Source organism: Rhipicephalus sanguineus, chromosome 6, assembly GCF_013339695.2.
Source record: "Rhipicephalus sanguineus isolate Rsan-2018 chromosome 6, BIME_Rsan_1.4, whole genome shotgun sequence".
Lineage (NCBI taxonomy): Eukaryota > Metazoa > Arthropoda > Arachnida > Ixodida > Ixodidae > Rhipicephalus > Rhipicephalus sanguineus.
In genome coordinates this window covers 85,680,414-85,752,502 of record NC_051181.1, presented here as the reverse complement: position 1 = coordinate 85,752,502, position 72,089 = coordinate 85,680,414, and the positions used below count along the sequence as shown (strand labels likewise).

The 72,089-nt window shown below is 46.6% G+C and overlaps 1 protein-coding gene across 1 annotated transcript; it reads left to right on the top strand.

The window, feature by feature from the left end:
- The first annotated feature begins 39,614 nt into the window (after nucleotides 1-39,614).
- Nucleotides 39,615-41,218, top strand: LOC119395978 (uncharacterized). Its single transcript, XM_037663008.2, has one exon. It carries the CDS (start codon nucleotides 39,632-39,634, stop codon nucleotides 41,117-41,119), a length of 1,488 nt encoding a protein of 495 aa, XP_037518936.1. The 5' UTR covers nucleotides 39,615-39,631; the 3' UTR covers nucleotides 41,120-41,218.
- The last annotated feature ends 30,871 nt before the right edge of the window (nucleotides 41,219-72,089 follow it).

Below are 72,089 nucleotides of genomic sequence, written 5' to 3'. Positions count from 1 at the left end.
AACACACCAATAAAGCACTTCGGACAACTGTGGACCACACTCTACGCTTTATATGCAGGATATTCAATAAGCACGGCGGGCAACGAGAGGCAGAGCTCATCCGCCTAATCCCCGCAACAAGACAATGCTTTAATATGGACTCCCGCAGACGGTAACGAAGCGTCTCACGCCAACGCCCGAGGATTCACGGTCCGCACGCAGGCATTAGAAGAGCCAAGCTCCGTTTCCACAACGGCTCCGTATGCTCTGCCTGATCGCCTTCTAACATTTCACATCTGCAGCCACTCCTGCCTCTGCCGTTTAACCTTCCCGCCGCTAATAGCGAAATCCACGCGCAGGCGCGAAGTACTGTGGCGACAACTGCAGACTCGCACCTTTTCCTCTCCTCACCTTCTTCACCTCATTGACTCCTCTGTCTACCTGTCGTCTTCAAGTAAATATTGCTCCGCAACGAAGACAAATCTTAATCTTATCATGTGCGGCTGCCCTAAGCACTCCACTACCCCGTAACTTCGAAAAATATTAAATTATGAGGAGCAGTGGAAGTCTGCCTTGCGCAGCTAAACCCCGACGTCCAGGAGGCCATCCTGGGTTGAACAGAGAGGCTTGCGGAGGAATACCGTGTGTAGCAACGTCCCCCTACCTCTATCCCTTGGCCCTTTTCATTTCAAAAGGAGAAATAAACTTTTGATCAACCTACCTGCCTACTTCGAGATGATAAATCACTGTCGGAATAAAGTTGCAGGCAATTTTCACTCGAACATTGTCACTAGGCCATGACGGCATTGAAGATGCCACGAGGGCTATTAAAAATCAAGCTCTTCAGTGGCTCAACTAGTGCTCTGGAAACGAAAAGCCGAAATAGAAGCAATACGTGCTGTACATTGATAGCGCCGAACAGAGCGTCGCCTGTCGGTAATTCGATTTGCGGTAAGGCGCGTTGGTATTTATACAGGCGGCATCGGTACATACGGTATTTATACATGCGGTATACATGCGGTATTTATACATGCGGAAAATTCCAGCCATATCGTTGGTGGTCGCGTTAGTTCCAGAGTAAACTAGACTGTTCAAGTTGGGCGCTGAGGCTTGTCAGAAGATTGTAAAATAATCTGGAAGTTTCCCAGACATTTGGGGCTCAGTTTCCGCAAGGCAGTGGTTACACAAGGGAATGACCAGTCCCATAAAAATATAAAAAGAAGCTCGCGTAGCAAAAAAATTGGCCGCGTATCTGCGTGCTTCGCTGCAAATGTCGTGTAAAGACGATAGAAGATGCGCTGTGTGAGATATGGACGCCATCTGGCAATACGTCGGGAAACATGAGTGCTGTGTTGCGTGCTGGCAGTCCCGGCGCAGCAGCAGGCGAAGACCGGCGGTGACCAACGCGACCGGCGGGGACGCCAGCCAGCCCGAAAACGCGGTTTGACGCGAAGCGCTGAAGCAGAGAAACGTCCGCACTCAACGAGTAGTCTCCACACACTTTTATTTTACACGTCGCCTGGGTAAAACAGGAACGCCAGAGCGGCGCCCACAACCGGCAGCCTGAAGGCCGCCCACAACGCTGCTTTTTCATTTTTTAAATATTTTTTTCACCTTCTTGGCCTCCTCAAAACTAAAGTTTTTTAACACCAACCCATGGCATTCGTACAGTGCAATACAGAACCGAAACCGAAACACAACCATGAGCTCGTGCGAAGGGCACGGAGGAAGGCAAATTTCAGCGCAGTCGCATTTTCAGCTTTGTTGAAACAACGCTCATTAGATGACGACGAATTAAAAGAAGGCACAGGACAGGCAGCGCCTGTCCTGTGCCTTCTTTTACTTAGTCGTCGTCTAGTGAGCGCTGTTTCAACAAAGATGAACGCATACCAACTCGCTCAAGCTTCCATTCTTATGCATTTTCAGCGCAGCTTAAGAAACTAGGGTCCTTAAAATTACGTATGCATGCATTTTCTATTAAAGGAACACGCCACCTAATACTTACCTAGTGATGTTGCACCTCAGATATGCATGATATTTACTTTTTGATCGGCAACGTTCACAAGTATGAACAGCCGTACCAGTTCAAGACGGCTGGCCCTTGGGCAAGTGGTTCAACTTTGGCCGAGTGGCTGAATCGAGGGACGTGCCGACAAACAGAAAGACAGACAGACAGAAAGACAGACCAAAATTTCTGCGTTTAAGTTCCCCAAGAAAGACTATCGTCTTTAATAAAATGATGGCGTCAAGGAAGAGCTCAAAAGTTCCTGTTTTCTAACATATATGAGGTCATGACTTCAGATGACAGCTATTATGCTACAAATAATAGACTGGAAAAGTGCGGCTCCGTATTGTAATGGGCGAAATTTCCAATATCAACGTGGATTACTTTATTTGATAAAAAACTACACCATATCCCGCTAAAGGGGACCATGAGGCGGTGCGAAGCCGGAACACTTGCACGATCGCGTTCCATTGGCGTTCGTTGGGCATGCTACCGACCTCGCGTCGTGGAACGCGAAGAAGAACGCTACGCGCGTCGTGTCTTCCCTCTAGCCTGGCTGTTAATTCTCACATGGCGAGCAGGGAACGCATTCGACAGGTTCGTGTGATGGGGAAAGCGTAGGAGAGGAGAGGGAAGGGGAGGGGACGCACATCCCCTGGCGCTAATCTCGGCGTTGCGCAGGAGAGAATGAGGCGCGTGAGAGGGGGGAGCGTAGGAGAGGAGGGGAGGAAGATGCGCATGCGCAGTAAGGATGGTCACGCCCCACACCACCACCACCGGATGGAACTCGGCCATAAGATGCTTCGCATCTGAAAAAGAAATCACAAGGCCCTTCTGCATTTGACTAAGCCTGCTTGAACGCAAACTTAGTTAGGTTGACCATAATTCAGCATTTTGCGAAGTATCAATGTACCACTACGGGTATGAATCAAAGCTGCACATTTTGTTGATGCCTGTGCTGCTGATGGTAACGAATCATGTAATAACCCTTTCAAATTGGCGGTGACCTTTAAGCGTACCACTCGTTTCGCAATTCTTGTGGTGTGACAAGTGGGTGGTTCTACGCTTCTTACACTTCTGACACGTAATAATACATCTGTTCACGTAAATCCCTGACCTACATCTCAACGATACCAGGTCTTCTTCCGAAGAATCTTCCAGAGATGACGTAGCTCTGTGGCAGAATGCTTGATAGAATGTTATAGAATCCTTGTGATTGAATGCTGGTAGAATGCCGCAGAGTGCCTGCATTCTATTCGGCTCGAAGTCTGTTCATTTCTCATTGTGCGACAGGTCACGTAAGTTTTAGGGGCGTAGCTCCTCTTAGTCTAACCTTGTCACGTCTCCGTTGTCCGGCGTATCTCCCGGCAGCCGGAGTGAACGGCAGTATCTGTCCGGTTGTGGTGGTGGTGGTGTGCGGCGTGACCACCCTTACCGCGCATGCGCATATCCTCTCCACTCCCCCTCACCATTCCCCATGTCCTCTACCCCTGTCCTCTTTCCCTCTCCACTCACTCTCGCTCCTTCCCCTCTCCACTTCTCTCCCCTCCCCCCTCTCCAATACCCCTCTCCACTTCCCCTCTCCCCTTCCCCTCTGCCATAACCAGTCTTAAAAAAATCACAGCATATCAGCGGAGTGAATGATGATGAGTGGGCGAAGCTGCGGAGGTTCATCGGTAAACTGTGAATCTTCAGTGAATTCTGCCCTGTACATCATCACCGACGTGAGATCGGGCGCGTTTATACTAAAGGTTCGATGAGAGTTATGACGACTTGCAGCTCACTTTAGTTTTACATGTACGCTGTGAATTTTCATTGTTTAATCACGCACAGGAGAAATCGCACACACGCACTACCTTGGAGGTCAAAATCCAGTGCCTAAATATACGGGTGGTCAGTGAACGGTTGTGCAGCGCGAGCGGTCGGCATTTTCAATCAAGACTAGTGTGCCTCGATGTGTGCGCAAGCGGACTAAACGCGCATCAAGGCACCCTAATCAAGACGCTGCCGCGACGCTGCCTGCGTCGGCGCCGCTGCGCCGCGAGACAAGATAGGGGGGGGACCGTAGGAGAGGAGAAAGAGGGGGAAGCGTAGGAGAGGAGAGGGCGCTACATATCACGTACTGTCGCAGCGCATAGTCTTTAGGGAGCCTTCATGTGTGCACGCCCCCTCTGTTTTTAAGACTGGTTATGGGAGAGGGGCAGGGCGGAAAGGGAGAGGGTGAGTGGAGAGGGATAGGGGAGAGGGGTAGAGGACATGGGGGAATGGTGAGGGGGAGTGGAGAGGAGGTGTGTGGAGAAGGTATGCGCATGCGCAGTAAGGGTGGTCACGCCGCACACCACCACCACCACCACCGGACAGATACTGCCGTTTACTGCCGGCTGCCGGGAGATACGCCGGACAACGGAGACGTGACAAGGTTAGACTAAGAGGAGCTACGCCCCTAAAACGAAGGGGGCGTGCACACATGAAGGCCCCCTAAAGACAATGCGCTGCGACAGTACGTGATATGTATCGCCCTCTCCTCTCCTACGCCCCCCCCCCCTTGCCTCGCGGCGCCGACGCAGGCAGCGTCGCGAGACAGCGTCGCGGCAGCGTCTTCATTGAAAAAACCGACCGCTCGCGCTGCACAACCGTTCACTGACCACCCCGTATATATAGGCACTGGATTTTGACCTCCAAGGTAGTGCGTGTGTGCGATTTCTCCTGTGCGTGATTAAACAATAAAAATTCACAGCGTACATGTAAAATTAAAGTGAGCTGCAAGTCGTCATAACTCTCATCGAATCTTTAGTATAAACGCGCCCGATCTCACGTCGGTGATGATGTACTGGGCAGAATTCACGGAAGATTCACGGTTTACCGATGAACCTCCGCAGCTTCGCCCTCTCATCATCATTCACTCCGTGGATATGCTGTGATTTTTGTACCATACGCCACGGACAGAGTCTGATCAGGCATTTCAGGTGTTCACCTTAAAACACTCTTCAAAGGTCGTCTTTGACACGTAAGGAAAAGAAAGGAAAACCGATATAGAGCCATCGTCTGCGAATATAAGCACATGTGCGTCCAACATTTCACTTACAATTGAGCTGATAAGACATCAAAGTTATGCAAAATACATGGACTGCTTCTTTATCTCTGTCTGTCGTATTGTTTTTTTTAAACTAGGATCCCGAAACTTCATGAAAACCACGACACTGAGCGTTCCATGGACGCCCCCCTCCCCCCGTGTTTAGCAAGCAGAGACTGGCACTTAAGACAACTCGATCTATGCTACGTGGACGAGTTCACTCAAGAAATAAATTGCATGGTGTGATGTCACGGCCACATTAAAAAAATCACAGCATATCCACAAAGTGAATGATGATGAGTGGGCGAAGCTGCGGAGGTCCATCGGTAAACCGTGAATCTTCCGTGAATTCTGCCCAGTACATCATCACCGACGTGAGATCGGGCGAATTTATACTAAAGATTCGATGAAAGTTATGACGACTTGCAGCTCACTTTAATTTTACATGTACGCTGTGAATTTTCATTGTTTAGAAAACGATTGCTTTAGAAAACATCTGGCGTCTTTCGTTAAGCAGCTGGCGTATTTTCGTTTTGCTTTAGAAACATCTGGCGTCTTTTCGTTTTGCTTTTAGAAAACATCTGGCGTCTTTCGTTGGTTTATTTCATCAATCAACGGCGTTTTGAGTGAGTGAGTGAATAAACTTTATTAAAAGTCCGGACGAGGCGGGGGGAAGAGGGGATTAACCCCTGTCCCGTCCCACTCTCCGTCGATGATGGCGTCAGGTGACGGCTTGAAGTCCTTGCACCCGGGCGGCATCCTCGGCTTGCCGGACGGCCCAAAGTTGGTCGGTCAGCTTGTCGCTGGTGAGTGCCGCCTCCCAGCGGCAGCGACGCCGACGCAGCCGATCCTCAGCAGTGACCACAGCCGCGGCGGCGGTCGGCCCCTGCCCTCGCGCGGTGGTAGCAATTCGCCCCTGTCTAACATGCGTCGCGAAGTGAGCGGCGGCAGCGACATTAACTCTCCCGGCACATTCCCAAAGCATGTGCCGCAGTGTGGCTCTTTCCCCGCACTCTTTACACGCGTCCGTCGGGTACAAGCTCGGATAACAGATGCGTAGGATCGCCGGGCTGGGGTAAGTGTCTGTTTGTAGTAATCTCCAAGTTACGGCCTGTCTTTTGTTTAATTTGTCGTGTGGTGGAGGGTATTTGCGTCTGTTTAGTCTGTAATGTTGTGTGATGTCGCTGAATGTGGTCAGGCGATCGCCCCACGACCATTCCGGTTGCTGTTGTGTTCTTACTCTCTCTGGGGTGGAGTCGGCCGCGGCTCGGTGAGTGAGACCTCGAGCCGCGGTATGGGCCGCCTGGTTGCCTGCAAGCGGGACGCTGGTGTGAGCCGGGGTCCACAGGAGAAAGACCGTCGCATTTTCGGTTTTTGAATGCGAGGACGGTGACGTCGGGGCCATCGTTCCTCGAAAGTCGCCGCCGTCCCTGCTTCCATAGCGAGTCTGAAGTATGCGGGCCGCCTGCCACGAGATGCGGCCGCGCGCGAAGCCACGGACGGCAGCCTGCGAGTCGCTGATCACGACCGCAGCTTCCGGTGCCGCGACCAGTGCTAGAGCGATCGCCGCCTCTTCGGCCGCCTCTATGTGTTTCGTGCGCACCGTGGCGCTCGCGATGCATTTGCCCGTGTGATTCACAACTGCGATCGCGTGAGCACACCTTCCCTCTGGGTATCGCGCGGCGTCCACGTACACCGCCTCCTCGCTGTTGCCATACATTCTTTGCAGGTCGCTCGCTCTTTTGTTGCGGCGCCCGACGTGGTGCGTCGGGTGCATGTTCTTGGGGAGCGGCGGGACGGTGAGACGGTCGCGGACTGTGATCGGAACCATCGTCTTCTCCCCGCACTGTGCGTGGTATGTTATGCCGAGTGACTCGAGGATGCGCCTGCCCGTCTTGGACTTGGACAGTCGCTCGTATTGTGCGATGTTGTGCGCCTCGATCAGTTCGCCCAGGGTGTTGTGCAGGCCCAGCTCGAAGAACTTGTCCGTGCTCGCATTGACAGGGATGCCGACCGCCCTCTTGAACGCTTTGCGTATCATGCAGTCGATCTTGTTTCGTTCAGACGCCAGCCACTTTGAACAAAATTTTTATTGTTTAATCACGCACAGGAGAAATCTCACCAGGCACTACCTTGGAGGTAAACAATGGCTGCTAATGGAATGATAGACAGAAGAAGTCGGCTTTTAGCTAACACTTACACCTCTACTAACGTTTCCTACTGGAACATGCCAATGGCTGCTAATGGGGAATGAGAGACAGAATTCGGCTTTTAGTTAACGCGCACGCTGCGAATTTTTTATTGTTCAACAACGCACAGGAGAAATCTCCCACCGGCACCACCTTGGAGGTCAAGATCTAGTACTTGCGTTACGACTCGTTACGCACTACGAGGGACGAACGGGTGCCGCTTTAAGGAGCTTCGCCCCTAAAAGCGACGTCGTGATTCTACAACATGTGCTGCGAATCAGACAAGTAATGTACTTTCCGCCACACCAAGAACTCCGAATCACTATTAAAGACGACAGTCTTTCTTGGAGAACTTAAACGCAGAAATTTTGGTCTGTCTGTCTTTCTGTTTGTCTGTCTGTCACCCGATTCAGCGACCCGGCCAAAGTTGAACCACTTGCTTACCGCCCACCCATCTTGAACTGGTACGGCTGTTCATGCTTGTGAACGTTGTCTGTCAAAAAGTAAATATTCCGCATATGTGAGGCACAACATCACTAGGTAAATATTAGGTGGTGTGTTCCTTTAATAGAAAATACATAGCTACATAATTCTAAAGACCCTAGTTTCTTAAGCTGCGGCTGCGGCTGCGCTGAAAATGCGGCTGCTATGAAAATGCCATGCTATGCTCGCCGACGAACGCCCTCTGCCACGGAGGAAGGAAACCCTCTGCACAAGCTCGTGTTTCCCAATGTATTGCCAGATGGCGTCCATATCTCACGCAGCGTAGATGCACCGCCTCCTCTATCGTCTTTACACAGCATTTGCAGCGGAGCACCGAGATACGCGGCCAAGTTTTGTTACTATGAGCTGTCAGCTTGCCAAAATAAAATTAGTTGGCGCTGCTTGCACTAAGTCGCAGAAAGCTGGGTCACAGAAGACCCGGTGGGCACGTTTCAGCTTCTCTTGTTGACCATCTGTACAGAATGCTTGGGTGGTTGTGGAACACGTGCCGGTTCATGATGATACTTTTCTATTTACGACACACGGGAAACCTCGACCTAACAGCGCTGCCGTAACAGTGCTACAGAGGCTTCAAAAACGCCAGGCCTGCGCGGAAAGCGCAGCACAGTCCCAGCAAAAGCTCGAAAAGCGACATTCTAGAGCCCGTTGTAAACACCCTTGAGGCTGCTAATACAAGTACACCAGCAACGTACCGACTACGCCACAGATCATAACTTTTGTGAAGTTGGGAAGCACCCACCACGACATTTGTCGTCATTCTGCGAAGAAGCGAGGTACCATCTGTAAAGCATTATCTGCACTCTGTTGATGACACGGTTGATGACGATGAAGAATTACGGCTCAGCCCTCTGTAATAGACTGGAAACTTTAAACGACCCACTATTTACGTAATTCTCATTGCGTGAATCCCGGTCGTTATTTAACTCTCCCACCACGCTTTATAATATACGTTAACGTGAGAAAGAGAGAAAGAGAGAGGGAATTAACTTTATTGGGACCCTGAGGAAATGTATCATGGGGCCCTTATGGGCTTCCTTGGCAACCATAGAAGTGCACTTGCGAGGTACCCACTACGTTATAAATCATAATTTTTGTGACGTAGGGAAGCAGCCACTATGCAATTTTTCTTTATTCTGCGGAGAATATTTGTACCCACGAAACACCTGCAAGGCATTATGTGCACTTTGTTGATGCGGTGGCTGATCACGATGAATAACTTAGTATCGAAGCTTGGGCGTGTTGGTTAGACATCGGAGGGGAAACAGCGCAAGAAAGTGTTGTAAGTCAGCGCTCTGTGTGTCGCCTTTCTTGTCCTCGTCTTCTCTTGCGCTGTTTCCCCTCCCACGATGAATAATTATGGCAGAACCCTTTGTAATCGGTGGGAAGCATTCAACAATTCACTCGTTGCACAATTCGCATTGTGTGACGCCTGCTTACAGAATTCGCGTTGTGTGACGCCTGGTTGTTATTTCGCTCTTCTACCACGCTACATTACATATGTTAATGTGGTTCCATCCCCAAATGAAGCCTGTATAGGGTGATTTTGGCAAGCAGTTTAAAGCACCGGCATTCATTCATTCATTTATATATAACGAATCGTTATGATGCAACTGCGGCTTTACTGCAGCAATTACTGAATGACCACAATCTAATAGATGTGGGAGCACATGCGCCCTCCTCGGTAAAGTTCACGCACTTTCAGGGTGTCTCACACGCTCGACTAGACCGTGTGTATGTATCTGTAAACCTATGGTCTCACATTCATAAATATGCTGTAAAGCCCATATTTTTTTACAGACCATTGCTTAGTAGCCGTTTCATGGGGTCCCCAAAAATTTCGTAAGGTTCCTCCAAACGGGGAACTATGGAAGCTTAACGTACAGCTCTTGCGTGAGGAATGTTTCGAAAAAATAGTCAACGAATTGCTACGTGTGGTAACACAATGCCGACAGCTGCCAATTTTTGCTCAGTGGGAAATGTTCAAAGAGAAAGTTAAGTATGAGGCAATTGGTATTTCATGCGAGCTGACCCATAGAAAAACTGCTGAAAATGTTATCTTTATGATTTACTTCATAAGCTCCATGCATTTGAAAGTCAAGAGCCGGAATTGTACGTTGATGAGATAAATTCGGTTCGAGCACAGATACAAAAACATGATGCAGAAGTATATGGAGGAGCAATGGTTCGTTCACGTGTTACTCGTTTCACTGATGAGGAACCCACAAAAAGCGCTCTTGGGGATGAAAAGCGGTATGCACTTTCTAAACAGATATTGCAAATTGAATCACGTGGTTCTATTTGCACAGAGACATGTCAAATAAGAGACGCATTGAGAAGAGTATTATAAAAACTATTTACCGCGGCTGAGCTTCGGGATGATTATGAAGAAAAAGCTGACCACTTTATTGCGCTTGTGCCACCCTTACAAGAGGACGACAGACTTAGTGTTGATGGACCCATCACTAGGGAAGAAATAAGGTTTGCAATAAGCACGTTGCAGAAAAACAAAACTCCTGGCCCAGATGGCCTTAGTGCGGAATTTTACATAAAATTTCAAGAACTTCTGGTTCCTTTTCTTGAGCAACTTTTTAAGGAGGCCTATGAACGGCGTGAGCTTCCTCCTTCTTTCTATCGGGGCCATACAACATTAATACCAAAAAGTACCGACACTGAAACGTTAAAGAGAGTTAACGGATATAGGCCTATATCATTATGTAACGTTGATTACAAAATATTTGCGAAATTGCTGACAAATCGCCCGCAGACAGTGATCACTAGATGCGTAGGTGACCACCAAACATGTGGAATTCGAGACCGCTCTATACAAACAAATATCCATATAGCACGGTCAGTCCTTGAATGTATCGATGGTAGTATGGACCAAGTAGCCCTTCTTCAAATAGACATCGGTAAAGCCTTTGATAAGGTACAGCATGCTTTCCTGTTCAGGCTCCTAAGACATCTGCAGTTGGGTGACGTACTGTACAATGTCATTTCACTCTGTTATAAAAAGTGCACTACAAGGCTCATTGTAAACCGCACACTTTCGGATATAATAGAGTTAAATTCATCTGTATGTCAGGGGTGTCCGCTCTCGCCTTTACTCTTTGCAATATGCCTGGAACCACTATGTTTAAGTGTGCTTCTAAATTCTAGCATTGGAGGATACCGATATGAGGCTGAGGAAATTAAAGTTCTAGCTTATGCCGACGATATCGCCTTCTTTTGCATCGATAAACCTAGTGTTCAAGAAGCAGTAAACACTACTTTACGCTTCTGTGAAATCGCTGAAGCCAGTATAAATTTTGATAAAAGCAGAGGATTCTGGCTGGGAATGTGGGCTCAAACTCCCTCAGTGTTCTCAAATATCCATTGGAATGCGACTGCTATGCGATATCTTGGTGTGCCTCTTGATAACTATCGTAACAGCGGCCCACATTGGACGTCCGCGATAACTAATATCCGTCGAAAGGTGTCAACATGGCGCGGACGAGGCCTTTCCATTTTTTCAAGAGCTAAAGCGTGCCATATATTTCTTGCAACAAAGCTTGTCTATGTTTTGCAGGTATTGCACTGCTCTCGTGTGCACATTCAAGCATTTCACAGGATATTTACTTGTTTTATTTGGGGCTCTTCATGGGAACCCATGAGAAGAGACAACCTTTTTCTTCCACTTTAGAAGGGCGGCCTCAGTCTGGTGCATTTGTTATTTTTTTATCTCAAAGACGTCTGTCACCCATTTCTTTTGGCAGTTCTTCGAAACCGTCTGAGTTACCATCTTCCTTTTCTTTATGTCCCGACAAATGTTGCCAAGGAATCGCAGTTGTCGGGATTCTTAAAAGAAATTGTTGATACTGTCATCTTTTTGAAAACCAGATGTACATTAGGTATTTATATAATATAGACAGAACAACGCTAACCGCTGCACTTGTGAATAACCTTTTCCCAGAACCTGTATACCGACTGCCATATTTGCTTTTGCCTGGTCATGATGTATGATTCCGTGTACGTAGAATGTGCATATCGCCAGCAGCGAAAACTTTTTTCTTTAAGCTGCACACACCTACTCTACCAGTGAAGAAATGGCTCAATGAAAGAGCAATATATGTGCCCTGGACTGTAAATTGTCGACTCTGTAACCAACCTGAGACGATAGAGCATTGTTTTATCCATTGTCGTGACGCATTTTATTTCTGGGACATTCTAAAGAGAAAAATCAGAAAAGACTTCCAATCACAGCTCATGGTATTCGGTTCCTCCCTTTCAAAAAGAGCCCCACCAATAATACACCGTATGATTTATTTATGCTATTAGGACTTTATGCGCTATGGAAAAGTCGCATGATCGACAGGCACGCCGAGCCACCACGATCGACGAGGTCTGTCTTCCGAGAAGAAGCTGCTCAAGTGCGCAGTGTTGTTGAGACTTTTGAGCCCGTTCCGGAGTGGCTTGCACTTCTGGACGCTTGTGTGTGTTTGCCTGACTTTTGAACAGCCTCTCACTGTAGGCAACAATGTGGGTGTTCTGCGTGTTAAGATAATTCTGATTTGACGAAGTATGTAGTGTGTGGTTCACAGCTATAACGGGTCATCTTTCCATGAATTAAAGAAAAAAAAGCACCGGCATGGCTCTGAGGTATAGTACTCGGCTACCACGCAGAGGACCCAGGTTCGAACCTCGTTCCATCTCGGATATTCTTTTCCTATTTAGTTTTTTTTATTTAGTTTTTGCTTATTTCGCGCGATAGTGGTTACGGACACCGGCGGCGACGGCGGAGAGCTACGGCGCCGAAATCGGCCCTTGTTTTGATCTCATAACAGCTTTCGCTGTAAAACTATATCAGGCGTGCTATGCAGGATGGCCCGAGGTTCTCGCGAACACGACTTTGCTCCGAGCTCACACTACGGCGATCATGATAGAAAGACAGCGCGAAGCGCGCGATAGCAGCGTTGATAAAAACGGCTGCAAGAACGAGCAGTGAGGCAGGCAGGCAGGCAAATAACTTTATTATTATCCGGAGGCGGCGCTCGACCCCCTTTGGGGGTATGACACCGCTGGGCCACTCCGATGATGAGACGGGAGGTTAAACTCCACGGCCATGTCGCGGGCCCTCTGGATGGCCCTAAGCTGGTCTACTTTGTCTTGGCTAGTGAGCCGATAGTTCCAGTCCGCCACCGTAGAGGGAGACTCGCTGCTCTCGCGCAACGCAGGGCATTGCCACAGCATGTGTTGTAAGGTGCATTTGGGGTGGCCACAGCGCGGGCACCCCGGCTCTATGCCATCCATGTATTTGGAACATTTTAAAGGCGATGCATACGCCTCCCTCTGTAACAGACGTAGAGTGATAGATTGAGCCCTGTTTAAGTGTGGGTGCGGGAGTGAATACCTCCGCCGCTCCAACTGGTAATGTTTGCAGATTTCATTAAATGTTAACAATGGATCTCTGAAGTACCTAGTAACGTCCTCAGCCTCCGATTGGTTCTCCCCGACGTGGAATGTGAGGCCTCGCGGCCGGGAGTGAGCCAATTCGTTGGCATTGAGGATGGTTCCGTGTACGTGTCGGCCAACGTGTGCCGCGAACCAGATGATGTGCTTTTCATCTGACCGATTGGCAGTAGAGAGAACGCGCGCTGCTTCCCGACTAACCGAGCCCGTCATGAAGGCCCGTGCGGCTACGCGCGAATCTGTGTAAATGGCGGTGCAGTCGGCGGCAGCGAGAGCTAGTGCCACAGCGACCTGCTCGGCGCGATCAGCGTTTGAATTTAATAAAGTCATAGACGACAAGTGTTCGCCTTTGAGTGTTGTTACTACCGAGACAAAGTGGTCCGTAGAGCATGTTACCCAGAGCATGTTACGTAGAGCATGTTAAGGCCACGTTACCCTCCATAGCGGCTGCGGTACTGAGTAAGGCTCGCGCCCGTGCCTGACGTCTCCCCACATTATGTGTGGGATGCATGTTACGGGTATCGGTGATACGCATGTGCGGCATTTGCGGCGGTTTTCAAAGGAACACCGCGTGCGAACGCTTCAGCGCCGCCACTCAGTCAACAGTGCTGCGACGTCAGCGTGATTGTCGCGCTATATTTTTGCCAACTGAATATCGCGCCTGCCACAGGCGTGTTCGTGGGCGTTTGTTCTCTTTCGGGCAAGTTCTTTCATTCCACCTGCAACATGAAAATTTCCACTCTCGAAGGCAACAAAGGCGTACACACCGCATTATTGCTACTTAAATTAGACGTCTGATGATATTTCTGCCGTAACGAATCGGTAGAAACAATGTCTCCACAAACAAGTAAATTGTTACATTTCTCGCCACAAATGCCTCCAGGTGCGCTTGTTTCATTGCTGTGAATTGTACGTCGTGAGCACGGTGAAATTTAATGCGAGACATCGTGGTCACGTCATGATATAACCTTTACTTCTTGTGTGCGTGCGTGCGTCCGTGTGTGTATGTGTGTGTGTGCGTGTGCGTGTGTGCGCGCGCGTGTGTGTGTGTGTGTATGTGTGTGTGTATGTGTGGGTGTGTGCGCGTGGGCATATTTGCGCCATTAAGCTCACAGATGAATCTTGCCGCTCGCTGGTGTTGCGGCGTGAGCCCTGCTCCTCGGCAAGAGCAAACGCGGTGGGCGGACCTGATCTTCGCTGCGGGCGTCTGTCAATAAAACTGATTGACGGGGGAAATCGGGTACAAAATCGTTGATTCTGAAAAGGCCCCATTTCAACTCGTGACTGTCATAGAGCCGGTGTGCCTGTCAAGCGTTTCACGCGGTGGACGCTAAGCAGCAGCTTATTTGCAGATAAAATAAATTGGTCAGCTCGCACTACTTGTGCAAGGTTGGAGCCATCGGAGGAGCTTGTGATCACCTAGCTTCTTCCAGCTTTTTCCGTCGCTTGTCTCACAGTCTGCTCGGTCGGCTTCGGAGTGAAATTCACATCAGTTCGGTCTCAATTTTGATGTTATTAATTAGCTAGGTCTTAATGAACATGACATTGAATATTTATGTCTTCATTGGTAATGTTTTATTTAACACGACAATAATTATTGGTTTCTAATTAGCAGTACTTAATGAGTTTACCGCTAATTATTCTAATACTACCCAGCACGGCCCAAATTAGCTCGACCTTAGTGAATATGCACTAATTACCCTCATTTTAAATAGCGCGCCCCTAATCACCGCCATGCTAATTATCATAGTCATAATTAGCTTGGTGTTAGCTTTACACGGCTTCGTTAGCATGGTCTTAGTAAGATGTCGCCTAATTAGCTCGATCTTTGCATGGCTTGGCTTGGCTTCATTTGCTTAGTCATAGCATGTCCTGACTTAATTAGCTAGGTATAACGCCCAGCCAACTAGCTAATCAGCCGGGCGTACGTGCTTGGTGAGCGAGAAGACGAATAGGAAGATGAATAGGGCGCGCGCCGCCCGAACAAGGCGCTAGATTGTACACGCCGACCACGATGATCACACACGTGGCCCAGGCGATTACCTCCGGCCGCGGTGTTGCAAGGCGCTCGTTCAGAGCTAATCTCAGAGGCCCTGGTGCTCATTATTCTAAAGGATACTTAGTGCTACTATTAAGCGCTTGAAAATGAATTTAAACAGCCCATACCTCTAAAAACATCGTACTACTACTAAGGCGACAGTACTAATTATGGTCACTTCACGCAGCGGTCTTGCTAGTTGTGATGACTTCAGCTACCGAAACTTCCAAGATGGCCGCTTGTGCGCCACCAATGGAGCCGCGGTACAGTTACTGTAGTACAGTGTTCACTGTAGCCACGGTGCGGAGCGGCCGTGCAAACGTCACTATATATTGCGCGAGCACGTGACGAGAAGTTCATACCGTCTTGTGGCGTCATGGTACAGCAGTAACCGAAAATAGCTTTTATGAAAGCATACTCTAATTACTTTTTGAGGGTGCACTCGCGCTTAGCAGTACTTTTTCTACGTTCCCGAGGGCTTAGCCTTTCATTTGACGTAAAAAACAACTGAACATTTTCGTGTCAGTACCCTTTTAAAGAAGCATAGGCGGTGTCGATAGGGCGTGCACCTGTGTCGAGGGGGCAGAAGGGCCACGGGCGCCCATAATTGTTGTTCTACGCGTTGTTTCACGCGTAGGAAACACATCATAGCGGATCTCGTAGTTCCAGCAGACGCGATAATCCAGAACCTAGCTCTACATAACTTCGCTGTATCATTTTACGATAGAATTGTTGCAAGGAAATTCTGATGCTGGACATATCATTGGTAATGTTGTGCGGTCAAAGGGAAAGGTCGCTTAAGAACTAAAAACTGCTTGCTGAGCCTCAGGTTGTTATTCAGCGCTGCGTCTCTCGTTTTAACAGCGGAGTTGTTAAGGCTAGCTGTAATTTGTCGGAAACAGAAACGATCATTATAATGAGCCGACACGGGCTCTGTTCGTCCTCTTCTTCATCATCGTCGTGTTCTTCTTCACCTTCGGCTTCGCTCCCAGAACACGTGCGGCGATTTCCCCAGCGCGGGATACAATAACCAGACCGGCGAGGGAACGAGTAAAGAAAGAGAAAAAAAGAGAGCAAGAGAGAGCGAGATAAAAAAAAGGTAGAAAATAAAGAGAAAAATTCTTGCCGAAAAAAAGTTTCTTGGCAATGCGGGAATATAACCCGCGTTCCCACGATCCAAAGGCGAGCATCGTAACCACTTGGCTGTCCAGGCACGCTTGCAGAGCATAGCATAGCCTTGTATAGTATAGTACAGCAAGAAGGTGGGAAAGGGAAGTGAGGGCTTGGAGGATGTATGTGAGGGTGAAGAGGAGGGAATGGAGAAGGGCACACAGAAAAGCGCAGCATAAAAAGAATGAGAAAGAGTGAGAGAGTAAGGAAAAAAAGAAAGGGTAGGACCAGAATAGAGAGAGAGGACAAAATACAGAGAGAGAGAAAGATAGAAACAAAGAGGAAGCAAGCGAAAACGCGAGAAAAAGAGAAGGAAGAAAGAAAACAAAAGCTAGGAAGCGCAAGAGAGAGAAAGTGAGGGCGACAGACAAAGAAGAGAGAGAGAAAGGAAAGTGCGGGTGAGGAGGCGAGATTTGAGGGTGAATAGGAGAAAAAAAAGATGAATGGGAGAGAGTAAAGCATACCATAGACAGAATGAGCAAGAGAAAAATAGAGAAACAAACGTAGAAAGCGAAAGGTAAAATAGAGAGACTCCAAGAATGAGAGAGAAAGAAATACAGCGAGAGAGAGAGAGATAGAGAAAGAAACAGAAATAAACAGAGCAACAAAAAGATAGAGTAAACAGAGAAAACAGAGAAAAATGAAGAGAGATAAAGCCGCCTTGCTACGCCCTTCCTTCAGTCTTGGCACCACCACTGTGAAGCTGCATTAATTTTTTCTTACTACATCCCTTTCTGAAAAGTTCGTTATGGTTCTTAACGACTGCCTTTTTAAGGCCGTATTCTACAGAAGATGGCGGGACGTACTGGCCGGATATAGTAAACATATAACCCCAATCACTCTATGAAACCTCCCAGATGGCACAAAACGGAAGTTCCGACAGCGAAGACCTCCTAATTTGCTTCTTTTTAAAACAGCAGCTCTTAGGCGACCATTCCTGCGTTGAGTGGCGTCGCCATCGCCATCGGTGGCGTAACCGATAGACATGACAAAATAGAATGAGAAAGAAATACATAGGATCAAATGGGTTTGAACCCCGGCCCGTTGGATGGTAGTCGAGTATTCGACCACACAACCACGCTGGTGCTTGAAGCTCACTTGCAAAAAGACCCCATACAGGCGTCACGTCGGGCAAGGAATCAGATTTACCTGTGTATTATACCGTTGTAGAAGAGTAAAATACTAACCAGTCATCACGCAATGGTAATTGCGCAACGAGTGTGTGGTTTAGTGCTTCGCACCCCCTGCAAAGTGCTCAGCTATAATTCTTCATCTTCATCAGCCACTGCCGCATCACCAAGTGCACATAATACCTACATATGTGTAGCGGATAGCACGCTTATCCAGAGAAATACGAATATTGGCGTAGTAGCCGCTGTCCTATTTCACAAAAATTATGACTTATGATATATTCGATACCTTGCGGAAAGCCAAAACTTCAGACACAGTTGGCCTTGCCCCAACACGGACCTGCGCTCAGAATTCGCATTAGACAGCATACATCGTAATCGTCGGGGATTTTTTTTTTCATTTTTGTTAAATTATATTATATCGCTTTCCCACTATTTTATTGACGCTGTCGAAGCATGCTCTGCGGCGACTTCTGCATTCGGAATCATTCGTTTGTTGACTTCGTTTTTTACCTTTGAGCGAATTCAACGGCATACGTGTGGCTTTGTGCATGTGTGTTTGTGTAATCTGATGCACACAATATCGGGCATGCATGGCGCTATCTTTTTAAAAAATACTACGTGACGCAATGACGACTGTCGTTGGCTTATATGCCTTTTTTAACACTTATTTACTTGAACGGCTCCGCTATATTTTATTGACAACTTTACGCGTGCTTTTTCCGCTCTTTTCATTCGCTGCTAAATGATTAGGCCTAAATGAAGCGAAGAAGTTTTGTTATCTTCGTTAAATTATATTTCATGTATTACAGAAAAGCCACTTGTACAACAGAATAAATGATGGCGAAATTGTAATTTTTTACGAACTCTTTACTCAAAAGCCTACTATTGGTTGTCAGCTCTTGTATCTCCTGTAACTGCCGTATCCGTGGCTCCATTTCATGTATGTCGTAGAGCCCCGTGCCATTAGGCACCAGCTTACTAACCATTATTGATAGTATTGGGAAGCGCTTCTCAGCTGCCGGTGTTCATACTTTGAATCCATAACGAAGATGTTATGGAAAGGTCTACCTTCAAACTATTTTACACCCCATTGGCGCATCTGTGGCAACAATCCACCTTTTCACAGAAGGTTAAGTGCGTCGTACCTTGCTGTAGTTGCCGTTTTTTCTTTTTTTTTGCCTTTGAGGGGACCCAGGTAATTTCATTTATGTCCTAACATAAGTGCGACTTTGTATTCCTGCGCGAAGAAACGGTTTGTCATTTATAGTGGGAAAAAAGTCACAGTTTCGCCGCAAGGCCGAAGCAATGAATGCGATAGCAAGAAACTAATGCTATACGAAGTGAGGCTCGCCAATGGATACTCTCAGTTTGAACAGCGCTCCTGTTGCAAAGGCGGCAGAAGCAGCGAAGGAAACTAGCGTGCTTCAAGTGTCGAGCTGTGACACTTGATAGTTCGCGCTCATCTTCTGTTTGTTCGTTTAGCGGCATCCCTTGAGCTCGAGTGGCTTCCGTACGCTCCGTATCATGAGCGCGGACATCACGGTGAAAGCGTGAAACATCCCTCTTCCCCTCAGCACAAGAAAACCGCGCGAGCAGACAGCGGAAGGGCAAGGTTCTTCCTGCGCAAGTATAAGAAGCGAGCGAGCTCGCCGACGACTTTTAAATGCGTCTGTCGCGCTCCTAACGCCATCTCGCTGGTAATGAAGAAACGCTTATAAGCGTCTCTGAGTCCATCCAGCGGTAAAAGGTGCGTATATAACGCCCGCCGTTACCTACGTGGAGAATCTGCGTTTCGTGGCGTAGTGGCTAGCGCCACTCGCTGCGGAGGAAGAGGTCCCTGGTTCGATTCCGCGTTTCGGAAGCATTTTTCTGAAATATTTTTCTTTGGGGCTTTTATATATATATATACATACTTATACATATACGGTGCATGACGGCGGCGACGGCGACGGCAAAATCCAGCCGGGACTGTCGATATAATTGCTATCGCAATAAAAAGAAACCGAATCCAATAGTGGGCGCCCATGTAAATGTTCACTACCCATTCCGCTTTGTGAACGTGGATGAGCAGCAAAGCTTTTAATACACGACATAGAGGGCACACACCATTTTGATGAAAGGTACAGAAAGTCGAATAATTTGCATAAAATGCACAAAAAGGTGCAGAAAATGCATCGTAGACTTTGCTTATAATCTTCCACATTTTTCCACTTCAGGAAGATGCGTATTTTTTGTCTATTTCTTTTTTTTGCCGCGACGTTCGTAGTCTTGTCTAGCTTACCCAATGCGCTTGACGTTTCGCGCACAATCTTGAACAGCCATTTCAGCACCATGTGTCTCTTTGCCGAATGCTTCAATGCTCGACAATTTAGTTGAGCAGTGGTGAGTACGAGTGTTTGCCAAATTTGTGTGCCACATGGGCTGGGTTTTGGCGCACATATTTGTGCACCAAATACCGCGTGATCCCTCCGTTTCATGTGTAGCAATTGTGCGTAGTGTGGTTTGTCGAATTTAGGTGGCACATAAGGTCATGCTAGTCCACAAATCATTCATTTATGATGGACCAATTGTAGATAGTGAGGATTCCGCAAGTTGTGTGGCACACACCTGCTATTCCTGTAGAGGTCGCTGCTGGGGTCTTTCTCTTGAGCAAGTAATTGTTGACTAAATAACTGTTCACTGAGTTACATAACTTTCATATTTCTTATTACTCTCAGGGTCGCAGTAAAATAAACAAATTCGCAGAGCTCGCCAGCTGCCATTCCGGCTCAGTCTGGTTGGCCACAGTCACTCTTACTTTAGGTTTAATGGTAATAATGCCCATAATTTTCTGGTGAGTAGGTAACTGTTCGGGCATTTACGAATACCCTAGTTAGACGCAGCTTCACTGAAAAAACTTATATAACAACTACAAAACAAGGCGTCACAACCGGTGCGGAGCAGTATTTTAACCCTTTAGAATACATTGTAATAATCCACCAATTCATTGGCCTATCAACAGTATTGGATATGAGCCACGTTTATTGTGAAGAAGAAGCCGATCGACCTGCTCGTCAGCCGGAGCTGCTTTTCAGAACATTGATACTAGTGATTACAAACGTGTATGTTCTGAGCCACAAAGCAGAATTCAAGCCAACCTGATCAGCTTCATGTCGCGTCAATCTGAGGATGAAGGGGGTGAAAGTTCACTTTCAAGCCAACTGCCTGTTCCAGTCTGCAGTCCGCAAACTGAAACAACGATCCTCCTTGACGTTAATCCTGTGGTGAGCTTACGACAACAAAGACACTGCATTGTCTATGTGATGGGCTAATGTCGGAGGAGTTGCAGTAGTTAAAGCACAGTCAATATCGTAATTATTTACCTGACGTGATCTCTATGAAAGTTATGAAACTAGTTTCGAAATTTTGAATGACTGCTCCTAGGCCACGTAAATTTGTCTATCAAGGTATCCCACCTCTCTGCAGAAAACTATTCCAGTTGGTAAATATGGTATGCTTAGGTCTACGTTAGAACTTTGAGAAGACCGAATGGGCGTTACAATCTACATGATGCGAGAATTGCTCCTCCATTAGTCATCGACTCCACGCTGAGTTGAGCCTAGCATATATCTCCCAAGAGCACACGTTGCGATACAATATCCCAGAAGTCTGTGAGCATAATAGAGGCCAATGTTTGCTCGGTTATAAGCGTATTGCGAGTGTACACGATAGGAAGTTCCGTGGAGACCGGAAGCCAAAACCTTACCTGATCCCGCAGCGAAACTAACACGGAAAGAAGAAAGCAAAAGTGAATGCAAGCACAGAATTAAGGTCCCGGAAGTCCCTTAGCTGACAATAAGTTGCACACGCGAGCCAGATAAGATTACGTGGGATTCTTCACTAGCGTTCCCAGTTCTGGTTGACTTCAGTGGCATCCAAATGAGCCAAACCGAGAGGGCTTCGTAAAGGCAACATTGTTTAAAACACCACTGCAAAGAAGTCACTAAAATGGGCGAATATAAGAAGGCAGTGAGACTGGCGATTCATTGAGCTTCGGTTTCTCAATATTCAAGGTGCGATGCCCGCTGCTGCTTCTCAACCTTCTCCTGTGGTTCGTTGGTGCCTTCTTCATTCTGGGCGGAACGCTGTTTTTGGTGGAGTCGTGGGAGTTTGCGGAGGACGAGCGCGTCTTGGAAAGCCTGGATTTTCCCGGCACGCTGCTGTCGCACATGGAGGTGCTGCTTTTTTCATTCGGCCTCGCTCTCTTTGCCGTCAGCTCGTGTGGATGCGTGGGGGCACTGCGAGAGAACACCTTCCTGCTAAAAATGTACTCTCACGCGCTTATTCTTCTCATCCTCATCAACTTCGTGCTCGGCGTCTTGGTCTTCTTCGTGCCTGGTAAGGAATCTAGATTATTAGGGCTTAGAGAGGGCATAATAGCAATAGGAAAAAGAAGTTACTATTTTACGTGGAGATGATTTTGCACCCACCTAAACTGGTCATTCAAGTGAGATGATCTCATGTAGCCAACAGTCAGCTATTTCTTGTTCGTAACAGTAATTAGATATTCCGAATTTTATTAATTGGAAACATTGCAAGTGCAAGAACCAGTCAACCTTGCCTTTTTATCAAGTCGCGCCTTTGTGAAGTGCAAAATAACGTAGTAGGAAATAAGACGACTTTTAAGGGCTCGTTTTTTTTTTTTTTTTTGTTAGACACAATATTAATGAGAACTAACAGGGAATAATGCCAAGGGAAGTATAGGGGAAGTTTTTTGTAGTAATTAGAATATAAATGTGAAGAAAGCAAAGTGGACGAAAAGATAACTTGCCGCCCGCAGGGACCGAACCTGCGACCTTCGAATAACGCGTCCGATGCTCTGCCACTAAGCTACGGCGGCGGTCATCCTCCCGTTCACTTTATGGGGTATATGTGTGCATATTAAGCTAGGAGTCTTAGCCAGCGCCGACAGCAGCCTTGGCGACGTGTGTGGAACACTCTTTTAGGGGCGTAGCTCCTCTTAGTCTAACCTTGTCACGTCTCCGTTGTCCGGCGTCAACGGCAGTATCCCTGTCCGGCGTAAACGGCAGATGGCGCTGTCTCATAAAAGTACATACAAACTGCAGTTCAGGGACGATATTCTAGATGGCGCTGTACACAATCTGTGTCGTCATCCCCATTTCGCGTCTCATTTCCTAGATGGCGTTGGTCTAATAGAATTGTATGCAATATGGCGCTTGTGTGAATCAACACTAGATGGCGCTAGAAGTGCCGCTGCTCTCCGATTGGCTGCTGCGCGGGCTGCGCGGGGATGCGCGGGGAGCGAGCGCCTCTCTCATTCTCCTGGATCGTCGCCGTACGTGTCGGATCGTTGGTGGAGCATGAACGATGCGCAGCGGCGGGCGCTCGCTTGGCGGCAGCCAGGCGGATACCGTGACGGTGCGCGCCAAGGACGCCGCTGCGAAACGGGCTCAACGAGAAGCCGATATCGAGACCATGATTGCCTCAGGAGCTTCGCCCAAGCTCTTCATCATTCACCCGTGGATATGCTGTAATTTTTTTCTTTCTGTCGGCGTCACGTAACACGTGATCTTTTTACGAGCTGGCAGCTCACCAATAATTCCTCGCATACTACCTGAATGCATTAAGTCTGCCAGAATGAGACCCTCGCTATGAATGAAAGAGAGAAGACGACTTTTCAGTGCTTGTTTTTCTTTGTTAGACACAATATAATGAGAACTAACAGACAATAATGCCAAGGAAAGTATAGGGGATGTTATTTGTAGTAATTAGAATATAAATCTGAAGAAAGTAAAATGGACCAAAAGATAACTTGCCACCGGCAGGGACTGGTCCCTGCCGGCTGCAGGTTATCTTTTCGTCCACTGTACTTCCTTCACATTTATATTTTTATTACTACAAGTAACATCCCCTATACTTTCCATGACACTATTGCCTGTTCTCACAAATAACATAGTAGTATGACCTTTTTTGCTACCCTCCATTCCTTGGCGTTTTTGAAAAAGTAAACGGCATTACAGAAATCATAGGTGGTCATCAATGTGCAGAGAAGCAGAGACTATGCGAGGTGCCCCACATGAACTTTGCAGTTCGTATGTCTGGCTCTAACTACTGGCATGTCGTATAATCTTCGGTCACTCGTTATGCGCCAGCAATCGATTGTGCATGAAAAAATATCTCACTTTAAGCTTTTTTTTGGTAACTGCTGCGATGGTGTCTCCAAACTACAGAAAACGTTTGCTGGTTGGTGTAACATTGCAACCCACCTGCGCACAATCACGACGAGGAACTGTCTATTGGTAGGCTGCAAAGGCGGCTCCAAATTGCCTGATTTTTTAAAGAGACTAATATACCTACAACTAACACCATGAATGACGACGCCACCTACTGAATGTTTCTTATATATATCGCTAACAAGATTCTTAAATATCACCCGTAGTATGCAAAAGGAGCACTACTTCTTTATATGCTAATCTTCCTGCGGAGGACATTTTTTTTGCTCAAGACTACTATTAATATTTTGCAAACCTATGATCTTGTATTATTGCCTCAAAAAGTAATATATTGAATAATTCCAAAAATGTATTTTTCTGAAACAAAATTTGAAAATTGGCGCGGATATTAATGATCAAATTTGTTTGCATGAAAAATGACCAGTGGTTCGTAACTCTCTTTGTGAGCTCATCTATGGTCTCTTCTAGCGAACCTCCGAAAAATTATTGTACTTTAATGAAGAGGCAGAAGCAAAAAGATTGTCAGTCAGCGTTTTTGTCATCGTCGATTTTGTCCTTCGCGGCTGTCGTACTTCTCTATACTCTATACTTCTACCTCACAATGGTTTTGTCTCCGTAGACAGGACCGCCAGGTCTCTAAACCACCGACAGACGCTCGCACTCGCGTGCTCCTCTGTTAGCAGATGCGCGCGCGCACCTTGCGTTTTCACTTCGGACGCTGAGGAAGGGCATACGTAGAGGTGGACATAGGAGCCGACAAACGCGTTTTTCGTAGACTCGTGCACAACTGCAAAGTCCCAACTCAATTTCTATTTCTCGGTGGTTTAGGGGTCCTTTAACAATTGAGGGCAAACGGCATATATTCGTTTGCAATCAGGCATACAGCAGAGGGCTGAGTATTTGTTGCAATAAAGAAAAAACAAAACAAACATCAAAACCGCATGCTATATGATAAAGCGCCTGTTAACAATGGCAACAGCCTCCCACGCATTCCCTCTAAAGATTAGGTTGCAGCTGCTTTGCACTTCACACGACGGCTTCGAATGACGTCAAAAACTCCTCCCTCTCTCTGCGCGTTTTCCGCCTTTATACAGGTGTTAAAATTTGAGATTTGTGGTTTTCTTAAACTTCAGCGCTGGAAAGTACGTAAAAACCACCATTGCAGATAAGTTTTTATCTATGCGGACACAAAGTGCGACAATAATTATCGCTGTCAACCACCCAACAAATAAGATTGAATAATGAGCTCTTCAATGAGTGCAGCAAGGGGGCATGCTTGAATTGAGAAGATGGAGGCAGTCGCGTTTCTAAACAGGTCGACTTGGAAGAATTCATTGAGTATGCCTGTGTCCCGAGGCATCCTGCTGCAAAGTTCAATTGCGGTTTGCATGTTTACGCATGCGAGATATTGTGCACTGTCGTTAAGCTCCTCCCCGATGTGCCACGGCAGTTGCGCGCGACGTTTAATCTGACAACAGCTTTAACACATAGGCAAATATGATAACGGTTACCCCTTTGCTACCGGCTGCCGATAGCAAGCAATGACTGCTCGCCAGATCAGGAAGGAACATTTCGCCCATCCTCATCGTCTTGCATGAGAAATCACGCAAACCGCAATAAAACTTTGCAGCCGGATATATCGGGGCACAGACATGCTAGAAGAATTCTTCCAAGTTGAACTGTGTTGAAATGCGACTGCCTCCAACTTTTCAATACAAACATGCCCGCTTCCCACACTGATTAAAAAGGTGAGTATTCAATCTTAGTTAATTGGGCGGCTGACAGCGATAACTATTGTCTCACTTCGTGTCCCCCTGGATTTTGCAGATACCTTATCTGCAAAATTGTTTTTTTACGGTCTTCCAGGTGTCTAATTTTAACAAAATCATAAAGCTTAACATTCAACACCCGGTATAAAAGGAAGATCCGTCTAGCAACTCATTCAGTACATTCTCAGACTGCCGTGTGTAGACCACGGAAATTAGACACCAGAGCAACAGCGTGAGTACAATGCTCGACGAAAGGAATAGATTCGCCTTGCTGAAAATGGTCGCGGAACCAATCATGATCTACCACAGCGACCACAAAGCGATTATCACTACCATACTCTAAAGTAATATTAAAACATAGCCCCCCCCCCTCCCGATCAGCATGTGTGGTGTTTCATACAGCTTCGCTTCCAAACCACCTTCACAGTGTGGATTGGAGCCATTATTTTTTATCCTCTTTATGTAGCATTCACTCCATATACTGTGTCACAATTCTTCGTTTTGATAGTTACAAGAATATGTGAGCATGATAACTTGTGATTAGTGCATATTTCACGCACTATCGCTACCACATGCTATGCATGTACAATTGGGAAACGATGAATGGCAAACAGAAAGTGCCGACTGTTTCTCCTGTTTTTCTCTCGAAAATGACAAGTACCAGTAGGAACACCGGGTGACATGACGCTCATGACAAACCCCTTAAAAAGTAACACGGCAAAGATAATGAGCCAGCTTTGGCGAGGGCAATTGCAGCTATGAAACATCGGCCAGCTACCCTGAATAACAACTTCCTGTTGAGACAAACTCTATAGATGAAGTGGTAGGCAGTATTGCCTCAGAGTTGGTAAAATATTCTGACATTTGGATTAGGATAAAAATTATGACTTTACTTAGAAGGTGCTATACAAATGTAACAATTTAACAGTTATTTACATAACATGCATGCACGTGTGCGAGACCACTTGGCGCATCGTCACTCGAATTCATTTCAATATGCGCAATTTTATACATGTCTGCATTTTTACTTTTATATGATGCGTAGTCATTGAACTCGGTAAATGTATGCTCTGCGTAATAGTTTTCTCATCTTTCTATTACTTACCGCCTCACATGCTTGATATTCTTAGATGTGTCTGCTTCGCAGCCCGTTGTAGCTTTACATGAAACTCTTTAGAATGTTGCATTCCTGCAGCATTTACTGCCGCCATTCGTGCTGTACAATACATGAAAATGAAGTTTCAGTTTTGCTGAATACGTGATCAATTCTCGAACATTGGCATTACAAAAAAGTGTGGCGGAAGACTACATGACGAACGACGTTCACCTGTCGTGATTCTATCAACTTCGCAGGCAGCATCAAGGCCGTAATAAGGAGCACACTCTCTGAAAGGCTGGTGGTTCAGTATCGCGACACGCAAGACATACAGAATTTGGTCGACGCATTACAGCGTTACCTCAAGTGCTGCGGCATGACGCACCGAAACTTTCGCGACTGGGAGAAAAACATGTAAGAAAAGTTACCATCTGTTCCTAAATTATTACTGTAACTGTTCTCTCCTGAGCATATGCAGAGAAAAGCTTATAACGCACCGCGTTCATTCCTTGTACCACGGGGATAATCAGCAGAATGACCGAAGAAGGCCCGTGCTCAAAAAACATCTGTTTGCTATTGTGGTTCCTAAGAGAAGTCTCAGACAGTGTTTATGCTCGACGTAATATTTCTTATCTAAGGCTTCCGGTGAATGGGTTCAACACAATTTACAATATGAATTAGCGATTTCGACCTCATGCAGCCTAGTCTTTACTTATTTGCCGGGAAGCATGCAGAAGAGGGAATGTTTAGCAGCTAAGAGACATTGCCCACATGGAAAGAGTGGAAAGAGGGCGGCTGGGACCTCAGAGTAGTATGTTGTCTGAAGACAGCTAAAAAACACTCGTCTGTTCCTTTGAACAAGATGCCTAACATATATTCTGGCTTTGAAACGGCTTGCCCACAATAAACCGAGCAATAGGAATCACCCATACCACTTCCGCTGCTCTAGAGATGAATCGTCGCACGACTTCGTCACGAGCTTTTTATTGCGATAGCCACCCGCGCTCCGCAGCGCGCCGCGTTAGACAATTCTGCCATGCAGGATACGTCCTCCAGCGTACTAACTTCGAGCTATTTATATACATCATTTCCCACTTGAGATACGCAGAGCTCGGACTGGCTTCAGCGTATTCACTATCACCCGCTAGACGGCACGAAGAACGCTCTTTATATGTCTTCACCCCATACGTATTTCACCGGAGCTGTGATGCAGGCCTCATCCCTGTACTTTGACCTACAGGGCGTGGTGGCCCATGTTCGCGCGCCTATCTTGTGAGGGGGGAGGTTTGTCCATCGTGTGCTTTTACCTCAAGGTTTACGTTGAAGCTATAGACCGCACGAAGATTACTTCGCTCGCTGCAGCGGCCGCGTCTGCGGAAGGAGAAAGCTGCTAGCTTCAAGAGAAAAAGTAGTAGATAACTGCAGCAAAAGGGAGAGTTTGGCTAGTTGGTTTGCGTTCATATTGAAACAGCGCAAAAGACGTAGGACACAGAAAGACTTGACAACACAAGCGCTGAACTGACAACTGAATGCTTTATTCAAGCGAAACATTGAAAGAGAGAAGAAGAAAGAACAAAAAATGCGCACGCAACCTATGGACATGACAAAGGACTACACTTGTAACATCATTATGTCTTCTCTAAGTACGTCAACTCGCAATCAAGTAACGAAATCGACGGTGCGCTGACACACGTGTCACCGTTTTTGCAGATAGCGAAGGCTTCAGCTATCTCTCTTATGCGAGAATCCGTGTGTCTGAAAATGGTGGTCGTGCGGCAGAATTCTGGGGTGCAACCACAGGCGGCACAGTGGGCAGACAAATGGGAGAACGGCGCACCTTTTAAAGAGCTATGGTGCTCACGCAGGCGAATGTTGTGGCAACGACCCGTTTGCCTCACATAATCCTTACCGCATGAAAACGGAATAGAATAAACAACATTGTTTTTGCAAGGCACAAACGGCATGCGGTGCTTGACTGTGCACGTTCCCCTAGACGATATATTCACATTCGTGGACAACTTATCAATTCTGGCACACAAGCTGTTGAGCTTATTTTTGGCGGAAAAGTGAACATCAACGTTTAACTTGTCGGTAATTTTTTTATACGGTGAGAAATACCATGAATATACGGAATCACCGCTAGCCTCTTTCCCTTTCCCGATTTTGCATTATGAGGCTCTGCTTGAACATTTCTAACTTTGTTCAAAACTTTTAATCATGCGGTAACAATGGCATCATAGGGGAAGGCTGCGTGCTGCAGACGTTGAACTTGAGATAGAAGGCTGGAGGACATTTTGTGAACACAAGACTTTGTTAAGGCAGAAAAAATGGTGTTGACAGCGATGCCACATTTTACAATTTTCGAATGACGGGAGGAATAGCAGAGCAAGGGCTTCCTGGACCGGGGAGAAACCTCCCAGCAAACGTGGTCCTCAATAAACGTCAGAGAAAGATCCAGAAACTGAATAACCCCTTCCACAGGACCTTCATACGTAAAAGTCAGGCCTTGTCCTCTTTGTTTGAAGCATTTCACAATATTGATCATGTGGTGTGTGAAATTGTCCTTAAGAAGTCTCTCCTTAACGCATGCAATATTGCGTGGCAGAAGTTAGAATCGCGCGAAGCGTAAGATATTCGAATTGCGCAACGAGTGGGCGTTTTAAAAGCGCACACATTACAAAGCGCGCGGATGTTTAATCATCATCAGCAGTGAAAACAGCAACAAAGTGAGCAGCTGCGTGTCGTTTTGCGCACGTGTAAGGCAACACACGTAAGGTGGTTTACGTTGCTGTACATTGATATGGGAATGAAATAAACAGCAGTCGTGTTCTTTATAAGCATCTCTAGTTCCCTAAACTTTATGATGAGTGCGGCCACATCGGACTGACCTGAGTTAGTCTATTTCACCTGTTGTATTAGTAAACGCCTATTGTTAAACACACACACACACACACACACACACACACACACACACACACACACACACACACACACACACACACACACACACACACACACACACACACACACACACACACACACACACACACACACACACACACACACACACACACACACACACACACACACACACACACACACACACACACACACACACACACACACACCACATCTCTAAGCACGGTAGCTGCTTTTACATTTATGTGGCTTATACCTTCAGTTTGATGTAGCTATCTCCATTGATGTGCGACCGAAAATACTACAGTTTTATCCGACGCCCAAAAGAAACGCTACAGTAGACTTACTTTTCAGCGTCTCTTGCACGAGCGCTGCGAGCATCAAGGAACAGCGCGCGCGCTATAGCTGAGCACAGCGCGACAGCAGAAAGTGCCCAGCATGTATGCCCAATTTTGCAACAGTAGTCAGCAAACGTCATACGGTCCCTTATGCATTTTCCTAAAACTACTTGAAGGCGAAAGCCATAAGCACTCTAGTGCAGTTTATTTCGTTCGTTTTCTTCTCAGCGCATTGTCTTGATACTCCTTGCCCCGTCCCCTGCACCCAACGTGGTTTTGTACTGCTTCCAAGAGCGGGTGCATTCGAAGCTTCTCACGTGGTTTTGAGTGCCTACAGAATGAGCCCACCTTTGACCAGGTGACAATGTGATGTGATGCAATATTTTGCCGTCACGCTATGTCGCGTAATGCGACGTCATGATTACGCACACACATTGTTGGCATGTGACGTCACCACATGATCATTTTTCGTGTCACTTACGTCGCCCCCGTGCCAACGGTCGCTTTTAGCGTTTGTGAGGCATTTAAAGCTGCGACCTTCAGAAAAAGTCGCTGAATGAGCTCTCATGAGTTCAGGGTTCTCGTGCTTCAATCACCTATCTTTTGCAGCTACTTCCACTGTAACCTGTCCAACCCGAGCCATGAGCGCTGCTCAGTACCTCCTTCATGCTGCCGCGCGGACTCTCTTTTCACGGGCATCTTCTGCGGGCGAAATGTGCTGAACCTAACTGACCACGAGGCTTGGTTCCGCGTGCACACGGGAAGCTGCCCGGACGCAACAAACCGCTACCTGAAGGAACACGTCATGGTCATTGGCGGTGTCTGTCTCATCGCCGTTATTGTGTTAGCCTTTATTGATATGGTCACGAATTCCGTAATCGACGAGATCGACATCATCCGCAAGTTATACGACCACGTCAGGAGTGTTGACTCTGGGACATCATATGCCCAAACATCTTGATTTGCAAGTTTTATGAATTTGTTTGAGATCTCATTTTGTTCCCAAAGATCTGTAATCTACGTAATGCTGCTTTCGTTTGCGATCGGGGCGTTAAATTTACTGTGAAGTCTTTTCGATGTGAATTCATTCGTCATATTCTTAGGAGCACAACCGTGCTGGAGATTAGAACGGAGAACATACATACATAACGATTACCGTGGTATATTGCTGTTTATGCTCTATGTTCATGAAATACATATGAATCAATGTTACTAATGTTTCTGTTTCCTTCTATGCACTTCAATGTGCGTTAATATGGATGTTTACTTACATATACGGCAAAGCAAGAAAGTTTACGGTTGCGCCAGAAGTGATGCAATCATGGCAATAGCATGGACGAACGTTGGGGATAGACCACGTATCAGTCAAACCGGGCAAAGCTTCACACGGATGTTGGAACAACGCTACGTGCAAAGCATATCTGTGCGTCCAGTGAAAGATTACAGAACACTGGATACGTAAGGGAGAGCGTTTCGATCGAGACGACGGAAAAGTATTATGAATCCCGGAAACGAAGAGTGACCCACTCCTCTCCCGGTACAAGACTCCTCCCGCCCCCGATTGACAGTATTTCTCGCCATGCCACTTTGCATGAACGATGCCGTAAATCTATCCTCAATTTCATGTAGTTTTGTCACGTGTACGGTTATATTACTGTCTGGAACTTATATTTTAACGTAGAATTTATCTAGAACTTAATCAACAAGAACATAATCACTAATGCAGTAACTAGCAATTCTTAGAGTAACACTTAGTGCCATAACTAAAGCAGTAACCAAACATATTAACATTTGTACATTTCTCCTATTCCGAAGCAAGAAACACGTTCAATATTAAGTATTTAAGTTCACAAATTCTCTTACGATTTCCGATTACGTCAACAACGTTAGGGTGCATATGTGCCTTCGGAAGCCTGCGTTTGTTCCTTCGAGTTTAAACTGAGCCAATTCAGCGGCGTACCTGTGGCTTTGTGGATATAAGTTTGCGTGATTTGATGCACATCCTGTTGGGCAAGTGTGGCGTGAAGTTTTTAGGAAATAAAAAAAATCCTACGCGGTATAATGACGACTGTCATTGGCTTTTATGGCTTTTTTCACTTATTTACGTTGTAGCGAGAGAGGTGATACGAATTGAAGGCAGCCGACGTGGCCGTGCCGCGTTGTCTCGCCACTTTATTACAAGGTTAAGAGCAGCCGCGGCGGCTGCAGGCGTCCAGACCGCCAGGAGCGTGAGCGCGTTCTAGTCTGGCTCGCGCCTCGAGCTCTAGGCATGAGCTGTGCGAGAGGCGCGGCGCAGTGACCATAAAAAGATAATGACGTTACAGATTACCCCCCCCCCCCCCCACCCGCTGCAGAAATGAACCTGGAGTTCAAGTTTCCATAACGCGAAACAAAGTGTTGGTGGGCAGTACAGGTCGTCAACATGAAGGGACCATCGGGAACCAGTGGGTCTCTGGCGGGTCACACTGGAAGCTGCGGAGTGACCGAGAGTCCTGACGAAGGCAAGCTGTCGGAAGGTGCAGTTGGCGCCTAGAACATAGGTGTCATAGCCGGTCGAAGTAAATCCGCTGGGCACGGCACAAGCCCGATCGACGAAGGTGAGCCTAAGGTAAAAGAAGCAGCTCAAACACACAAGACGCCCCATATAGATAGACACGGCACACACAAGCGCTTTTCTATGTGGGGCGTGGGGGGATCAACACATCGATTGAGAAGGAAAACAACGGGGTTTGCCCTTCGAGTCGTCTTAGGCAAATTTATAAGAGACCCTGCGAGTTTTTGTTCAATTCAGTGTTGTGAGGCGCTTCCTAGCTGCCTGGGTTCACGCTTTTCTTAAACCCGTAACGAAGGTGTCACAAAAAGAGTTACCTTCACACTCTTTTACACAACATTCGCGCATCCGCGCTAACACAACACTTCCACGGATGTTCAAACGTGATGTATCCTGCTGTATTTGTCGTCCTTTCTTTTGCCATTGAGGCAGCTCAGCTGCTTTCATTTATCTGATGGTGTAAGTAAAAAAAAATCATTCGCGATATTGTAGTAATGCACCGACAAACTCCGTCTAAATACCAGTGCAAATAAACCGACTCTGATAGCGGGCGCGCCTCTAAAAATTCTTGAGCCGTTGTACTCTACGAAGATGAATGAGCAGTGAAGCTGTGCAGCACACGACACAGAGGTGACGCGGCATTTTGATGAAAGACACAGAGAGGCAGAGAATTTTGATGGAAGTTACACCAAGGTGTAGAAAATCCGTTATAAGTTTTGCTTTTGATCGTTTACAATTTTCTATTCGAGCAGCATGCGTCTTGTTTTTGTTTTCTCGCGAATTCCGCAGTTTCCTCTGGCTAGCCGCATGCGCTTCGCGGTTTCGTGCATGATCTCGAAGAGCCATTTGAGCAGAACGTGTCTTCATGCCGAATTTTCCACTCCTGGACATTTTAGTTGAGCAGTCGTGGAGATTGCCCAATTTGTGTGCCACATACCTTCGCGTTTGGCGTCCGTGTGATCCCTCCATCGTCTTATGTGAAACCGTAGGGAGTAGCGGGGTTTGTCTAATTTGTGTGGCACGTGCGTTTATGCCGCAGACAACTTTTCATTTTTAGTCAACCAGTGGTAGAGTGGGGTCGCCCCAATTTCTGTGGCACACATTTGCTACTTCTGTAGACATCCCTGGTAGAGATTTTTATCTTGAGCAGGTAATTGTTGCCTAGGCAACTGTTCGCAGAGTCACAATGTGTTCATATTTATTATTATTCTCAAGCTCGGAGTCACGTCAACGAATTCACTCAGTTCGCCAGCTGCCATTCGAGCTTCGTCTGGCTAGCCAAAGTTACTGTTTTCTTAAGTTTATATGCAAGTTTATATGTAAAGGCCCTTCATGATGGCGACAATTTTTATTTGAGCAAGTAATAGTTCGCGTAGTTAAGGATGCCCTAGTTACATACAGCTTCGTGGTTAACCGCATAAAATAACTACAGTACAAGACGCCATCATCGGTTAGAGGTGGCATTTTAACCCTTTTGAGTATATTGGAATAATACACCCATTGCTTGGCTTGTCAGCGCTATGGGATATGAGCCACGTTTTTTGTGAAGAAGATGAAGACGGTCGGCTTGCTGGTATCCTTTCCTTCGTCTAAATCCTACATTTCCCCCCTAATATTAACCACCGATTGCATGGCCAATCCCCCATAGTGGGTGAGAGCCAAAATTAAAGCATCAAACAAACAAGCAATCAAGCAAGCCAAAGCCGCTTTTCAGAATATTGATTCAGGAATATACAAACGCGTATATTCTGAGCAACAAATCAGAGTCCTATCCAACCTCATCAGCTTCATGTCACGGCAACCTAAGGATGAAGATGGTGAAAGTTCATGTTCAAGCTAGTAGCCTGTTCGCGTATACAGCCAAAAAACTGAGACGACGATCATTCTTGATGTCAATCCTGTGGTCAGCGTACCGCCGCGGAGACAGTGTATTGTCCATCCGACGGTGAATGCACGGGCATGTTGTATTAGTTAAAGGCCTGTAACAACCTCGTGGTCCCAAATTTATCATCGAAAAATAACTGTACTCTCATCGTACAAGTGCGCAGGTATTGCAATGTTACCGCAATATTTTCGTCTATTCAGAAGAGCCAATTCGCCTTGTGGTAACGTACATACTGCGAAACTTCCTCGTCTATCAGTCTTTCAATCGGCTCTGTCTGAACAATGCACTACGCAACCGGTGTGAGGCCTGCTGAATTACTCTGCGAGTCAAGAGGACCTTTGCAGTTTGCGCCGGCGATACACAAGGTTATCGCTGCTGTTGAGATGACCCACGATATATTCGCTAGTTATTTGTCAATAATGAGGGACACAAATGGTCGAAGTTATTCGTGTGCCACAGCTGCTAAACGAGCTGCCCAAGCAGAGGCTGAGCGGTGCCGACCAGGGTTGCCAATGACTTTCGAGTAAATGTCGCCAAACGACGAGCAAAAAGTCGCCAAAAGTCGCCGTTTTTTTACAAATTTCGCCAAAAAAGTCGCAATTCTAGATATGTGTGGCAATCCTAGTAATAAAAATTTCCACTCACGTATAGCCCCGTAGAATACAGTACCATCCGAGAGCCTGAAATTATATTGACGTTCCTCGATGCCAGTCGTATCGCCCGCTTCACCATGGGAGTGCATGGGGCTGCTTCTCCGACTAGCCGCAAGGTGTGCGTGGTGGCGCAAGGGTGAAGGAACGAAACGCTCATGATTTCCTTCCATCCCTGTCCGTTCATTTCAAAGGCAAAATTGTGGTAAACCTTGGGCAAAAACCGTGAAAGCGTTGTTTGTAGACAGCTTTACGTACCCTGATATGAATTAAAAGGAATAGAAGGTTTATTGAAGGCAACATGACATAATTCTTACAGGAACCGATCATTAGTGAGTCTTACACCTTTTCAGTACGAACTAATATGATACCAGACGCCACCGACCCTTTCTTATAGTCACTTATGTCTACACGCGTCAATGCGATGCGTTAATAATGAACAGGAAGATAATGTAAAATGCTTTATAGCAACTGTTTTCATTGCACATGCTCACCGACAACAGCGGAAATTGCCTCAATAAATATTTTTTATTGCACAAATAGCCGCGTATCCGCCAGTCTTCGCTATTCCAAAACAGTCTTTACGAGCTAAATTGGGGGTCGTGAAACAGTGAATAAGTCGCCAAGCTGTTCAGAAAAGTTGGAGCTTTCGCGGAACAATTGGTCGGAACACGCGGCCAACCCGTCGCCTAGCCCTTTCAGAAGCAAAACTTTAGACATGCTTAAAGCACCTAAAGCCATAAACTTATAGTCAAACACTGCCGCCTTGTGGTATGCAAGACAGTCCGCTGGCTTACATGTTGCTAGAATGTCGCTAGGGGACGCTGCAGTACCTCCTGCATCTGGATAAATTGAGGAGATACACACGAGTTACAGGACGGACATACCAAATGACGCGTAATGTGCACATTCTATTCGTGGGTCTAAAACCAAGAAAAATACAGAGAATGCTGCCGCTCATTCGTTGGGAAGACACTGAGCTTAGGATGCATAACACAGTGGAGACCTCGGACGAAAATCGCCAAAAGTTCGCCATGTCGCCATTCATAATTTTAGGTCGCCACGGGCCTCTCAAATTCGCCAATTTGGCGAAAAGTAGCCACCACTGGCAACCCTGGTGCCGACGTCCGAATCCTGAGGTGTGCACCGCCGAAGCGCAACGTAGGCGCCATGGTCAGGAAAAAAACCGAAGTGCGCTCCGCAGAAGCAATGAAAGATTAGTTTGTGGGTGTACGTAAATATACGTTTACAAATTTGCTGCGCAAAAAAAACATTAGGACCACGAGGCAACACGTACAACAGACAAGCTCAAACTATAACCTGAATTTTATTTGAGGAAACATGAGTACATAAGCATGGAAAAGCGGATATCACCATCATGACGTCAAGAAGTCTCTAACGTGACATAAAGGCAATCACTTTTTCCGCAAGTACCACTGACGGTTAGATAACCCACGTGTCTCCGGCGCGCGCAATGCAAAAATCTTCTTGAATCTCCCTCTCTAATCTGTCCCCGGAGCCTGCCAGAAACTTGGTCCGATTAAGAATGGGACAGCGGTACATACATGCCTCTCTCAAATTCTTTGCCTATGTGTATTGCAAGATGATAACACGCATGCAGCTGCGTTCCCATTTCGCATTAGGGAGTATCGTAATCGTAGGTAATTTTTTTGTACTTTTCATGTTTTGTTTTATATAGTTCCTCTTATAGATGTGCCTTTCTGACGAAAATTATTCAATTTTATGTCAGCGCCTGGCTCGCCCTTCTTCCTTTCATCCACGTCTGATCAGTTGCACTCTGGTTCGTCATTATCACATCGTAAAAGGACCTTCTAACTGTAGAATCGCAGGCACCATTTCATGTGTAAATTTGGTCATTGTGTAAAATATGATGATTTCGATTATATTTCTTAAAAGAAAAGGTAATGGGAAACTGCGCATTTTCTCACGCAGGCTGAATATTTTGTAGCGAAAGCAAAAAAAAAAAACTGTAGTCTAAAGGACTATAAAAGCATGCATTTAATATCACAAGAATAACACATATGGCCGCACGAAACAGGGTTGCCAAGTTTGGCTACTTTTGCGCCACGTTCGCTACTTATTCAGGTCGGTGGCGGCAGAATAACCGTCTTGGCTGCACTCCTAATCATGTCCTGCTTAAAGTGTCAGTCTATAGCTCGGTAACGACACGAAAAATCTAACGCCTATAGAGTGTTTGTTTAGCTGGCACAACCTGTAGGCGGCGCCGCCTGTAGCCGTCCCTCGGCGTAGTAGCTTTCTCAGCGGCTCATCTCATAGGCGGGACTCAATATAGGCCGGAGATTTTCTTCTCGAATCCCGGCTAGTTGAAGGCCGGTTATAGAGATCTCCTCGTTCCACGTGACCAGCTGTCCTGGCTACGGTGAGTCCTACCAAAGGTGCTTCCCAGCTATGGCGCGTCCTAGCTATAGACCGTTGCATCGGGCGAGGAAAACCGAACTGACAACCAGCGCTTTCCTCCTTTCTGGCTCGTGCACGACGGCGCGAAGTGTGCGGGCTGGTGCTTGGATTATTGGCGTTTTCGAACAATTTTTGAGTCTTTTAGGTCGACCTGTTGATTTTGTTCTCATTTATTGCGATGTCAGCGAACGAAAAGTCAATGGGAAACCACTGTGCCGGTTTTGGTTGTTTTAGCAGCTACTGGAAAAAGGAAACTGCTGTCTGAATAAGTATGCGATGTGCATCACCAAACGCGGAGTGTGTGCGGTTACAAACTCTTCAACGTACATCGTTTGTGTCACGTCACAGGTTCTAAATCGGCAAGTGCCGCAATAGATCCGGAATCGCCGGCGTTCCACGCAGTCAAATATTAATCGGATATGGCCAGATTTGCGAACAACATAAGCGGTCAAGTATATACGGCCCTATCCGGTAAGGTGCAAAACATCTAAGCACCACTCAGTAGCCGCCTGAGTTGTTCTCGCTTTGTTTTATCATGATATTTTAATATGATGTGTTTGATCTAACAATTAGCTTCGTAGCTCGGCTCAGCGCGGTGATCGCTGCAGTTGACGTTTACCGGTATCACGCACGAACGAGAAATCCCTCACTTCGCAGCGGGGTTACCGGCATCATACGTTTAATTGTTGCTCCGCACCAGCCTTGTAAAACCCGATCATTCAATGAACAATACTCCAAAAGGACGCGGTGAGATCTTTGTCGTGAGGTTATAACTTCCATAAGACAGCGGGGTGTATCGTATACGATGAGGGACATGAAAGCCGAATAGTAAAAAAAATAGTAATCCTGTCGCTTCGTGTGTAGAACAACTACCTCAGGAAGACAAATTTTTACGTGGTCAAGAACCATGTCCGACAAATACTAAGCGCGATGCAAAAACCACGTTGTTACGCTTGTCAAGTGTTTCTCGAACTGCCAATTTTGCTACTTAGCTTTGCGAACGACATCATTAATTTGGCAAGAACAGTGCATCTGATATACGAAGTTATAAAAATTAACAAAAAAAAACGCGAATCACCTACGATGCCTCGTGTCGTACGAGCGCTCGTGTCGTCGTTTCCTTATTGTTCTGTGTTCGTGTGTGTGCGCTGTGTTAAGATGCCGATCAAAGGCTGGAGTCCGGTCGCGCTTGGTGCCTCACCGGCAGAAGAAATTCGTTAACCATCTTCATCTTATCGCCGCCGAAATCCAATCAAATATCACGACTCTTAAAAGAAAAAAGAAAAAGAAGCGTGCCGGCATGTCAACATCAGCATCGTTTTTATGTACCAGCCCTTCCCTGTAAACAGCTCTAACTTCGTCCACACCGGTGGGCAATAAACGAGCGAGTAATAAGCGGTCACTTAAAAAATTAAAAAAAGGCAGGCCACTGTTTGTGAGCAACAAACAGATGCTGCGCCATGAAATTCAGACTGCGTGTACGAGCGGTCGTCGCATGTACGAGCGGTCGTCGGTGCGACAGTATACACACACCGTGAATGAAAAAAAAAACTTAAAAGATTACAATCCAAGACAAAAAATTCATTGTATACCCTAAGAGTGGCGGAACTTGCTCGCCCTGCTAGAGCGAGTCGAAATACTTGTGTGCGTGGTTTTCCAACAGACAGTGCCGAAAAATATATGACATCTACCACTTGCGACACGTTCGCGCCGCCATATATTAACGTCATTGACCCTCATCGGATCAAACTATTTCAGGACGTCTCACAGACTCACTTCCTACGTAGACTGCATCTCTTGATACGAAATTCAGCGCGCCAGAACGAAAAAAACCGACTGCAACTGCAGCCGCACGCATGCCTTCCATACAAAGGCGGAGCTAGAGTGACCTAGAATAGGGGGAGTGTCCAAAGCGCCGCGCGAATACATGGGAGGAGCGAGGGCCTTTTGCGGTGAACTTCCGCGCCGCGGCGCTGCCATGCCGGACCCATGGGCTTTCTCCGCGGCGGAAGCCGCGTCAAAGCGGCGAGCGTCTGCTACGCGCGTGATATTTTGGCCGCTATTAGCTAAAATTGCGGAAATTTGGGCAATATTTAATACTGCGTCACTGCAACATAATACAGCAGCGACTCATCACACAGAAAACGCGTTTGTTAGTTTGTGTGTTGTGAAACGGGGATCTTGTATATATAGTGGGCACGGCGGCGTCGTAAAGATGCGGCCTTCAAACCCGTTCCTGTTTATCCCGCAGATTGGAACCCTGCTGCTTCTTCTAGGCCTTTCTGCAGCATGTGCGGAGCGACAACCAATGCTTCGACCTACTTTCAACGGCGATATGGATCTGCTGATAAACCCAGCCTCAACTGACGAACGCTACCGGTCCTTCAACGATGGCGCTGGTGTTACATCGTCAGAGCCTCTGGGATCACCGATGACGTCACCATGGAACGATCCTTTAAAAGACAGCGCTTACGGCACAATCGGCAGTGGGCACGGCGGCGTCGTAAAGATGCGGCCTTCAAACCCGTTCCTGTTTATCCCGCAGATTGGAACCCTGCTGCTTCTTCTAGGCCTTTCTGCAGCATGTGCGGAGCGACAACCAATGCTTCGACCTACTTTCAACGGCGATATGGATCTGCTGATAAACCCAGCCTCAACTGACGAACGCTACCGGTCCTTCAACGATGGCGCTGGTGTTACATCGTCAGAGCCTCTGGGATCACCGATGACGTCACCATGGAACGATCCTTTAAAAGACAGCGCTTACGGCACAATCGGCAGTGGGCACGGCGGCGTCGTAAAGATGCGGCCTTCAAACCCGTTCCTGTTTATCCCGCAGGTGAGCAGACGCTATGACAAGTCATTTCGCAGTAACGATGTCTGCCTAATTCTGCTGCCGTGCCCACGGTCGCTTCGTGAAGCCTTTTGTAAACTGATTGTTTCCTTGCGTTTGTTGCTACTGTTGAGCGGAGATGTTGAGTTGAACCCAGGCCCTGCACTAGACGCCATAGCCGAACAGCTAAAGCAAATTGCAGGAGACATTCAAGATATTAAGAAAGAAAAATCCGTAACAAACACCAGACTTGACGCGATTGACAAAAAACTTGAAAAGATAACTGGCCTTGAAAAACAGGTCACTGAGTGCAATAAACGAATATCTAACTTAGAAAAAAACCTAAAGGCTATGCAAATGAAAGTGGATGATCTAGAAAACCGGAGCCGTCGGTCCAACCTTGTCATTTACGGTGCTGAAGAGCAACAAAATGAATCGCCAGACATGCTTGTCGAGTTGGTCGAAAAGAAGATTTTAGATGGTGTGCTACAGATAAAAACCAAGGGAATCGAAATAATCCACCGTCTAGGAAAAAAGAAGCCAGCTGATATATCTAGACCCAGACCCATTATTCTAAGACTACTCGATCATCGAGACAAAGTTTCAATCCTCAGACAGTGTTCGAAGCTGAAGGGCTCAGGTTTCTCTATCAGTGAAGACTTTTCTCGTAATACTCGGGACATTAGAAAGAAACTGTGGGATCGAACGAAAGAACACCGGGACAGGCAAGAAAGGGTGTCACTGGTGCACGATAAAGTGCGAATCAACGGTCAACTTTTTGCTTGGGATAGTGAACGAGAAGATATAATTGCAGTGAAAAAAAACGAAGTTGGCATAGAAAAAAGAGTCACTCGAAGTCGACAGAAGTAACCCTGTTGAATGTGAACGCACGTAGTCTTGTAAATAAAGTAGATCAATTCGAAGCTCTCCTTCTAGAAATTAAACCTGACATAGTTGCTGTCACGGAAACATGGCTGTACTCGGACATCCTAGACCATGAGGTCACGCCGCCAGGTTATGTGATTGTGCGCAAAGATAGAGAGACTAGAGGAGGGGGCGTGGCACTTTTTTCAAGAAGGAATTGCGCTACTCTGTCTTACCGGGCAACCCTAGCATTGAAGCGGTGTGGTGCAAGGTGCAGCTGCAAAAGGGCTGTGTATTTGTTGGAGTTATTTACCGACCACCTAATGCTGAGGCAAGTTATCTGGAACTTCTTCTGGATTATATGCACGATCACGTGACGGGTGGTATGATCATCATGGCTGGAGATCTCAATCTGCCTGAAATAGAATGGTCATCAAAAAAAGTGCGAAGTGCTGCAAATGACGTCATATTAGATATGTTGTTCAATTTTAACCTCGAACAGCTGGTGCGCGTCCCCACACGTGTACAGGGCGTATCCAGCTCTATTCTAGATGTTGTGCTCGTTAGTGACCATTTTCCAGAAGACCAGGCGCGCATCGAAATCTTAGACGGAATATCTGATCACAGCTCAGTCCTATGCACACTGCCTCTATCTGGTCTTTCTAGAATCCATAGCCCCGATAGACACGTTCTTGCCTTCAACAGAGCAGACGACGCAGCAATAATAACATATCTTAATCACGAATTTCTTGCCTTCTATGATCTTTGCATGGACAAAAATTTATCAATGGATCACATATGGTTACAATTCAAGGCACGTGTCATTCATTGCATTGAGAACTTTGTCCCCACACAGCGAAAAATTACAAGAAAGCATAATGCCTGGATCACACGCGACATAATTCATATAAAACGTAAAATCAGTAGGCTGAGGAAAGCTAGGAGGTCTAGCTCACGAGCTGGCTACACCGCTCAGATCGCCACTTTATCAAGAACACTGAAAAGCAAAGTACGCTCTTCAAAAATTCACTATTTTGGTACCACGCTAGCAAAATTCATCAAAACCTCGCCAGAAAAATTTTGGCGCTATGTAAGTGGCAAACACAGTGGCCAAAACGCCTCCCCCTCGATAGACACAAAAGATAAGGCAGACAATTTCAACCGCTACTTTCAGTCCGTCTTTACGATCGATAATGGACTAGTGCATCATCCCGAGATTAGGCCACCCACCGACAAGAAGTTATCTGAAACTCCGGAAATAACTGAAAGCGGTATACTGAATCTGCTGTTAAACCTCGATGATAAAAAGAGTTGTGGTCCAGATGGGATACCGAACGCTTTTCTCAAACGGTATGCGGAACCGGTTAGTATGTACCTGCGCTTACTATTTACAAAATCTATTCAAGATTCGCAGATTCCCTCTGAATGGAAACTTGCAAAAATAATCCCAGTGCATAAATCTGGGGACAAATCGACTCCATCAAACTACAGGCCCATTTCCTTAACTTGCACTAGCTGTAAGCTACTCGAGCACATTATCCTTAAATTCATTACAAAGCTTGTCGAAGAAAATAACCTATTACACCCCAACCAGCACGGTTTTCGGAGAGGCCTATCGACCGTAACACAACTAGCTGAAACAATTCACGATCTGGCCGAAGCCATCAATCAACACTCCCAAATTGATATAATCTTTATGGATTTTTCAAAAGCGTTCGACCGGGTTTCCCATGAAAAGCTAGTTTTCCAGCTGGTTTGCAAACTCGGGGATGGGCCAGTGACCCGTTGGATATCCAACTATTTGTCCGGTCGCCAACAATTTGTACACTGCAGTGATCACGTCTCTGACACATTAAACGTTACGTCCGGTGTTCCTCAGGGATCCGTCTTGGCACCGATATTATTTCTTCTATTCATAAACGATCTAACAGTCAACATTAACGCAAACATTAGGCTTTTTGCAGATGACTGCATATTGTACAAACAGGTTAAAAGCCCCAGTGACCAAACTGAACTGAACGATGCCCTGAACGACGTTGTGCGATGGTGTTCTAACTGGCAAATGGTGATTAATTCTGACAAAACAGTCGCCATGCAAGTAACAAAAAAGAAATCATGCCTACCCTTCCATTACGGTTACAACAACATCGTGCTACGAAATGTAAGCCAGTATAAATATCTTGGTGTGACTATAACTTCCGATCTCAGTTGGACAGTGCACCTAGAAAACATAGCCGAGAAAGCCTTAAAAAAATTATTCTTCCTTAAGCGGACGCTGCGCCACGCTGACCGCGACACTAAGCTTCTAGCATACGTCACACTTGTCAGACCAATCTTGGAGTATGCGAACATAATCTGGTTTCCATTCACGGATAGTGGTATCAGCACGCTTGAAAGAGTGCAGCGCAAAGCGATTAGATTTATTTTTAACCGGTATCGTCGCCTCGACTCCCCAACACAATTACTACGCCACGCAGACTTGCCGACACTCGAAAGTCGAGCAAAAATTCATCGCCTAAAGTTCTTATACCTGTTATTGCACAACTGTTTTAAAATAGACCACGCTAAATACGTGAAAACCAAGACAACAAGGCAAACACGTCACACACATGATCACACACTCCAAGAGTACTCTTGCAACAATAACACATTCTATTATTCTTTTTTTCCTAGATGCATTCGAGAATGGAATGCTCTTGACCGACTTATAGCCGAACAGCGTACAGTTGATGACTTTCTAGCAATGTTGCAAAATACACATAGCACTTAATCATAACGCTGATAACATAGTATGTACTGTATTTTCATTTCCTTGTTTACTTCCTTGAATTGACTTGCTTGCCAACATTTGTATTTGCACCAACTTTTACAGCTGTGATTTATTATCCTTCTTTTCTTTTCTACGGGTGTAAAATATGTATAATGCGCCCACTACCACTTTATTTCGTGCATGCAGCCTCCTTAAATTGAACTTGTTGAGAAAGGCTGCTCGGTCCAAAATTGATTGTTACTATTGATGTGAATGTTTTCTGTTTTTCTTTTTGTTCCCCTTCGCTCCCACTCCTGTAAAAACCCTGCAAAGGGTTAACAGTATGTGAAAATAAATAAATAAAAAATAAATAATTCTTTCAGCTGGTTTGTCACCGCATTGGTCCACACTTCCGCGGCTGTTTGAGGAACGCATCCTGCGCGCACTTCAGCGTGAGAAAAGGCGCTTAACTTACTTTCGTGTGGAATGACGAACGAAAACTTGCTGCAGGAAAGAATAAACTGGAGATAACCAGGAGAACGAAACACATAATCCACGTAGTAACTAGCTCATGCACGCTAACGCGGTTGCACCCTTCATATCATATTCTATGTCGTGCATTCGATTTGTTTTACAAGGCTGCCTACGGCGCCCTGCCATTTCAAGCCATTTCATGCGAAGCCGAATGTGTCAGTCGGCGTGGACGCGGTACCAAAAGTAAAAAAATTACTCGCGTCTCGTTCACGTGGTATACACGAAAATTAGCACGGTGGGGCACGAATGTACGTATGCCCAACACGACCGATAGGTCATGGCATTACTAACTTGACATGCTTGCCATTTGCGTAACGACTAACAATAATAATATGGTGTGTAGCACGCAAACCCGCTTTCTGTAGCCAGAAATAATTCTGACGATGTGTGGTCTGACGATTCGTTTCCGTCAGGTTATGAAAAACGTGGTGGTCACATGTATCGATGTAAACATGTTAGGCTTAGCCGTACATTTTGAAGAACTGACCGCATAGGTAAAATGTATGCGAAAAAATTACATGAAAAAAAAAAACACATGGGCTCTTATGCATTAATTCTCCTGAGATGACTCGAAAACGAAAGCCATCTTTTTCGTCAGTCGATGCATTGATCCTCCCTCGCCCCTCTCCGAAGGCTTTCTTCTGTACATAACGTGGTTTCGGACTACCGACCGGATCGAAGGTATTGCAACCTTTCTGCACCTCACCTGCTTTTACATTGCCTCTGTGATCGGCCACCGATCACGGAGGCAATGCAAAGCGACCTTGTCATGCGATGGCGTCATCATATAACGTCACGTTGAATGACGTCATAGTAACGTCACAAGTTCTGTTGACGTCACCGCGTGATGACATTTTGCATCACTCGTGTTGGCTACGCGGGACGCCGACGGTCAATTTTCGTGTTTGATGAGGCATCTAAGTCTCTACCTTAAAAAAAAAACAAGACAAATCAAAGTAAATGAAACGATAACAGTGCATCATCGTGCATGCCTCACTTCACGTTACGAGCGATCGCCCGAAAACAAACGTGATTCTCAGTTCAGACCAGCTGATTGCACGCGTCTGCGGGACAAAAGAGGCTTGCTTTACCCGTCTGGTCATCTCTATATTTATTCAAGAGATGACCAGACTCGCTATTTAAGTACTCCGGAGCATCAGCACGAAATTGTGGTGGACGCTATATTGAGGTCATCAGGAAAAAGCTGGAAATTGCGGTCGGCTGCCCTGTTGGCGCGCACTCAACTGCCGCGGAAACAATTGTAATTGATGTAACTACTCGTCCAACAGTTGTATCTTATGTAACTACTCGTCCACATCTTTTTGTAAAGTCTCTGAACCGGGCGAACGCTAACCTCCGAGAACCGTGAAAACATCTGAAGTTGAGAATAAGTTGTTTGTTTTCATTTCGTATAGTGAAGGCTTGAAGCAATGCACGCATCTCGCGCGATAATATATATATATATATATATATATATATATATATATATATATATTACCGCATGTTGCATTTTTTCAGGCTAGGTACATAAGAGATCTCTGCATTTGAACAATTTTCTGAAGTGATTGAGATATTACAATTCTATTTGTCGATTTCTTACCGCATTTTGGTTCAGGCAGCTTGTACAGCAATAATGGGGGCATTTGTAACTTTGTTGCATGATATCTGGATATTAGATGCGAAGCAGCTCTTTGACTCACGTGTGTAACGCCGTACGTTACGTGCGTCCGTACGAATGCACCGCAACGCGTTCCCCTCGCCGTAGGTGTTGGAGCGTTGCCAAGTAGGGCACGCCACAGCTTTGCGTTGACGTCACACTCCCCTCGCACGCTTCCCTCGCAGGTGCGCGCTGACGTCACTCTCTCCCTCACCCGCAGCATGCTCGCCGTAGCGCCCGCAGCTGCCGGCTGCTCCGCCCGCTCGCAACACCTATGAACGTGTCACTTCTCTCTCGCTTCACCCGTGGTAGTCAAGGCGAAACGCGCGCCTGCTCCGGTCCAGCGCCCGTGTCTCGACTCTGAAGAAACAACGACTACGAAGTGTTGCCAAACGCTTTAATGAAACTTACACGAAACCCAACCCGCCTCCCGTGTCTTTGCGTTTCAAACAAACGTTTACTCGAGTATACGCTACACCGAGTTTCGCTTCAAACCGTTCTTCCAGCACCCGCGTCGACGCCCTTTTCAAACGGGTCAACGCCGTGCGCACCGCTGCTGCTTCGCATCCCATCAGGGTTCCCTTCGGGGAGATGGTCCAAGTTTTTTGTAAAGCATTTTCTATATTACACCTTTTATGCGAAATCTTGTGGAATAAAGTTAGTTTACCTGGCATTGCTTTTCTTTCAAACGTTTGCGCACGGTGAGCCTTGTTGTACGCAACCTCATAAGCAAAAACATAAGCCAACAGCATTGCGGTCGTATGGCCGTCTCTACTCTTTTTTTTTTCTTTTTTTGTTTGCCTTGCGTCTTCCCGGTGTGCTCCGTCCATAATAAAGAGCTAGTGGATGCTAATGAATTGTCGAGTAAAGCGGTGTGCGTATGGTGAGCAAACCAGTGGCGACCACGAGTAAAAAGCTCGTAGTGTGAAGCGGTCACTGCGTGCAAGTATTTCAGCTGACTGCACGTGCGATTTACTTTTTTTATTACTCTTAATTCGAGCATGCGTGATGCTATTGCCCGATTGCTCGTGCGAATAAGGTTTTTTGTTTTCGTTCTTTGCGTGTGCGTGTCCGTTTTGCGCGTTTTTACACACGCACCAACGTTCTCGAACTCTGTGACCGGAACTAGGCCACGCTGATACCGCTTGTCACATGATTTTTTGCATTCCGTTGTTGCCCCAGCACTAACACAACGCCTAAAGATGGATAAGCTCCATTCCGCACCACATTATAAAAGTTAAGTAGACTTCAAGTGCCTTGTGTCGAAACGCGGCGCCTGAAACTACAGCGCCTAGCAGACACCCCTCGCTTTCCGCGCGCTTCCCGAGCGCGGAAAGCCCACGGGTCCGGTGCAGCAGCGGCGCGGCGCGGTAGTTCACAGCAAAAGGCCCACGCGGGAGCTGGCGCTTTGGACACTCCCCCTATTCTAGGTCACTCTAGCGGAGCTATAGTGTACTAGAAGGGGCAGTGAAGCGGGCGGCAGCCTCCGCGTGACTCCGGCGGCGTCGCCAGCAGCGGCGGCGCTGCGATCGACCAATCTTGAAGAGGAGCACGCGAAACGTAGCAACCACGGCGACGCTCGCATGTGCTATGCGCGCGCTGTGTCTGTGGTTCAGGTGTTTGCGCGTAAGCACTTCGCTTATTTAGTCTGTATTATCTGCTAAGGACCAGAAGCTACAAGACTAGATTGGTTTTCCCACAGATGAAAACGAATTTTGAGAAAGTACTCCCCGCTTGAATAGAGCCACGCTCTTGAAAACACGGACACTTTCCATCGCAGTTGAGCCCAATTGGAACATATTCAACCGTTTCAGCAATCAGGATTGAGTTTGTTTAGCTTACAGAACTTGAAAGTGCGGACGAATCTCTGATAGAGAGCGAGTACATTCGGATCTTGGGTAATCGCAATAGGGAAGCCGTGTGAGAAAAGAATTAAAAACGTAGCTAGTCGCCGCAACTATCAAAGTACGTTTAAACTAAACAGTTACACAGTGCGCTCGTTCTCTTTGCACAAGGCCTGAAAAAAAAAGAAAAAAAAGGTGATCGCGCAAATGTACAACGTCACGCAGAATCAGCTGGTCTCGTTGCTGAGACAGCTATAATAAAACATTTGTGCACGAATTTGAACAGTCATATACGCCCACAGCAACAATTTATAGAAATCATGCCCGAAACACAAGGCAAGTAAGCTAAAAAATAGGTCTAGCACAGCACTGATGCATGCAGAAAGCCAAGTGGGAACTTCCTTAAACTGGCAATTAGCAGCCGATTTTATTGATAGGGACCGTGCAGGCTTCGGCGAGCAGTTAAACGAGCTACAGCATTTCACAAAGTGGACACAAGGTCATGGTCTCCGTAATCAGTGAATTAATATGACAATGCATCACAGACAATGCATTACAGAATATGAGTACACACATGAGGCAGTAGGGCACAGAGCATTGATATATGACATTGTTTTTCACACTAATGCAATGAGAGCATTACCATAGTAATGGGTAGAAAAACAACTGAATTACTGTACAAAAGGGAAGCCGCTTGCTTTGATTCAGCAAATCCTCACAACTGGCAAGGTAAAGCTCAGAAAATCTCAGAAATAACAGCAGGTGAGGAAGGCAAAAGTATAATGCATGCTGAGAGAGTTGCCATGCAGCTAGTTTAGCCTGCTTAGTTTGAGGTGCTTGGCAAAATTGTTTCCTCAGCAGAATGGACTTATTCCCGCCTGTCACAAAAAAGTACAGTAGCATATAATAACGTAAAACCCAAAACTGCGTACTCTTATAGGCTCTTAGCGTGAATTTCTTAATCGACCTGCAATGGGGAAGCATGATGAATCATGTGCAACACATCCATAACACTCTCGCTATGAAGTTTGCGTCCACTGAATAACGTTCAGTAGCAAATAACGTCCCGATTCGTTTCTTCGCTCTGGGTCTGCGGGCGCTTTAAACAACGAAAGCTTCGCCGTTTGTTTGCTTCGAGAGTACGCTGTGCTGCACCAGGAGCGAAGAAATGGTTCAAGCGTTGTTTTTTAGGAGCCATTCGCACGTTATAGCATCACACACTGAGAGAAAAGCGGGAGAATCACTTCCAAACAAGCGCGTTCCAGCCAAGGAGTCGGCGGTACGAGTCACCCGCCTTCAAGATTGAGCGACTGCAGCGCCGCCGCTTCGTTCGCCAGCGGCGGCGTCACCTGCCCCTATGGGTCGGTGCCTCCGCCCGCTTCACTGCCCTTTCTAGTACACTGTAGCGGAGCTTTGCACATGCCAGTGGGTTGCCAGACCAGAGACGGTGCCGCCCGCTAGGCAATTTGGCGGCTCCCACGATAAAAAAAAGCGACGAAAAAAAATTGATTTTAGGTCACATTTTAAGCTCTAATTGGGGATTTGAAGGCTTAGGCACATTTTTTTACGGCAGACATAATCCACATACACATATTACATTCAGAAATAAACCACAGAAAAATTCACAACAAACACGCGGATTCGAACTCACGATCAGCAAGCGCGCAAGCTAAGCACTACACCCCGTTTTTTTTTCTTTCTTTATTGCCTATGTCACTACACCACATCACACCACGGCCACGGTTGTAAAAGAACGGTGTTTATATGAACCAATGGGTCGCTACGCCCGCCGGTGTGTTAGTGCAGTGGAGGTCGTTATTGCATGTAGCGTTCACTGATACGTATAGAGACATTTTTTAATGACATTCGTGAAAATATATAGGAGGTCACTCATGTTTTTGCTGGGAGCATGCCTGAAGAGAACTTGCGTGTTTGGTATAAAATACAAAACCGCTAAGCATATACATAGCACCGGCGCCTCGGTGTCATTTAAAGGATGTTGCATGGCGTGCATAATACCAGAGTTCCATTCATGTTAACCGTCAGCCTGTTGCCTTTCGTGGATTGAACGAGTTTTCAACGTCAAGACTCGCTTGCCGTGGAACGTGTGCTCGGAATCCGTCCGCGGCAACCACACAGCGACGTAGCCGATTACCGACAGAGAGTCGCCGTGTTCTATGTAAGGTCGCTGGCCGCTTCACCGCCGACGGTTACCGGGCCGGTAGCCGATATTATCACTCAGCTTATTCAGTTCATTTCGAAGCCCTAGTAGACCGTGCTTCAGAACAAACCGCTCACACTCATATGCCAGGATGTTTTACCTGTTACCGTCGTTGGCACGACCCTGTCCCCGTAATAATTACACACTCATATGAAAATGCGCTGACAATCGTGGTATTGTCAGCCATATATATAATATGCGAACACGATCCCACGTCGTCAGGGTGTCCTCGTGGTTCTCATGCCATATGTGCGGCGTGTCCGTCAAGAAAAACGCCACGTTGGTCAGCTGAGTTGCCGCGTCCCACTAATAGTATTTGCTTGTAGTGTGTGCGCCACTCGTCCACGTCTTCGCCAGATTTGCTTCCGAAAGTAATAATAATAATATCTGGGGTTTAACGTCCCAAAACCACGATATGATTATGAGAGACGCCGAAAGTACGGGGCTCTATCATGTGGTCATGCTGCCAAGGACCAGCTGCGGAACTGGTGGTGCAGGGACTTCAGCTGCGGGATTCCAGGTTCCACCTTCACCTCGAGACATCTCGACCACCAGCAGTAACGGGGGCAGCCAAGCAATGCGGCAGCTTCGGCGTAGATCAGGTAGTTGCAGAGCCGTGTTGCTTGGTTGGATATCCCGAGCCACCACTCCAAAAGTGTTACGCTTATATTGAGGTTAACTACGTTTATTTACCACGAGCGCAGCAGTGTCCATCATGCACTGCTTTTTAGATGCGAAGCATCTTATGGCGGAGCTCAAACGGTGTGCGGCGCGACCATCCTTACTGCGCATGCGCAAACCCTCTCCACACACCTCCTTCTCACTCGCCCTCCCCCTCACCACTGCCCCTCTCCCATTTCCCTCCCATTTCCGACGTTGCCATTTGAGCCACGTCGGCGGGAAACTGCTAGGTATGAAACACGGGCTCGGCATGCCGAAACGCAACGGCAGCGTCGGCAAGCAAATCCCGCCGTACGCAACGCCGACGTCGAAGCGAAGCGTCGAGCCAACGCGTCGGCCGCGGACAGACGACGCGAGTCAAACGCCTTTGCAGAACGCCTCGCTAGACAACTTCAACGCCCGGGCTTCGACGATGCCGACGCCCGGTTTCAGCGCGAATTCCTCGACCGGAGCATCGGGCACAGCTGCAACGTGTGCGACCGACTTTCGTTCGATAACAATGTGACCGAGGTGGGTAGCATGCGCAACGAACGCCAACGGAACGCGATCGTGCAAGTGCTCCGGCTTCGCATCGCCTCATGGTCCCCTCTAGCGGAAGATGGTGTAATTTTTTTCGTTATCGTTTCTCCACGGCGTGACGCCTAAAGGCAATGGAAAAATAAATATACAATGTTATCTGAAATGAAGTGCTTCGACGACACCTTAAAATCTATGTCGGTGTCGAGGCGTTTCCGGTTGATTCTGGCCAACCATTCTTGCCGGCTCCTTTTTTACAGCGTCCTCGTCTTTTCACATTCATTTATCCGCACCTTAGGTATATTAAAGAAGCGTGGATCTGGTGCATTGCTCTTTAGATTCTCTGCCTTCGTCTGAAACCGATTGTTGCGCCCAAAAACAGCACAAAACACCATGTCACAAAGATTGCCTTCTCGATAACGCCCACCGTACGGTTTACTGCCACCGAATCTAGCGCTGTCTTGGCACGCCAGTTCAACAAAATGGCGGACGGTCCCAGAATGACTCGCTCGCGTGACGTAAGTGAATAAATACTGTTGCGTTTGCGCACCGCTCACCGCCTATCATCTGGCGCCCAAGTCTGGCTCTTCTGTTCCGGACGATAATCTGCTATCGCGCATGTGCGTTGATATGTTCTCCCTCGCCCTTTGATCACGGCGTTCCTTTATAAAGGACTGCGGATCATGCCGTGGGCGCTTTTTTTTGTACGCCTTCTTTCGGCAAGCATGCCGCATTAAAAAGTACGTTCTTCCTTCTCGAGGCGTCTTCTCCCGGCTTGGAGTCCAACTCGGCCATACGTAACAGCTGGTGGCAGCGGTGGGATGGCGGACCCCCGGGAGCTCTGCGGCAGCAGTCGGTGAGGCTTTGGCTTTGTTCTCTGGTACGCCGAGTGTTATAATTTCCATTCAGGGAAATAGAAAAGGCGGCTTAGAGGACTTTTGTCACCGTTACGGTAGTGAACATGAATTTGAATAGCTTGCTAAAGGTAGATTTATTGGCCGTAGCAGACGAACTCGGCTTGGAGGTTAGCAAAGCTATTCGAAAACCCGAAATTGTGGGCAAAATTTCAGCATATGGGGCGAGTGCCGACGAAATTGCTGAAGCAGTTGATTAAGTGCAGAGAAAACGCAAAGTGAGAACAGAGAAAAGGAACTGAAACAATGCCAATTGGAGCAGCTAAAGCGGTCTCTGGCCGCTAAGGCAGAGCCGAGTGCTGTCAATTATGGCATGAGAGGTTTTCTTCAGCCTTTTGTTATTGCTAGTGAATTGGGGCTCTTTTTGACAAACTTTGAGCGCACTTTCACAAGAATGGGCTTTGATCTGACGTCGTGGCCTCAAAGGCTTCTGAGTTTGTTGCCGGCGGAAGCCGCACAAATTCTAGCTAGGTTAATCTGCTGAAGAAGCGTGATGTTACCAAGACGTAAAAAGGGCCTTGTTAGCAAAGTACAAGTTGTCACCTGAAGCTTTCCGGCTTCAATTTAGGAAATCGGTTAAGAAACCGAACGAAATTTAATCAGAGTTCGCGTACAGGCTAGCAAGCCTCCAAGAAGATTGGCTAAAAGGTGCTGACGTGTTCGATGACAAGGCGAAAATGTTTGAGGAAATCACACTAGATCAATTTTGCTCGACACTTCCTGAAAAACTAAGGGAATGGATTCTCGATAAGCCAGATGTGCGGACGGCCCGCAAGGCAGCAGAGTGTGCAGATGACTACTGCGCAAAACACCGTTCTTTTCACGCAGAAAGAAACATGCGAGGCGCACGAGGCTCTACAGCAGAGCAGAAGGAATTTAGAAAGTCTGAGAAGAAAGATAACATTACCACAAAGCAGGAATCTTTGGATTCACATTTAAACCGATCTTTTGAGGCGCGGAAGTCTATCGTGTGCTTTAAGTGCCAGAAACCAGGACACGTAGCTGCGGGGTGTCGCGTTCGAAAGGTATCGCCGATACAGTTCGTTACGGGGCAGGGCGAAGATTTGCTGCAACCTTATCTACATGACATGGAAGTTAACGGCCGAGAATGTAAGGCCTTGCGCGACACAGGTGCAACGTATGACGTGGTGCACTCTTCCGTAGTAAATTCTGGTGACTTCACAGGCGATTATGTGTGCTTAAGGCAAGCCTTGGAAGAAGGCACTCTGAGATTACCAGTAGCAAACGTAACATTGAAAGGGGCGTTCGGTGAAATTAAGACCGAAGCAGCTGTCTCGGATAGCGTAATGCTACAGTGTTCATATTTGCTATCAAACAGAACGGCAAAAGAATTGCTGAGTCCAGGCGTCACACTTGATATGAATCCTGTAATGGTTGTCACGACGTCGATGGCGAAAGAAACCGCCGCTCACCAAGAGCCATTGTCACGCGTTGTCAGTGCCGAGGATCAAAAACGGGGTCAATCAGATAATAGCGATGAGGCAAGCTCAGACACGCATGAATCCGCCCACAAGGAAGGCGAACAGGCACCGTGTTTCATTCCACCCACGAGCTGCGATTTTCAGGCGTTATCTTCCGTCGACAAAGCCACGTTGATGGAAGAACAGAAAACGGATTTAACCTTGACAAAATGCCGTCAAAGCGTCGCAAAGCAAGGCGCAGGCAGTGGTTCGTTCTATGAATGAAATGGCGTTTTGTACCGAGAGTTTCGGGACAAGAAAGGCGCAAGCGCTGACCAAATCGTGGTCCCTCTAAAGTACCGTGAGAACATACTAGAACTTTCCCATCGGGCAGGCAAGACAAAAGCGAGGCTGCTAAGCGATTATTACTGGCCAGGCCGTTTTAAATATGTGGAGGAGTTTGTTCGTAGTTGTGATGTTTGTCAGCGAACTGGGAGACCACACGAGAAACACAAGGCCCCTGTGACTGCAGTTCCTATAATTACTGAGCCGTGTCGTCGGGTCGTAGTTGACATTGTGGGGCCCTTGCCAGTGACGAAGTCGGGATGTAAATATCTTTTGACGATGGTGTGCCCTGCAACTAAATTTCCTAAGGCACTGCCGCTGCGTTGTTTTACATTAGCAGAAATAGTAGACTCCCTCCTTTTGATCTTTTCCCGCGTGGGTTCTCCGAGTGAAATACAGTCGGATCTCGGCAGCGTCTTCACAAGCGAGTTAAGAACCACCTTTCTTAACAGGTGCGGTATCAAGATACACCACAGCTCTATTCAACATCCACAAAGCAACAGTGTAGAGAGGGTTCATTCTGTAATGAAGCGTGTATTGCGGGCTTTGTGCTATGAGAAAAAAAAACGCCAGGCCTGCGCTGAAACGCAGCACAGTCACAGCGAAAGCTGGAAGAGCGGCGTTTCTAGAGCCCGTTAAGCTCTCTTGGGGCTACAATAGAAGTACACTAGAAAGGTACCCACTACGCCATAAATCACAATTTTTGTGAAGTTGGGAAGCACCTAATAAGCCATTATTCGTCATTCTGCGGAGACGCGAGGCACCAGCTACAAGTCTGTAAGGCATTATGTGGACTTTGTTGACGCGACGACTGATGACGATGAAGAATTATGGCTCAGCCCTTTGTAATGGGTTGGAACCTTTAAACAGCCCATCAGTTATGTAATTTGCATTGGGTGACGCCCGGTCGCTATTCCCCTCTCCCGTCATGCTGTATAACATACGTTGACGTGGGAGAAAGAAGAAAGACGGCGGGGGGGGCGGGGGCCGAAGAACTTTACTGAGACCCCGAGGAAATGGATCATGCGCTTATGGGCTTCCTTGGCAACCAATACAAGTGCACTTGCGAGGAACCCACTGCGCTATAAATCATTGTAATTTTACTGAGACCCCGAGGAAGTGGATCATGCGCTTATGGGCTTCTTTGGCAACCAATATAAGTGCACTTGCGAGGAACCCACTACGCTATAAATCATTGTAATTTTTGAGATGTAGGGCAGCAGGCACTGTGCCATTTTTCGTCATTCTACGGAGAGCGTTGGTACCTGCTGAACGCATGTAAGGCATTATGCGCACTTTGTTCATGCTGTGCCTGATGACGATGAAGAATTATGGCAGAGCCCTTTGCAATAAGTTGGAAGCATTCAACAACCTACTCGTTGCGCAATTCGCATTGTGTGACGTCTGGTTACAGAATTCGCGTTGTGCGACGCTTGGTGCTTATTTTACTCTTCTACCACGCTATATTACATATGCTAATGTGGTTCCTTCCCGACATGAAGCCTGTATAGGACGTTTTTGTGAAGCAGTTTCAAGCACCGGCATGGCTGAGGTTGAATACTGGGCTCCCACGCAGAGGGCCCAGGTTCGAACCTCGTTCCATCCTGGAATTTTTTTCTTTATTTCGAGCGATACTCGTTACGGACACCGGCGGCGGCGGACAACTACGGCGCCAACAACGGCCGGTGAAATGATCTCGTAACAGCTTTCGCTGTAAAAAAAGAATGGGACGCCGCGTTACCAGCTATGTTCTGTGCCTTGCGTTCGGTGGCACATGAATCGACAGGTTTTAGCCCAGCAGAGCTCGTGTACGGAAGGGCGCTGGATCCCCGCTTAGGCTAGTTCGTGAAAACTGGGAAGAGAAGGGTAGCGATCCAACTGTGGTCAAGTATGTTTGCAACCTACTGCAACGCCTGTACAACACGCATGCTCTGGTGGAAGCTAAATTCTTGACGCTCAGAGAAAAGCAAAACAAAAACGCTACGACAAAAACAGTAGTGTACGCCAGTTTCGCGAAGGGTAAAAGGTGCTCATGTTGCGTACTTCTAAGGCTAACAAGTTGGAAGTACACTGGGAAGGCCCCAGTACGATACAACACACTTTCAGACACAACCTACGTTGTTAAACTGCCAGGTCGTAGGAAAGTACGTATCTATCACAGCAACCTCATGAATCCCTATGTAGAGCATGTGCAGATTGTGAACTTGGTGTTAAATCAGCCCGAAGAAGTAGCAGCTGAACTTCTAACGTTCCCCATGACATGACTTGTTTTTCTGTGGATGAAATCCTTAATTTGACAGCAGACAGTGCTGCTCTAAGTGAATACCAGCTTGAAGATTTAACAAATTTGATAGCTGAGCACAGACAAGTGTTCTCAAGGGTACCCGGTCGGACCACTCTGACGACTCATGATATTGAGCTTACACCAGAAGGTGACAGCCCAACGTTGTACAACAGGCGATGTAAACCTTACGGATGTTCACCGCGCCATGAAAAATTGATGAGGGAGACAGTTCATCAGATGCTAGCTCTTAAAGTGGCCGAACGAGGTGAAGGAAGCTTCATGTCCCCAATGATAATTGTAGAAACTAACGGTAAAGAACCGCGGCCGTGTATCGATTACCGTAAGCTTAACTCTGTAACTGTTACCAAAATGTATCCCTTACCGCACATAGAAGACTGCCTTGAAAAGGTGAGCAAAGCTAAGTTTATCTCTACGCTCGATTTAGTGCGGGGTACTGGCAAGTGGCGCTAACAGAGCGAGCGAGTGAATTGGCTGCCTTCGTGACGCCTTTCGGCACCTTCCAGCCTTTGGTTCTTCCGTTCGGTCTTAAAAAAGCCCCCTTCGTCTTTTCGAGACTCATGGATCAAGTGCTAGCTGGAGCGGAGGCATTCGCACTACCGTATCTGGACGACATCGCAGTATTTTCGAATACTTGGCCGGAACACGTGAACCATTTGCGGGAGGTTCTAAGTCTCCTTGACAAGGCTGGCCTAACTTTAAAAGCCCAGAAGTGCAAATTAGGTCGCTCAGAAGTCGAGTACCTAGGTCAGATTAGGTCGACGACATCGAAGTACACTTGATTTAAAGTTTCTGCCAATCTAAGAATTCCCTCAGCCGAAAACGAAAACTGAGCTCCGTACTTTCTTAGGGATGGTAGGCTACTACCAACACTATATCAAGTGTTTCTCTCAGGTTGCTAGCCCACTTACAGACTCGCTGAAAAAAGACGCTCCTACACGTGTACAATGGGGCGAAGCAAAACAAGCGGCCTTCAATTCTTTGAAGATAGCTCTCACCGCAAAGCCCGACCTGGCGAGCCCAGACCACCGAAACCCTTTCTTGTGCAGTGTGACGCAAGCGAAAAGGGAGTAGGTGTAGTTCTGAGTCAGGAAGACGAGCACGTGCATGAGCATCCCATTTTGTATGCCAGCCGAAAGCTATCTGCTCGTGAACAAGCTTACAGTACCATAGAAAAAGAATACGCGTACCTCGTTTGGGCTTTAGAAAAACTTTCTTGTTATTTGGCTGGAGCAGAATTCATTTTCATTACCGATCATCGTCCGCTCACGTGGCTTCAACAGATGTCCAACAGAAATGGCAGGTTGTTACGGTGCAGCCTTAGTTTGCAACCGTACGCGTTTACGGTTAAACATAAGAAAGGATCGCTGCACGCAAATGCAGATGGTCTCAGCAGGGCTTTCTCTCCCTCGGCGCCGGTCGGCCTAGTGGCACCAAAGCCTTGATTCAGTATTCACGTAGAACCGTAACTGTCGCAAGTCCTCGACAGCCAACTTTGTTCCAATTGGAAGGTTTCCAAAACACTCTGCGTATGAGTGTCTAGCCTGGCCGCACTTGGCAGTTGTTTGCGATGCTTGCGGGGGTGCTTGCTGTATCGCCTCTGCCCAGGACCCTGGCCCGGCATTCGTGCCCTCGGCGTCGCCTGCAGTTTCCTGCCACGCCATGCGCTCCACATTTCCGCACATCGGCCTGCGAGACCACCGGACCCTGCGCGCGTCCGTAAAAGACTCATCCTTCGACTTCAAAACAGAGCACCGAGTCATCTGACCTCGGACGGTCAGACTTCACTTCGCCGGATCCTTGAACATCGGTCGCCAAGTACATTGGCGCTTCTGTGCACCTCGGAACTGCCCATCAAGCGCGCAGCCGGCTGAACTGGTGAAAATCTCCGAAAGTGCCGTTACATTGAAGTCTTCGAGGAACCTTTCGCAAAAACCAGTGCGTGTGATGACTTCTTTACCTCCTTGGTGCTCTCCCGTTGGGAGGGGCTGTTGCGTTTGCGCACCGCTCACCGCCTATCAGCCGGCGCCCAAGTCTGGCTCTTCTGTTCTGGACCATAATCTGCTATCGCGCATGTGCGTTGATATGTTCTCCCTCGCCCTTTGATCACGGCGTTCCTTTATAAAGAACTGCGGATCACGCCGTGGGCGCTCCTATTTGTACACCTTCTTTCGGCAAGCATGCCGCATTAAAAAGTACGTTCTTCCTTCTCGAGGCGTGTTCTTCTCCTGGCTTGGAGCCCAGCTCGGCCATACGTAACAATACTCCCTATATTCGCCGTCGCCCTTTCACGAACACTTGAGAGGGATACCTCCGAGAGGTATACCTCCGAACCCCATATCAGTTGCTTAGCCAGTAATATTTTCGGGTAGAGGTGGGGGGAGGGTTACGGCGTGCAAACCTACCTATGTATGTTAGTGAGTGCGTTTGTATGTGTACGTTTGTATAAACACATTCAAAATTAATGATACTCGGGGGGAGGGGAACCACCCCACCTCCTTCTGGCTACGCAAGTGGCCCACAGGTGACGCCACTCTCGGTCAAAGACTGGAAACCTTCCAGCGACCCCTACGCAAGTCCACGTTACGACAGAAACCAACGCCTTGACGCAACCCGACGCCATGATGACACAACATAATGACGCAACGGCTGGCCTCGAGGCTTCTTCCCGGCGCAGGTGGGAATGCGCGAAACTAGGGGTGTGCGAATATTCGAAAGTTTCGAATATTCGTCGAATATTACCTTCGAAATATTCGTATTCGATTCGACAATCGTGTATTCGAAAAGTTTCGAATATTCGATAACTTCGAATATTAGAAAAATTCGAATATGCGATTCGATTATCATGCATAAAATAACTCGTCTTCCACATTTCTGCTGCGTTCGTATAGCTAAAAACGTTGCCGAGAGGAGCGATACACATCGTAAGTACGCGGAGGCAAGATATCTGCCTGCGACGAGTGCCCCAATACGTATGATTTATTGCTGGTGCATCTCCGACGTGCAGCGCTGTTGGCGATCATGTAACCGTACATTTTCAATATTATGCGGCCGTAACGTGCCGCACTACCACTCGTTCACAATGCGGGACCACTTCTGATGAAAGACAGAACCCATGTGACTGGTGGCGAACTGTAGGCACCTTCAGATACCCCATTCTGGCAAAGCTTTGCCCCATGTACCTCCCTATACCAGCCACTTCTGTTCCAAGCGAGCGTGCCTTTTCAGTGGCATGGGGGGGGTGTCTCTGTTAGAAGGGAGCGCCTGCTGCCTGATCATGTGGAGCAACTCATATTTCTTCATGATAACATCTAGTCATTACTTTGATTGTGCCGTGATATTTGCTTGCGTTGTGATGTGCATTGTGCTAGCCTGGACATTGTGTTCTGGAGATAGCAGTGTATGTTTTGTTGCCAGTCAGGCTGTTAATGTTTTTTTTCAAATAGCTACATGTTAAATAAAATATTGTTACTGTGGAGGCGTTTTTCCTTTGATATTCGATATTCGATTCGATATTCGAAGGTGGATATTCGTATTCGATTCGTATTCGAAAAATTTGAGTTACAAACCGACATCGCATCGACTTGAAAATACATGCCGACTGTAAAGCCACCCACACTGAAGTACAATGGTTCAGCTGATCGACACCGGGGCCAACTATTCCGTCGTTAGTGGATAATCTGTGGGCCTACTCAGGAAAATCAAAACCGCGTGGGACGGCACCCGACTGGACGATGCTCAGCGCGAGTGGCTTTTCACGGTCACAGCTGCCCTGTGAGCGTCATCATCATGCAAGAGGATTCTCGCGACGTGATCCTTGGAATGAACTTTCTAACGAAAACGGTGCAGCGATCGACCTGCAGACGAAAACCGTAACACTCACGACAAGTCAGTTCACATCACTTGGAAAATCATCACCATCCCACCTCCATCCTCACCCAAGCAAGGAAAATCATCACCACCTCCATCCTCATCCAAGCAAGTTTTTGGGTAAAAAAATATTTACCCTAGCTGTATGGTACTCATTCTGTTGAATGGAAATTATTGAATGCATTCAAAACAGTATCTTTCTTCCAACAACTCCTATAGCCACGTTCCAAAGTTTTGACGCCTAGCTAATATTAAATCCTTGTGTGTCTGGAAATAAAAGAAAAATAGGCACTGTTCGAAAGAATATGAATACCCAGATGTGTAGCGGATATTAGCTTTGAAAAATGGCAATCTTTCACGTATCAGTTAGGCAACCTTCATAGTTTACACAGCGACTGTTTTCTCGGCAAAAGCAGCCTTTAGGAAACTTCCTGGTTAACTGTTAAGTTAGCCATATTGCACTACTTGAAATCGTTTCCAGTGGTGGAGCAAGGCTTTGTAGCTTTTGCCTTGTCTAATCTTTGCGCGGTAACGGTTATTTCATTTTTATTTTGAAATACTAAAACGAATCTTACCAATGACGTCACTAGGAAATTGCGGTCAGACTGAAGTATTCTTAAACGTTTTTGAGAAAATATCATCACATTCAATTCAGAACCATTTGCTTATATAATGGCAGTGACATTTTGGCTTGTATAAATATATCTAAAACGCTGCAATGCTCCTGCTACGACGACGTGACTTTATCGCAGAACCGGTGGAGTTCATTTGAATATGGGTGCACACTCGAAAGGATTCTCCATCAAGCGCTCACACACAAGTTTGTTTAACATACAATAGACACAGCCGCTTGTCTCGATCCTTCCAGAACATGTCTGGAGCCACATGCAACTCTGAAATATTTCTTCGGAAGCAGCTGTGTAGTGTTTACGACCTTTCCGGAGAGATGGCGGCACGACTGCTGGAGCTATAATGAAATTCTCCAGCGCTCGTTTTCATGCTCTCTAAAAATGCGACCACGAAGGCGAATAAAAATAACCACACTTGATGACTCGGGAAAATTTTGCGACTGCAAGATGCGTATACATAAATAAGACATTTCGGTGCCGCCTGCTTGGGCTGTCAAACGAATGTTGTCCTACATACAGGACGCTTTGATGAACTCTAACATCGCTATTTTTTTAGCTGATAACTAGCGCCACCTGCAGCACATCAAGCAGTCGTAATGCTCAACGTGTGCAAGCCTAGGTATTGCTTGCTTTTCATGCTGCGACGTGCCGACCGCTTTCTCCGAGCAAACGCACGCTGTGTGTGAAAGACGTCATGGAGAGGAAGTGCACGTGAAATGCCGACCGTTTTCTCCAGGCAAACGCGTGCTTTGTATGAAAGACGTCATGGAGAGGAAGAAGTGCAAGGTCGGTGTGCACGTGAAATGTTTCAAGGCTTACGACACCCGCAAATAGTACCCTTAATGCACAGTGTACTGTATGTATAGGACGGCTTGAAAAACAGTGTTGCGTTTACCTGGCAGTAAATAAAGAACGTGTGCTTTCTTTTGAGGGTAGAGGTACATTTTTGTGAATGAAAAATTTTTTGTCATTTTTTCTGAGTTTGGGCATATATGGAATAATTTTGTATATCTTGACTTGAATTGATGAGACACGGAAACATCACATGCACCAAGCCAACCGTTCTCATGCATATGCACCAAGCGTAGCCCAGTTCGCTTTTCAACATCCTAACGGCCCAATATGGCGGCACCGAGACCCATCCGTAAAATGGTCTATTATATGAGACTCGTCTCGTGAGGCTTCGCTTCGGCCCTCAGTTGCGTCAATTCTATAGGTCATACAAGTAGAAATCGCTCATCCCAGTTTTTTAGAGAAGTTCTAGTTTAAGAATTATCAGCACATTAAAATTTTCTAGTCCAGGCTCGCCATTGCTGAAGTTATGAGACATAATAGGACTCTCCCGCGAGTGACATTTGGCAGTAAGAAACGTGCTTTCTTCCCGCTGATTTTAACTTATATTCTTGTCACACCGGTAAGCTTAACCGCTGTTATACCCAGTTAGCGGACGTAACCAGAGTTACCGTAAACCAGACATAGGCGCTGTCACACGTTTGCAGCGCTTTCAAGCGTTCTTTGGTGGATACATGGCTGCGTTCGCGCAACACCGCTATAACACCGCCTTGTACAGGGCTTCACGCTCGATTATGGACGCGTCAGCAGCGTGTTTTGATGCACGTCTATGAAACAGCGTGAAGCGCTGTTCAATGAACGAACGCAGCCGTGTATAAATCTCGTGAAATGCACACGATATTTTTGCAGCACCGATAAACTTGTACATCAACGCCGGTAATTTATCTTCCCAAGTGCGTATCAACGCCTTCGTCGTCGCAAGGTCCAGTTTACACGCTTTTGGCTCGATGTTTTGCTGGGAGCCGGGCTGCTCGCGTCCGACATGGGGGCCGCCATGTTGTCAGCTTACGGAGCTAACAAGGGTTGCCTACCTCCGTTTAAAAAACGGTCGTTAGCGGATTAACTACGGTTAGGGTTGTCGTGTGACAAGGTACAACAGCCGTTAGACTTAACGGCCGTCGTACTTAACTGTGGTTAGACTACCCGTGTGACAAGGGCATTAGAAGCGACGCAATGCAGTTTGGTAGTATTGTATTGAATACATAGCTTGCACGTGACGTTATGGACGTACAATATAGCTCCAACATGGCGGCTTAGATGACGTCAAAGCAGTTAATCACGCGGCGATTAACCTGCTTTGGTGTGATAACGACGTGCTTGAACGTTATTGGGACTCTGTGCATGAATAACGAAGGAACCAGCTTGCGATGCACTGATAACACTAACGTGGCACCACAGAGTTCGCGTCCCACAATGGTGGTGCTCCAACGTGGCTGTGCTAGTGACGTCAGTGCAAGCCATCTATATAGTAGTATGAAACGGGACTGCTGTTCGTTTGCTTCTGGTTCTAGAAATTGTTTTCGTGAAACATGAATGAGATACACAGAAAGTTCTTCCCTTTACTGCTGTGCCGGTGCACGTTAAGAAAGGGAAAGGTTGTAAAGTGAACGGTTCTTGTTGAAGACAATCGTCGACATTTAAAACGTGTTTTTCATCTGTTGTTTTTACGAATGTGTTTACGCTTTCTATGTATTCCATGTTGCTTACTCATGATCTGATGGGACAGACGACTCGTGATGGTAGGCTTTAGGAGCGAATATGTCGCTCTTAAAGGTTGTTTTGTTTGTTGCTGTAGTTCACTGTTAGGCTTCCATAAGGCTCCATGTTTAATCCCCGCTGGCTCTGACCGTGCGAGGCGTTATTTCTCGTTTACTTGGTGTGTGTGTATGCATTCGTATATTTTGCATATCGTTATCTCGCAAACCATAAATTGAAGCTCACGCATACACTTACGAAAATCACGAATTCTCCTCCGTTTTTTAATAAGTGATTCATCGAACAGCGACTACATTAAAATCAAGTTCGGGCTTTCCAGAGAGTCGGCGATGCGGCGGTTAGGCGAGGTCTAACTGTCCCCACGTGGGAGCGCCCCGCGGTGTCGCCCTAATGGTTGGCACTACTCAGGGTGCTTTAAATAGAGTTCTTCGTACCATATCGTAATTTGTTACTTCCATATGCACTGAGCTCTTCTTGAGAGAAAGCAAGGGCTTGCCATTCATCCTGCTGCGTGGCTCTATTCAGGTCTTTACATGTGGCGACATCAACATGACGCAGGAGGAATCATGTGATAAACTTATCACGCAATTATTTTATCACGTTAATTTTACAGGAGAGCTGTTATACACGAGGTTTTCCGTGTGTCGCAGCAAGAAAATTAACATCGTCATGAACCGGCACGTGCTGTCTTCTTCATCTTCGCCCTCGTCTTCGTCTTCTGTTTCGCTCCCAGAACACACGTGCTGATTTCTATAGCGAGAGAAGCGATACTCTGATGGGCGAGAGAAGTATAGAAAGATAGAAAGAAATAGAAAGCGAGAGAGATAAAGAAAAAGAAAGGCTATTCTTCTTGGCGAGGCGAGATTCGAACACGCGTACCCACGATCTGAAGGCGAGCGTTGTAACCACTCCGCAGAGCGCGGCGCGCAACGACTCGGCCACAAATCCTACGTTTTTGCCACTCGGCAATCCAGGCACGCCAGCACAGCATAGCCTTGTATAGTATAGTATAGCAAGTGGGAGGGAAATAGAAATGAGGGCGAGGAGGATAGATACGAGGCTGAGGAGGATGAAAATATGAGACAGAGACTAAAGCGTAGCATAGAATGAAAGAGAAAGATATATATAGAGAAACTAATGCAGAAAGAAAAAAAAAGTGATAGAGATGGAATCAAAGAAAGAGAGAGAGAGAAATAGAGATAGAGAGAAGGAGATAGAAAGAAAAAGGAGGAAAGATAGCGAAAGATAAAGAAACTGATAGAGAGAGAAAGATTTACAAATACACAGAGCCGGAAATGAAAAAAATAGCATGCATAGCCAGGTACGGTATTCTATAGTTTAGCGTAACAATGGGTGGGAAAGAGGGACGTGAAATGCTAAATGTTTAGCCAAGCGAGGACAAGGTAAGTGCCCACCAACTCTGCTGTGACCCAGGCTTACGCGACCTAGTGCAAGCATAGCTAATTTTTATCCAAGATGTTGGATAGAATGCCAGGCATACGTTAATACATTATTTAATACATTACTTCAGGCGATGGGGCAGTGAAGAGTCCGATGTGTAAGACTTGGCACAGGTGCAGGGACCTTCTTTGGCGAAAATCATGAACCAGTAATGGCCATACCAATTTACGCTAATATTGAGCATAAATAAAGGCTTCCAAAAATCATATTCACCGGCATACAATTAGATTAGCCGCCTTGTCTACGGCATATAGCACTAACGAACGAACAGCTTTCTAAATTCCGCCCTTCTCTACGAAATCTTGGTGCGATGCGCTACCGTCCGTTTTTGCGGCGAACAATGCTGCAGAGATCCGTGCTGCCCGCAGCATTGTCCGCCGCCAGTGAAACACTGCGAATACATAGGCCGCCACGTCCAAAGGATGTCCACATTGTCTAAGGGCATTTGAGAACGCCTACACTCTTAGCCGCCTGTGTTGAGCTATATATGGTCATATGTAGAATAGAACTTACACTTCACGGGAGCCATTTACACGGAAGAATGTACGCGGCAGAGTCTTTATGCTATTTTTACATGCGATAACTACGAAACATCGAAAACAGAAATGGAAGCGTGATTCAGGCTGTGCGATGCAGTAATCATCAGATGACGCACAGCAAAAGGGCAATTACGTACAAGCGCTTGTGTCTCTTCTTTCGTGTCCTTTGTAAAAGTTGTGCGCTTCCTACCAAGACGGATTCATACCAACTGGCCCGATATAATTGTTTATTACGTACAAGGGCCCCGCTGTTGTATTTATTGCAAGTTTGTGTACTGCTTTTAGATAGGCGCTAATTCGCTCAGCCTATTCGTCAACGATAATGTAAATGCAACATGCTAAACATGTCACTATAAATAAAAAGAAGACACAGGACAAGTAGCTCGAATGCTACACGTACGGCTTAAAGAGCTAAAGGTATGGCCTAAGTATTCTTAGAAATATGAGTTTCAATACAGGAAATTTATTTCAAACCGGAGCATATTTTCCTGGCAAAAATAACTTTGATTATAATTTATCATTTAAAGTAGGATAAAAACTTCACACGAATTAAAAGCCTGACGTGCAGATTGTGTAAGGGAAATAATCACAATAGCCACGAAGACTCTTTATAGTCCTACATAGAAGAGCCAAAAGGGAAAAACTTATTTTTAGATGATAAATAACTATAGCGACGAATTTGCAGCCAATTCTTCCTCGACCACAAAATCATGGCGTGTAAGAAGAGCTCGAGAGTTTCGGTTTTCTAACATGTATAGACAATGAGGTCGCGGTTTTAGAAGAGATTGGCGATGCTAGAAATAGTAGATTGGAAAAGCGCAGCACCATGTTGTAATGCGCAGACTTTCATTTTTCATATTCTAATATTTTAGACTATAAGAAACGGCAAAAGGCGATACTATCGTATTTGAAATTATTGTGTGACCATGAAAAGAAGAAAACCCCACTGGGCCCCTTATGCATTCACACAAGACGACTCGAAGGCAAAATCATTCGGTAGATCATTATTCATAGTTTTTCGAAGTATCAAAGTACTCGCTACGCGTGTGTCACAAAGCTGCACGCTGCCTTGATGCCTTTGCTGATGATGATGATGAATTACGTCTACACCCTTTGTAATGGGCGGTCATCTTTAAATGGCTCACTCATTGCGCATTACATATGGTGGAACATCTGATGTAGTTTTACGCTTCTTCCACTTGTGACACGCAGTAATACATCTGTTAACGTAACTTCCCGACCTACATGCCAAGAGAGATAGAGAAGTCTACTTACAGAAACGCAGAGAGGTTGGTCTGAGCGATAGCATGCTCTAGCCTGGTACTCTACAGCGGGGGAGGGGAAAGGCGAGGAAAAAGAGTGATGGATGACGATGGTAAATTAGGGGGGAGAGTATGTATAGTCCCGTCAAGTTGGCGCAGTGCTATAGCCGCGCCTCCAGTCCAGTGGCCTGTAGGAAAGATGTCACGGCTCGTACGACCACAGTTTCACTGTTGGCGTGAGGCCAAGGGCCCAGCGCAACCTCATTAGTTATTGGCCTATTATAAAATAGTTCAGTAGCGGACACCGATTTCTATCGGTCAAGAGAGAGAAAGAGAGAAAGCTCTCTATTGAAATCAGAGAATTCTGCCGGCGTATATAAAGGCACCTACGTGCTAATCTGTATAGGAGAGGGGATTGAGCACAGAAAGGAGGACGGCCGGAAAGGACAATGGAAAAAAGAAGACAAAGACATTATGATCGTGGTATGTACATGTGCCAACGTAATGGTGCTGCTGTGAGTTACGTTACAGTTTATGAATTCGGTTACGTCCTACAGGAATCTGAACAGAAATTTTAAAATCTGACGTTGCTGACAAGGAGAAGACGTAGGTAGGTCCAAGTACTTTCCCGAGATCTAACTGTGCTTGGGAAGTTGAGCATATTCTACTTTTGAGACAAGTTCTTTCTTCTCTGTTAGCCTGGCAATCTAATAGAATATGTTCTATAGACTCTTAAGCAGCACACTTATCACAATATGGGTCAAGTGCATATGCTGGGCAGGTAGAAATATGTGCTCAAATATTTCTGGCACTTGACATTGATCACAATTGGCACCGGTGTCACTGCAGGTATGCATAACGCCTTGTGAAGGCCACCCCAAGACGAATCCGGTGAATCATACCAGCGATGTGTCGCTTTATTTTACAAGGCATGCGGAACTTCATTTCCTGGTCCCATTTGTGCGATCGCCGGTGTCCTCGCTTCCGGTTTGGACCAGTGTTTGAGTGTCAAGCTGCGCATTACGCACCGAAAAAGGGCGTTCGTGTCTGCTTGTGAAAACGCAATGCCCACTTGAGGGGCACTGTTTAAGGCTCTTTTTGCTTCAGTGTCAATCGTATTGGGTCTTCTCCCGTAGAAGTTTCAACCGATGACATGGCTCTGGGGTAGAGTGATCGACTGCCCCGCAGAGTGCTGGATTCGATTCTCTCAAACTATTGCTTTATTTCTCAATATGCGCGAGGTCACATAAGGTATTTCACAGCATGCCGCGGCCCGAGTCAGGTTAGGCATTTGAGGCTTCCACAATAAAACTCTTTTCAAAGAATGCCTTAGGCACACAAGGAACAGTGGGGAAAACCGATGTAGCTGCATTATCCGCGAATATAAGCACAGGATTGCTTATATTTATAATTATAATACTTATAATTCAGCTTACAGGACCTCTAACCTATGCAAAATACATTAACTGTTTCCTCATCTCTGTTTGTCGTAAACGTTTTTATATGTTCGAAACTGAAATCCCGAAATGTCATGAAAGCCCATGAAAGTGAGCGTTCTATTGATGTCCACGTGTTTAGGTTATAGGGGCCGGAACTTAATCCGCATCGACATATGTTACGCGGACAAGTTCAAAAAGAAATTAGGCAGATCCCACACCTCGTGGGAATCGGTTTCATACGAAGCAGTCAGCGCGTTGCTGTCAGTGCTGCATCTTTTTTGGCTTTGAGCCAAGCTTTACGAGGTGGACCGACGTGTTTTTGCAAGCGGTGTAGTTGTGTTCACATTGTGGGCTTACCTGGCACGTCGACTACATTTGCGTTTAAAGGGTAACTTACATTTTCACGTAACGTGAGCACGTTATAGCATAGACGTCAGTATTATCGAAACAAAATGCACTTCGCGGTGCGATGATGTGAATATCATACGTAATATCCGTTAGCGTATTCGATGGGGATCGAGCAACGCTTCAATATAGCTTGCTGAATAACAATAATAACATTGTAATGTTTATTTGCAAAATAGGATGGGATGGGGCTCATTCGGCAAGCATTATCAAATCATGAATAGTAATCTACCACTATCCCTCAAGAGGAAGGTATATAACAGCTGCATCTTACCGGTACTTACCTACGGAGCAGAAACCTGGAGACTTACAAAGAGGGTTCAACTTAAATTGAGGACGACGCAGCGAGCGATGGAAAGGAAAATGATAGGTGTAACCTTAAGAGACAGGAAGAGAGCAGAGTGGGTCAGGGAACAAACGGGGGTTAAGGATATCATAGTTGAAATTAAGAAGAAGAAATGGATATGGGCCGGCCACGTAGCACGTCGGCAGAATAACCGGTGGTCATTAAGGGTAACTGACTGGATTCCAAGGGATGGCAAACGCGTGAGGGGGAGACAAAAAATTAGGTGGGTAGATGAGATTAAGAAGTTTGCAGGTATAACGTGGCAGCAGAAAGCACAGGACCGGGTTGATTGGCGGAACATGGGAGAGGCCTTTGCCCTGCAGTGGGCGTAGACAGGCTGATGATGATGATGATGATGATGATTATGATGATGATGATGTTTATTTGACTGCTCCAAAAGCGGAGCCAACACTTTAACCACAACTGACGTTAAACCGACATAATGCTTGCATCCTAAGAGCTCAAATGTAATTTTAATTGCCTTGTTATAAAATTCGATGGGCAGCACTGCAACCACAGCTGATGATGCATCGACATTACGCCTGCATAAGTTTTTTTTTTTTTCCAGTGCAGTTTCAACAGCTGGGGTGACTTTGTGGTAGAATACTTGACTGCCGCGCAAAATGCTTCGGTTGGACTCCTGTTGGGATCCTGATAGTTATTTTTTGCGTTCGTCGGTTCAATGCTGCCTATGTTGCTTTTTTCTTAACGCCCTCCTATTTAAATTGCGAGTGTCTGCTCGCGCCGTTTCTGCGTAGACAAAAGCTGTCAACCCGCATACCTCGAGTTGTGGTATACGGCAGTGGCGTATCCGGGGAGGTGGGCGGGGGCTGACCGGGCGCAGCGCCCCCTCCCCCGGAATTTTTACAGCGAAAGACGTTATGAGATCACAACAACAGCCGCTTTTGGCGCCGTAGTTGGCCGCCGCCGGTGTCCGTGACCGCTGTCGCGTGAATAAAAAAAACTACATAACAAAAGAAATCTAGGATGCAACCAGGTTGGAACCCGGGACTTCTTCGTGGGAGCCCAGTATTCTACCACAGAGCCATGCCGGTGTTTTTTTTTCTGTTTCATGGTATTTATCACAAATGTGCGTAATTAGCATACATAGCGAACAAAATACTCAAGGCGGCCTCTACAAGCGTCACACAGAAAGAATTGTAAAATATTCTGTGTCATAAAAAGGGTATTACAGCAGTACATTTAATGAAGGGAAGGTACCAGTGGGGTTGACAATATTTTTGTTAATAAAAGTCTTTTAGCTGAAGAGCCATTTGAATGAAATGCAACCGCGATGATACCATGGGTTTCGCGTGCCTGTCTAGCATGCGAGGTTTCCTTAAACTACGCATACCCATTAGTAAGAGCATGTCAACAGGCGTATAAAGGCTTTCGGGTGGCACGAGTTCACATATGCTCTAAGAATTTAAATCAAGTTGTTTTTTAAAAGCGCTTTGTAGAACGTCCCAAAAAGGTATGGCGTCTTTACAGCTGATGAAGCAATGTTCTATAGTTTCCGGAACTTCACAGAGGCGACAATTAACTGAAGATACAAAGATACCTTCGTACCTTCAGGCAGCGTCTGCGTATGCACTTTGTGGAAAGTCTTCGATATTGGTGAAACAGGCATTTTCTTCACACGCGCAAGCACTTCGCGTCCCGGCAATCCAACATATAGCGAGCGTTACAACAGTGCAGGAAATAACATACGTAATATCGCATATATTAAACTTTTCTTGAACTAGAGAATAAATATTCATTAGAGAATCTTAATGTCAAAAAAAAATTGGCCGCGTATCTGCGTGCTTCGCTGCAAATGTCGTGTAAAGACGATAGAAGAGACGCTGTGTGAGATATGGACGCCATCTGGCAATACGTGGGGAAACATGAGTGCTGTGTTGCGTGCTGGTAGTCCCGGCGCAGCAGCAGGCGAAGACCGGCGGTGACCAACGCGACCGGCGGGGACGCCAGCCAGCCCCAAAACGCGGTTTGGCGCGAAGCGCTGAAGCAGAGAAACGTCCGCACTCAACGAGTACTCTCCACACACTCTTTTATTTACACGTCGCCTGGGTAAAACAGGAACGCCAGAGCGGCGCCCACGACCGGCAACCTGAAGGCCGCCCACAACGCTGCTTTTTCATTTTTTAAATATTTTTTTTTCACCTTCTTGGCCTTCTCAAAACTATAGTTTTTCAACACCAACCCATGCATTCGTACAGTGCAATACAGAACCGAAACCGAAACACAACCATGAGCTCGTGCGAAGGGCACGGAGGAAGGCAAATTTCAGCGCAGTCGCATTTTCAGCTTTGTTGAAACAGCGCTCAGTAGACGACGACGAAGTAAAAGAAGGCACAGGAAAGGCAGCGCCTGTTCTGTGCCTTCTTTTACTTCGTCGTCGTCCAGTGAGCGCTGTTTCAACAAAGATGAACGCATACCAACTCGCTCAAGCTTCCATTCTTATGCATTTTCAGCGCAGCTTAAGAAACTAGGGTCCTTAAAATTACGTATGTATGCATTTTCTATTAAAGGAACACGCCACCTAATACTTACCTAGTGATGTTGCACCTCAGATATGCATGATATTTACTTTTTGATTGACAACGTTCACAAGTATGAACAGATGTACCAGTTCAAGACGGCTGGCCCTTGGGCAAGTGGTTCAACTTTGGCCGAGTGGCTGAATCGAGGGACGTGCCGACAAACAGAAAGACAGACAGACAGAAAGACAGACCAAAATTTCTGCGTTTAAGTTCCCCAAGAAAGACTATCGTTTTTAAAAAGCACTGTTTCATACAATTCACGCACAAATATTTGCGAATAGGGAGGCGAGGCACAATTAGCAAACATCACTAAACTTGCTAAAACATCGACGAGATTCACTAGTAAAAATGCTCGAAGCAGCGGATGATCACAGTCCCGAAAATGGAAAAACACGAGACACCAATTGTCTAATAAAGAAGTGCACCAACCCAAGACCCCCTGCACAAACTGGTCTAAAAACATTGTCACGCCTCATCGGCTCATAACTTGATGACCAAACAAAGGTAGCAAATATTCGGTGAAACTTGTGAATGTAAACCCTGGAACAATGTAGTATTTGTAGTGCGTAGAATATTTTTGTTGCCAGGAATAGATAGCATGCTTTAGCCCTGCCAAAAATTCAGAGGTTATGGGGAATAAACGTCTGGGCGTAACGCTTTAGGCTGGGTACACGTTCTTTCTAATAATGTTCCCTTGACTTATATGCATCAAGCGGAACGCCAAGGTATT

What these genes read in the sequence shown, in the direction of transcription:
- LOC119395978 (XM_037663008.2), top strand. Translation starts at nt 39,632, where the DNA reads ATGCGGCCTTCAAACCCGTTCCTGTTTATCCCGCAGATTGGAACCCTG.